This window comes from Prosopis cineraria, unplaced genomic scaffold, assembly GCF_029017545.1.
Source record: "Prosopis cineraria cultivar Desert tree isolate PC_DT_omini unplaced genomic scaffold, ASM2901754v1 PC10, whole genome shotgun sequence".
NCBI classification, from domain to species: Eukaryota; Viridiplantae; Streptophyta; class Magnoliopsida; order Fabales; family Fabaceae; genus Prosopis; species Prosopis cineraria.
In genome coordinates, this window is record NW_026555341.1 from 28302636 (window position 1) to 28374724 (window position 72089).

A 72089-nucleotide genomic window follows, 5' to 3' on the forward strand; every position below is an offset into this window, starting at 1 on the left:
TTAGAACCATAACTTGTCCTTAGATCCTTAATTATAAAGATGGCACCTCAAAAGGAAGCCCTTGTGCTCAGCCATGAACACAATCCCACCAATATTCAACTTGCAAATAAATCAATTTTTATTCAACTCTCCTCTCCTAAAATAGTTTACAATATGTGCCTTTAAAGGAAAAGAATCATCCTAATCTAAGTAAAACTCTTTAAAATTTCTAATGAAACCCAAATTGAGATAAATGAGCTCTACCGCCCCCTTAATACATAATAAAATAAAAAAATAATTGACTTAGTTTGATGTCTAAACAGTGTCCTAATTTAATTAAGATAAATTATTAAGAGAATCAAAAGATTATTTGGATAATTCTAAATATCTAAAAGTTCCTTTAAAAGACCTAATAATCCTTTAAGCCCTAGAAGACTTTTTATATAATAAAATTACATAGAAAATTAAAAAAATGAATTAATTGTTAACCCTCTTGAATAGGATATTTAATTTGTTTACATCCATGTGTGCAGCTTAGAAATTGAATGTTTCGTGTATCACCACTTGAAATACAATTGTCACATGGAATGCCATGTAGGATGCCACTTGGCATGACACCTAATATTTTCAAACCTCTTTTTTGAATGAGCCTTTTTCACTTAATCAGTGTCATAAAAAGTGACGAAATTACCCTCTAGGAATTTCATTTGATTGCAAATATTATTTTGACATGTCTAACACTACTAGCTTGAACTCTGTCTCGCTTGGTGTGAAGTTAGTAAGGTTTGCATAATATCTCTTTAATTGGTTTTGCAACAGTTTAAAATTTGGCACTGCATTAGTATATTCCAAAATTGAAGATGAATTGCTTTTGTATTAATCACAACTTTGTAATTGTTGTGTTTGTTATATTTATTGTTTAAGAGTTTGATGTGGTGGATCAAAATTATGCGGCAACGCTAACCCCTACCAGCTAGTACTGAGCAATCTCCTTATATATGTGTCATCCACTCCTATTGAAACACCAAAACCCACAAGGCTTGCTACTGCCCCTACTGCCTTTGGACCCTCCCCATCACCACAAAGAAAATATTAATCCTTGTCCCCTTGCACCTACCCAACCTGTTGCTTCTCAAGCTCAATCGACCACAAGAAAAGCCCCTCAAGAAGCCAAAATATAGAGGTTAGAAAAGAAAAGAGCCAGAACCATCAGGAGGTTGGCTGGTTAGGACATCACAAGTTGGGGATTTTTTTTCTTTTTTTAGATTATCATTAGAAGGAACAACTGGGGAACATAGAGTAGCATGCAAATATTGCCACATAAATTATGCTTGTAATCCAATTAACCATGGGACAAATTCTCTAAAGCGGTATATAACAAAATGTGCCAAGAACCTACACAAAGCAACAATAGATTAAAAAAAAAAAAGCAATCCATGTTGATGATGTATTAGTTGGCTTAGTCCCTCATGTATAATGAAAAGCAATGTCAAAGGGCCCTTGCAGAGTTCATAATTTATGATCAACAACCAGTTAGGCTTGTAGAGAAGCCTGTATTCACAAAATTGGTGCATGACATGAACCATAGTTTTCAATCCCATCAAGAACAATTGCTACAAGAAATTTTTGGCAGTTTTATCTTGGAGAAATGAAGGTATTAAAGATGTTGAAGAGTGTGCCAATTATGTCTGCATAACAATGTATTGTTGGACATCAAATTAGAACACCAATTGCATGTGTGTAATTGCCTACTTCATTGATCCTAAATTGAATTTTCAAAAAGAATTCAAAAATTTTGCGTGATTGAAAATCATGAAGGTGACACAATAGGAAAGACAATAAAGCAATGTCTAATGGATTGAGGTATTGATAAGGTACTCACAATAACCTGACTAATGCATTAGCAATGACTCAATTGTTTCATATCTAAAGAAGAGGTTTAAGGCTTGGAAGGGTCTAGTATGTGGTGGGATTACTTATAAATGAGGTGTTGTGCACATGTGCTCAACCTAGTGGTAATTGAAGGCTTAGTTAAAAGACTTAAAAGGAAAATTTTAAAGGAAAATAACAATTAAGTACCAAAACACTAAATTAATAAAAGTTAAACCTTCGACAAAATTTTTTACAAAATGAATTATAAATATCAACTTAAACAGTTACAAATAGAAATTTATGTTTCCATCTAAGAGTACATGTAATACTTAAATACTTATTTGCAATTAAAACTCTTGGATTTGTAATTATCTAGATCAATATTTTCAACTAATTTTTCAAAAAAAAAAAAGTTGTTGGAGATTCAACTATCATTAATTCAAAGTTTTGGGACCTAACTATCATTCTCCCAATTTTAAAGGCTATTAGTATGATACTAGCCTGTTGTGTAATGAGGCATTGGAGGGGGTTCTTCATGTGCTTCGAGACTGTGCCAACACTCAAATGATGTGGAAGAAGCTCATTTCACCCACATTCTGGCACCGTTTCATGAGCGTCGATCTGCATGACTGGATATTGGTGAACTTATTGAGGAAGGAGAATAACTCAGATTGATTGGGGAGAATTATTGATGACAATCTGTTGAGGTTTATGGAGGCGTCATAACCTGTATGTTTGTGAATAAAAGCGTACAAGACATTATGAGGTTATTTCACAGGCAATGGTTATGATTGAATCTACATAAGAAGCCTGAGTAAATTGTATAAACATAGCCATGTTACTGCTATGACTGTGAACAGAACAGAAGGTTGGAAGCCCTTAGGATAGGTGGATTAAATTGAATGTCGTGTTGTAATTATTGTGTAGGTATGTCAAAAGATAAGTCCTATATTGCTCACGAGAAGAGCTTTAAGGGTATAAGTACCAAAGAGTGGAAGTGGGTCGTTAAATGAGTCAAGATGAGGAGATGTTCCAGTACCTTTTGTTTTGTGAAATTATTTTTGACTAAAATTAAATATTTATTTCAGAGAAGCTTCACCGAAAATTCTTTATTTGCCATTTTAGAATTTAAATTTCCAATCGTGGCTTTATGTCATTAACCGCCCCTTACTTCTCTTAATGGGTGGAATGGATATGCTTCATTTGAAATTTGAAACGGTGGCTTTATTCTTTTAATATTCATTTTGATGGGCAACGTTATTTCTTTTAATAATAGGCAAATTAAGTTTGTTCCAACATACAGAAATGCTGCTCTTTAATGCTATTTTATTGTGCTCAAACGGTGAAATGTTGGTTCTTTAACTTTTCAAAATAGTGTTGTCCGGCTAGTGCTTATATATAGTAGTGTGCACATGAAACTAATGCGGTTCTTTTGAGTTTTTAGCAGCCCCATTCCTCTCTTGTACTTTGCTTCCTGAGTTCACTTTTCCTCTGAATTATTTCTACTATTCTGTCACCTTGTCTAATTTTACAAGACAGTTTTGCTTAATCTTGGAGAGCTTCGACAATTATGTCGGAATTGCTTTTAAAAATAGTGTTCTTAGGCATGATTCCGAATAAATTTTACATTGCTACTGCCAACATGTTGATGGCGCTCTCCTATGACTAATTTGTCCATTTGCGGTGGCTTCTCCGGAATGCTCATGTTAAATTTATGAAGGGATTTATTAGTTGGATGGATAGAGATGATAGCAAGGCCGCTGAGATATGGGCATATATGGTTGGACTTAAGGTGTATTGGGATGCTAGTTATAGGAAAATCATTCTTGAGACAGATTCTATGGAGGCCCTAGATCTCTTACGCAATGAGCCAAATGTTGAACACCATGTGACTATGACTATGAGCATATCAAGGAAGTCCATAGTCTTGGCAGAGAATGGGAGGTAATTCTGCAGCATACCTGTCTTGAAAGCAATATGGTAGCATATTTTCTAGCTAAACAAGGTTTCACCGTTATGCTAGGGATTCATCTTATCAGTCATCCACCTTCGCAGCTCAATATGATTATTGTTTTGAACTGGCCTAACAAGGCTTCTATGAGGATTACTTAGGTAGCTTTGTTGCTTCTCTTTATGAAAAAGGAAATACAAGGAGAGATGTAGAGGTAATTTCCTTTAAGGTTTCTAAAATCTAATAGAGTTAAATAACATATTTACCCCTTAACTATTTACTCAAGAATATCTGGTATCCTAAACTTACATATGATATAATTTCCTCCTTCAATATTTGAAAATGAAGCACTAGAAACCTTGTTATTAAGATAGTTAACATTTTTTTTTTTTTTTGGATGCCAGTCATTGATAGAACTCATGTCTTAAAGTTTACAAACACTAAAGTAAACCACAAAAGCACGAAGCAGCTGGCTAAAATAGTTAACTTTTACTGGTGGTTGAATGAAAAATTATAAAACAGACCTAAAAATTACCAAAAAAAAAGAACACATAAAATTTCAAATACTTACGTTATAAGAAAATTAATAGTGAATAAATCTTCTAAATTACATATAAAGAACAAAGTATAAATGTTATTTCTTACCTATGTAAAATATCAAAATACAATTTTCTTGCAAGGTACTATGTGTAATTTTATGAGTCATTTTCTGCAATTTTTTTATCTTTTTCTGCAATTTTTAAGCAAAAGTTAACTTTTTCAATATCAAATACTCAATACACTATTTTTCAAATATTGGTGGGAAATTACACTATATTTCATCTAAAATACCAAATACTCCTGAACGAATAATTGAAGAACAAAAATTACCTTCAATCCAATTTAAAAATTAGGCATGTTGCATACTTTTTTATTAAATGTTGTGTTTGGTATTGGATGATTAGTTTATGTTTCTCCCAGAAGGATGCTATTAGATATGGCTAAAGGCTACAGTTGGGAATAAAAGCCAGGCCGTATTTAGATAAGGGTTCAAACTTGAAAATTGGTGATTTTTTTGAAAAATTGAACTTCTAAGCTCGGCCTTAATAGGTCCTGAGAAAAAAAAAGACTCAAGCTTGGCCAGCCTCCAAACCTTATTTCCCAAAAGATTGATGATTTTTTAAGTATTGTGTTGTCAAAATAATTGATGTTGGTTCTTTTGTCATTTAGTTTAACATGATATTGATACGAACATCATACAAGCAACTTGACTTTATCTCGAGACAATAACTTATCTTTTTTGTGCTTTCCTCCTCCTAGATTGTGCCTTTTGCCACTTCTTTCTGGAAACCAGTTTACTCTTTGGCTTCAATTTTAACTCTGGTGAAAACTTGTAATTTGGATCTCTCATGCGTGCTTGTATATCCTTGAAGAACTGAATATTCAGTTTCTTAGGCCCTCCTTGTCTCAGCTCTGCGTACTCTGGTCCTGAAACAACATTCTCAAATGCTCCAATTAGAATGTCAATATCACTCATGACCTCCCACACATTAGTGTATCGCCCATCAGGACCCTTCTTTAATTTCTTCAAAGCATTCTCAACTGCAAGCTTCCTTGCTTTTTTCCCTGGGGACAGCTCCTCAGGTTCTTGTTCAGATTTCAGCAACTCTGAAATTGTCCGATACTTTGGCATTTCTTCGAACTCGAATAATTTATCTATGTATTTGTCACTGCTTTCGTTTGGGTAAGGTTCTGTGGGAATATCATCATCACTATCCATTTCATCACCAGTCCATAGTGTCTTCTCTTCATCACTGCCAGACCAAACACTTCTTAGCTCATCACTGTCATCAGCATCAATCAGGTCTGAATGCTCTTTAGCTTGCTGTCTTACTTTCCGAATTTCTTTTTTGAGACGACTTTCCGAGTCCTTTTCTCCATCACTTTCATCCTCACTTCCAGTCCACAGAGTGTTATCTTCTTCCATCTCTTTGGCCCAAGCTTCTCTGAACTCTTTGCCCCCTGGTATTCCACTTCCAAAGAGATCATATTTTCTGGGTCCACCACGAGCATATGATCTCAATCCTGCAAATTTAATTCGTGAGATCAAAAGGCACCAAACCAAAAACCATTACTAATAGCAAGTTTGAGGTCAATAAAACATTTCTTCTTATGGATTTGGTCATTTTATGCTAGAACCCAGAACAGTAGGGATGTTGTTAAGAGAGAGAGGATCTTAGTTAATTTGAGGCAAGAATCTTGCTTCATAAACAAGCCGTTGGGAGAATCTCCTGAAATTACAAACTAAAAATACCTTTTCATTCCATAAACTGAAAGTAAAAACATATATCAGATGACATGTAACCGTTTTAATGGTTGAAGGACAGCATGTCATTCTAATTAGCCTAATAGATTGACAGCACAGTACGAGATGACAACGCAACACTTTAAACTAAACTGAAAGCATAAAACTCTGACATGGCAGAGGGAGTTATCGAATGTGAGTAACTTTTGTGTCTACAGAAGTCGAAATCTCTTGGTTTAGGGTTTAGGAGCACCCTCTTGGTTGCTTCCTACGCCTACTATATACTAACAAAGGACTCCTATGATGTTATAATGTCGAACCTCAATTTTGCTTCCCTAAGAAATTTTTGTAGACGGACTATAGTTAACTTTTTGTGCAGAAAATCTAACCTTGAAAATTCAACAGAGACCCATTATCACAACAACTCCGTAAAGCAATAGGATTCATAAAGTGTTTCTGACCTGTAATCAAGATATGCATGACAAGTTTCAGCTACTGTCAATGAAATATGATGGAAACCAATTTTTTCAATCACCGTTAAGCAATAAATCTTCACACAAGTGTGCATGAGAAGAAACCTGGCCTTTGGATACTGGTAGCCATTGTGATTTTGCAGACCTTAGAATACATGAGAGGAAGCTAGCGCGGGAGCAAGACCTCCAAGCCATTACTTGCTCAACAAAAAAGGTTCTGGAGCTTCAAACTCTTCAAGGCTCCAGCAAAACACTAACAGTCCCTGCGAGTCAGATGAGAATATCAATAAACTTTTAGCATGGGTGCGATTAAGTTTACAAAATTGATTGATCAAACTAATTATGGATGGATATATATTAGCATATAAATATATTTTTCAATAGGTCTCACATTCTATTGGAAATATGAGAGAAAACTATTAACTTGAAGAATGGGTAATATCACAGTTCTGAAAGATACTTCATCTACAAGAAATGTATCCAAATCCCTAATGCCCCATTTGGTATCATAGAATTGAGAGTAAGGAAATGGATATGGAAATGGAATTTAAACTTTTGCATGTTTGGTTAGGCAAAATTGGATTGAATTACACTTCCATATGGAAGTCATTTCCATCAAAATTGATGGAATTGACTTCCATAGGGGAGAGCATGGAGGTCCATTTCCACCAAAGCTTGGACCATGTTACCCTTGCAACTTATCAACGAGGAGGATGGTGGGAAGGTGGCAAGCACAATGGTGAGACAACAGTGAGGACAGCAACAGCGACAGGGCAAGGGTGCGATGATGTCGACGGCATTGATGGCAAGGATGCGACAGTGGCTGAAGCTCATCTACATCTTCTTCCCCACTTCAAAGATCTGGAGAACCAAAAATGTTAAAAGATAGGAATCGAACCCAGAAACCAAGACTTGTAGAAGTTCATCTTCATCTTCCCCATTTTGCAGATCTGGAGAACCAAAACTTGTAGAAGGTAGAAATCGAAGCCTGAAACCAAAACTTGTAGAAGATCGTCTTCACCTTTCCCTACTTCAACCGCGATGATGATGAGGATGCGTGCTGTTGATGATGTCTTTTTATTTTCCAGACCTTCGATTCATCTTCGAAGGTGAAATTGTGACTTCTCTAGCTTCATCTTCTTTCCATCACAAGATCTTCTTCTTCTTTAGGTTCCTTGATTCTTGTTCTTCAAATTCTGTATTGTAACTTGATGGGTGAAGGTGAAATCATTTTTGTTGAAGGTGAAATTGTGGATTTTTGGCTATGGACGGTATCACCGGTGGCCTGAGTTCTGCAAGACGATGGGTTGATTTTTTTTTTTTTGGGAAGAGGGTATTTTTGTCTTTTAATATTTTAAATATCAATAATAAATAAAAATAATTTACCAATTCCATTGATATACTAAACATATTTTTAAATCTTATATCCATATCCATTTCAATATCCATCTCCATATCCATTTTCATTTCCATATTCATAAAAATCATTTCCAACGTACCAAACGGGGCATAAGGATTCAACAAGTTTTTCTATCTACCAGAAGTTCACAGAAATTAGCAGAGTAAAATACCATCCAAGTCATCAAACAAATAGGGTTAGGTTTTCAACATGTAATATTAGGTTTTGTTATATCTTTGCGAAGGCTAGCAACAAATCATTTAAAGGAGTAGATGAAAACTGGGATATAGAATATTTTGTGGAGCAAAAATCAGAATATATCTGAGTAAGTCATATGTCGACTACATCATTGTAATTTGTAACACATGGACTAAATGTAATTTAAAACAAATCATAATTGAGTTGAGCCTTTTGAAATATTTTCTCTAGTTCTACAAATAATCTTTTGAACCAGGTGATCTGATTTAATGAGGATTAAGATTAAATGGCTTAACATAAAGAGAAATACCACAAATGAGCAAAAGTTTATGCTTCCCCAGGATACCAATACATCAATTATTATAGAAGCAAGCAAGCTGCAAGCCATCCGTAAGAAAACTAGTTACAGTCACCAATAAACCTAACCTTCTTAATTACGCGTGCAAAAAACAAAATAGGATGCAAATAGAGCCCGAGGCTAGGTAAAGAAAAGAACCATGAAGAGTGTACTGATAATTTCAAAATTGAGACCAAGAACCACTACTGAGCTGAGTAAAGAATCATGTAGTGTGTGTTGATAATAGAGCCTGGGGCCATGGGCAAAGTAGCAATCTTAGACAAATTGAAAGTAAGCAAGTGGAGTTTTTTACTTTTGTTACTAATGACACTAAGGAATTGTTTCAAGTCTCTCTTCACATGTTGTCATCCTCCGCAAGATATAAGAAGAAGTATGTGTCGATCGAAAGACTTGAAGGCCATTTGGGGCCAAAAGAAAGTTTCAAGCATACACTATCTCAAATTCTCAATCATACCTTCAACTACTTCTTCTCCCTCCTATTACAATAACTTTCAGCTTCTGTCAACCCTTCAAACACATGGATGCCCCTCCACTATCAACGAGGTCACCATGTCTTCTCCATCGAATCTCTCCAACTCCGGCAACATTTCCTCCCATTATTATTACGAGTTATGACCTCAACAGCAGCTCCCCTCCATCGGTCAAAGGTCGAGCCATGGTATTGTGGTGGGATTATGATTTATATCAAAGGGCTTCAATAAACTACATATCTCCTCCGCTCTCCTCCATTCTTTAGTGGAAGGACTGAACTTATAACTTTTGTCAGTTATAGCAAAGCTATTAAAAGCACAGTGATATTTAATTGCACTTTTAAGCATTGCATATGTAAAATTCCATCTAACGGGGCAATATGTTCTTAAACCAATTGATGTGTCAACACTCCTAACTTGCTCAATGCACCTCTTAAAAGTAATCGTCCTCATCTCTGATTGTTTAACATATTTAATACTCTTTCTGATTTCCTGCAATGCAGAACTTGCCCCCTTCAAACCCCCTGAACTATTAAATTTAGGGGCTTTTGTAAAAACAGCCCATATTATAAGAACAGATTAAGTAAACAGCTCAACATTTAAAATATTTTGTATTATAGTCTGTTTATTATATTTGTCAATAATATACCATTGTATATCAATGATAAACTCATTATCAATTTTCAAATTTTTAATGATAAACCCTTTATATACCAATGATAAGCCGTTGTATATCAATGTAAATCGGCCACACTCCTACATTTTTAAAAATTTGGTCCATATTTAAGCACCAATTTTTTTTTCAATCAATGAGCCAATTTATCCTTAAATTTAAAATGTGGGCACAACATCTCACATAAAAAAATTCTCCATTGCATACCAACCTACATTGCCAACTCAATCTCTCTCTCAATATTTCTTGCATGTTATTATTTGCTAAAGCATTATCTAATGTAATAGAAAACACTTTTTTAGCAATGCCCCACTTTATCAAGCATTCATGCACTTTTTTTTTTTTTGCCAATTCCACCCCAGAGTGTGATGACTCTATCTTACAAAAAGAGAGTATTTTGCTATTAAGCCTCCACTTGTTATCAACAAAATGAGCAATTAAACATATGTTTCCTTGTAAAGTTATTACAACAGTCCAACAATCAGATGTTAAACATATTCTACCAAGGCTTTTTAGCATTGTTTCCTTCAAAATTCTTTTTAGATTACCATACAATTTCCTAACATCTGACACAACATTTTTTTCTTAAAAAAAGGGTGGCATCAAGATTTAAATACAACCATATTTTCCTTACCCATTTGTATTCAACATAGGAATAAAGAAGATCATGCTCAATAATAGCCATAGAAAGTATCTCTCTTAAAACTCCAAGATTAATTTTCCTAGAAACAAGCTTCCTTCATGATTTATCCTCATTACACCAACATCATGATATTTTATGGGGGTTGAAAAGTTTTAACATGACAGCAGCGAGTAGAAGTCTCATACGATTTACTACCCATCTTATACAGCATTCCACAACCACAACATTTTGCTTTTGGTACCCAATTAACAAGTACCTTAGTAAAAGACTTTCAAACAATAAATCTTTCTTTTTTTCTTGTTTTTCTCATCAATACCACCACATTCCTCTCTTCTTCCACCATTAATATTAGGAGTAGCAGCAGTAGCAACACTTGCATTTTCTAAGTCTAACTCATCATCAGTTTCAAACCCTCTAAGCCTAACTCATCATCTATAGAATATATCCTTTGAGCAGCAGACATTTTATTTAAGAAAATATAAATATAAATTAGAAATCAGAAATCACCAACTATGACTGGCTATGGTTTACTAATTGAAGAAAAACAGAAGAACCAAGGAACAGAATCAGAAGCAAAGCAATCGAGATCGAGGTACAGAGGAAAGACAGCCTACCTGAGTGACGACAGCGAGAGAAAGATGAAGGCGCCTGGCCTAGACCCAAGGCCGAGAAGACGAAGGTGAAGTGAGGCGAGAGCGAGCTGAGCAGAGACGAAGGTGAAGTCAGACGAGCGACGGCTAGGCAGCGAGCTGAGCAGAGAAGAGACGACGGTGACTTGGTGAGGGTGAGAGAGAGGCGAGAAAGAGCGAGCTTCAGCCGACCACCTGAGAGAAGAGACGCAGGCGAAGGCAAGAAAAGACGAAGGCGAAGGCGAAGCCGTGAAGGTGATTCGATTCTGCTGATCTACTCCCCTAGGCTTCGTTCGTTCGGGTTTGTTTTTTTTTTTTTAACTTTTTTTTTTAATAAAAAAGATGCATTAACCATTAATAACCAACAGAGGTTATTTCAATGCATAAAAATAACCATCTATTATCATCATCTAACGCCTCTCTACATTTAGATGGGGGTTGATCAAGAGAGTAAAAGAATTCAATAAGGTTTTCAACCAAACTGGCAAGTAAATGGGCATAATTGGTTGCTTCTCCAAACATAAAATTTAAAGAAACAAAATGATTTTCACGTAAAATGACTTTGGTGTAAGTCAAAATATCCCTATATGGGTGATTATTCTTCTCCGATCATTGAATTGATTGCCTTAATACAATCTGTGCAAAGACTAACTTTATGAAATCCCTTGTCAAAACAAAGCTCCACTCCTTGAATTAAAACTAACAATCTCTATTATAACAGGAGAAAAGATCCCACACATGAATTAAAACTAACAATCCATTCCGCATTGCTATTTCTTACCACACCACCACAAAAATGAGATGCCGTCCTTGTAGGATCCATCTACATCTAATCTCACCACATTCTCCTCCGATCTATACCACTGAGCATGACTCCTTCCTTTGTTAGATGATATCCTTATGGATAGCTGCAATAGGTCTAGATCATTTTTTACTCACCAAAGTGTGTCCAATTTTTGACTAGGATCCACATTGGTATCATCAGAGAAGATTCCTTTACATCTAGTACACCAATTATCCCAGCACATATATCCAAATAGAACATCCTAAGGCATGTTTTGAGTTATGTTATTACCAAGTAAGTTTTTAAGGTTCCAAAGAAGCCATTCCATTCCTTGTAGCCTTTTGAACTTTCTCCATTCCTCCTCCTTCACTATCTTTTTCCAACTCTCCTCTACTTCTGGTCTAAGTATATGCATAACATCCTCCTTGCAGTTGCAACCCGCAGTACAACGATCAGATTGTTGTAGATTATGTTTAGCTCTTAGCTTCGCAATATGCAATCTATCTTTAGCCACTAGTCATAAATGAATTTTGATCTTCTCAAGTCTAGTCCAACACCATATTTTACTCTAAATTTCTCCTACCAACGAAGGAGTACTTGCAAGAAGAAATTTGTAGGCAGAAGAAATATTAAAGTTTCCATTCGAGGATGGGTTCCAAACAAACATATCCTCACCTCTCTCATCTCTCGGGACATTAGTGTGGGCAATACGGCTTATAACATGGCTAGGCAATAATATCCTCATTTTCTGAAGGTCCTAAGTCCCTGTACTCAAAATAAAGTTTGCAACTATTTTATCGGCATTGAAAGTGCTATCAATTGCAATATGAGCCAGTGGAATATCACAGCACCCCTATAAATCTATCCAAAATTTAGTGCTTCTACCATTCCCCATTCTTTGTTTTTTTTTACACTCTTAGTAAAGCTATCCTAGCAATTCACAATAGCTTGCCATATCAGAGAGGCACTCGCTTTTCCCTTAACTGAGGGGACAACATCCATGCCACATTTATATTTAGCTTTCAAGACTTGCACCTACAAGGCTTTATCATTGGCTAGAAGATTCCAATAAAGTTTAAACATGAAAGCTCTATGCTACAAGTTCAAATCCTTAATGCTTAACCCTCTAATTTTTTTACTCATAATGACTTCCGTCCAAGCCAATAGATGGAGTTTCTTTCCATTTTCCTCTTTCCCTAAAGAAAGTTTCTACATTCTTTCTCCACCTCTCCAAGTAGTTTTTTTGGAAGGAGCATAATCTACATGTAGAAACTAGGCATTACTGAAATAACGGATTTGATCAAAATAGCTATCCCAGCCACATTTAACATTTTTCTTTTCCAACCAAACATGCGACTCTTGACTTTTTTCCAGGATCAGAGCGAACAAAAAATATGACGCTCTTTTATGGATCAGTGGGATTCCAAGGTATTTTCCCAAGTCCCATATCAAATTAATTTGCATCAATTTACTCAATTCTAAAGATCTATTAAAATGAACATTACTTGAGCAACACATATGAGTCTTATCCCTATTCATCTTTTGGCCAGAATAGAAACAAAACTTTTAGATGCAACCATTAATTACCTCAACCTGGTCAGAAGATGCCTCAGCAAATAGCACTAGATCATCTGCAAATAAGAGATGAGTAATATTTAGTCCCCCTCTTACAAGATTGATAGGTCTCCAATTTCTCACTTCAACCTCATCAGAGATGATATGGTTCAAGTTCTCCATGCACAAAGAAAACAAGTAAGGAGACATGGATCCCCCTGATGGAGACCCCTAATAAGAGTAAAACTGTTAGTTTGGTCACCATTCCATAAAACCTTAAAAGATGTTAAACTAATACAAGCCATAAATACCCTACGTAAGCCAACCTGGATGTCAAGTTCAGTAAGAATGTGATAGATGAAATTCCAATCAACTCTACCATATGCCTTCTCAAGATCTACTTTCATAGCCATATAACCTTTTTTTCTTCAAGTTTCTTATTGTGTAAATCACCTTTATATAACTGTGCAACAATAATATTGTCACTACTCTAGCGACCTAGGATGAAACTACTCTGATATGGGCCAATCACCTTATTCATAATTGGTTTCAGTCTGTTTGCAAGAACTTTAGAGACAATTTTGTAGCTAATATTACAAAGAGAGATTGATCTAAATTCCTTGATTGCTTTAGGGTTCTCCACTTTTGGAATTAGAGCAATTAGGGTATTATTGATCTTAGTAATGCCATCAGGATTTGCAAAAATTGATCTCACCAGGTTGCATACATATAGAGGGACCAATTACACCCAATTGATCTTGAAAGAAGAAAGGTTGTAATCCATCTGGCCTCAATGCTTTGTAAGCTCCCATCTCCAAGACATCTTCTTTGATCTCCATGTTGTAATGCCCTCACTGATATTACCATATGCTCCATTACCTACCTACCAATCAACTTCAAATCATTAAATTTGAAAACTTTGAAAACCTTGGGATCTTAAGAACATATTATCAAAATCATTTTACAAATCACTTAGGTTATAAAACCCTACACACAACAAAAGCAATAAGTAAAAGTACATCCAAGACTAAGAAAAGCATGTGCATTTCAATAAAATTAAGTCAAATTTGAGACTGTGTGCTGTGGCTCGTGCCACATGCGACACGGCATGTGGCACAATGACTACAGTTGCTTGATCTATGCTGTGTACCGTGGCAAGTGGATACATGCACCGCGACGCACACACTTGATTTTACTGTCATTTTGCAAATTTCTAATGCAAAATTCAGATGTACACCATTTCCGCATCCAATGTTCGATTGAGGTGGTTCAAGCACCCACACAAAACTTGCTTTGAAATCTAACTAATAACACTAGTTTCATTTCAATCTAATATTTCTTTCCAAAATTGGACACCAAGTGCATTTTGGCTGTTTTGTGCCAAAATTTTGTCACTTGAGCATATCAATTTGAAACCAAATGTCATTAGCCCCTGTTTGGGCCTTGATCATGTCCAAATGGACAATACATACCTGATTGACCATACAAATACACAATATAACATACATACACATATTTGGCCTATAAACCGCCCACATCATACTTTTAGGCCAAATCTCATTCCTTATTCTTTAATTTTATACAACTTCAAATCATCACACATACACTTCAAACATCCCATATTCTCACACATACACATTCATCCACTAGCTCACTCTATTATTTCACCATTTACATGTACAAAGGGCTAGGGAGCTTGAAACCAATAAAACACAACATTCCACACTATGTACATGTTTGAATCTTAAGGCAACTTATACACATTCTTATCTAACAATTTATAGATTCATTACACCAATTCTTATAAAAGGCTTAGGCGAGAGATGTCAACTCAGCTTATGTCCTTCCCCTTTGACTCACTAGTATCAGAACCTAAAAATATGAATAACTACGAGTGAGATAAAAATCTCAGTAACTAATATAGTTCATTCAATGCCTATTACCACAAATAACCATGCTAAAGTAACCAAAAACTATAGTATAGCATATATATGTATTATACTATAACTTAAACTATCGCTTTCACATATAAATCATTTTTCACACACTTTTATACTTTAGTATGAGCATCTATTGTAATAGCCCTCACCCCACCCTCTCGGGAGTCTTTTGGACTGGACCCACCCACATCACTGCAGCGGAGGCTGGCTTTCCCCAAGGTGGTACTTGGGTTATTCCTCACCCCACCAAAGAGGTCTTTTGGAGCCTTCCCAGACTCGAACCCCCAACCTCTACCACCTTAAGGAAGTTGAGGCTAAGTCTGGTACCATTGAGTCACTTGACTCAATTCCTAATCCTATCTTAGAGGATGTTTGCCTGACCAGTCTGTTTTGATATTTGATGACCATTCAAATTTTCACCTGTTTCCCATTCCATTGTATGGCAGCTCCTGGAAAACTGGATGTCTAAATTTTCCCTAGTGAATAGTGAAGCACATTGACATCATCATTTAACAACTTTCCTTATAGATTATCATGCTCTATGCAAGATAATATGCTTTCTTCTGCTTTCTGACCCCTTTACGTGAGCCTGTGTCAAGTCTTTTAATCATTGTACTGCTTGAGGACCTTCAACATATAAATGTAAGCCTTGGATTGTATTTTCTGAGATCTGATTTCAGTTTCTTGTTTATTGAACCAGTTATTGATATAGGTTTGGGGTTTTGATAGCTTGGGAAATTAGCTGGTATATTAGCTTTTAGGTGCACATTTATGTTTTAGTTATCCTACAAGTATTTTGTATATGGCCTGTAGCATGCATGGTTGGTGGCCTTTCTCTATGGTGCAGACTACCCAATCCCCATGATATAGACTACCCAAGGGTAGGCAGCCGATAGAAAGGTTTACCTGTGTAATTTCTTTACTCAAATCTCTCTCCGCTTATTTACGTGCCACACACTAGAATCTACACAAAATTGGCATCCAAAGTCAATTTTACTATTGACAAAAAGTGCCAATTATCACAATTAAACACTTAATCGCTATCACTTTATAATTTACACACAATTACGCATATCACAACTGATTACCCCTTATTACAAGCTTTAAACTTTACCTAGCCAAATTTCTCTCACTACTCTCTCTCTAGATTAGGTCAAATTGTGCCTATAGCTTCAAAGCTTTATCTTTCAAACTCAAACCAGTCATAAAGTACTAGTTTAGTTTCAAAGAACCTTTTTATTACTACAAGGTAAGAAATTAACTCCTGAAAACTTATGAATTCAATTTCTCACTAGTTAAAACTAACAGAAAACATAGTATAATTGGAGGTTAAGGTAATATGAGACTTACCCAATAAGTAACAGGTTGGAAATGTCACTCTTGCTCCTTATTTTGCTTGCCCTAGCAGATGTCCTTACTCTTCTCCATGCCAGACCTCTCTAACTTTGTTTTTCCTTCTGTCTCATGAGTTGTCCCATGTCTTTACTTATCTGAGTTCTACACCATATGTCGTGGCACATCCACTCTTTACCGCGGCGTGTGGCATAGTAAGGAAAAATCCTCACTATGCTCACACGCTCTACTCCAGGATTCCACTCTTCTACTCATATCTATTCAAATAACATCCCAATTGGTCAAAATAACACTTCACTATTCAAAACCTTAATCCCACATTAAATCACTAATTCGTTCCCTAATCAACCATTAATGCAGGATTAAAAATTCAGGATGTTACATCATTTAATTCTCTATGAATTTTCAATAACTCAACATCATTAAGCTTTGGGAACCCTTTCTTGGTTAAAAGTCTTCTATCATCATTAAAATCATGCTAAAAAAGGTCTTGGAAGTAACTCTACGCGATATTTTTTAGTGCTTCCTTATCAAAAACCCATTGATCACTATTATCTTTAAGACCATTAACTATATTCTTCTTCCTCCTTACAATAGTAGAGGTATGAAAAAACTTACTCTTTCTATCACCCCAATATAACCAATCACATCTTGACTTTTAAAACCATAGTAATTCCTCTTGGCCACACACTTTGTTATACTCCCACTAAAGTTCCTTCTCAATTTGTTGAAGATATAAGTAGTCCCTCATGGTACGTGCTTTATTAACTCCTTCTAGCCTTCTTAAAAGTTTATTTTTCTTATAGACTAAATTACCCACTCTATCATCATTCCAACTAGTTACCTCACTAGTAAACTTATTAATACTTTTTCACTAGCTACCTTCATTCAAAACCTCATGTATGATATCAATGAAATTGGGTTCTAGGTTCCACATAGCTTGGCATTTAAAGGCTCTATTTGTTTTTCTAAGATCCATCAAGGAATGAAATTTGATAAAGAGCAATTTGTGGTCAGACTCAAACTTGCAAAGATGAAACACTTTAGCCTCTGAGAAGGAAGAATTGAAGCACGAGTTAGTAAGAGCCTAGTCAATTCATTCTTTAAGAGATTTTTTTCTCAAGTAAAATGGTTTCCCACATACTCAAGCTGAATAAGATTATACAATTCCACACAATTTCTAAAAGAACATATAGAAGTTCAGTTAACAGTACCACCACTAATTTTATCTGAAGAATTTTAGTAAGCATTAAAATCCCCTAACATAAGCCAATTTTCAAAGATATTTAAGGACAAACATTATAAATCTTGCCAAAGAATTTCTTTACGTAGATGTATAGTCTCACCATAAACTACAGTGAGAAGAAAAGAATTCCCATTAGATAAACTCTCAACTCTATAATGCAAAAATTGAGTGGAAGACTTAATATAAGAAATATTTACTTCCTTATCATTCCAAAGAATCTAGACTCTACCCCTTAAACCCAGTAGATTCTAGACGGATCCATTTCGAAGAGCCTAACTTCCTCATTACTTTGTCTGCTTTTACTCTACTAATATGAGTTTCAATCAGAATCAGAATGCTAACAAGGTGTTTAAGTCTCTCAATCTAACAGGGAACGTTTTACCAGCTACTCCCCTACAATTCCAAGAAATTAAATTCATGAAAAAACTTAAGAGAATTTAGAAAGGGCACTTGGTTACAACCTAACAGCGGTGTCCCCGTCTTCATCACAATCCACGTATTCTTCTCTTGCTACCTCATCAAGAGCCTCAAGCAGTTGAAAATTGAGATTTCTTTAGATAGGAACCTTAGATGTATCTGTGCTTTGTTCACCTCCATCTGGTGGTCTCACATGGGAAATCACAGTGTCACTCTTCGAAACCAACTGAGTATCTCTTACTTTTGATTCCAGGGGCATAATAGTAGTCTTTTCCTCTTTCTCATTTGTCTTATTTGGTATTGATTAAGTGACCAGTGGGGCTTTTGTTGTTAAAGATCCCTAAACCACATTATGGGCTCTTAAACTCTAAAGGCATTTCTGTAGTGGGTAAAGAATTTTGGGCCTTATGATGACCCTTCTTTTGCCATTCACTACTTTAGGCTTGTCTCTTTTATTTCCTAACTCTCTCCTCTTCTCTACACTTTCTGCTGGGTAATGATTCACGTTAGTAAAGGTTTCAGTAATGATTACGTCATTTTAGGTCCCACTATTTGTCTTTTTTGATTCCCTTACATGTTTCTTCTCTCCGCTTTTGAGGGGAAGGGAGAAAGAAAGTTCATTTGGCTAGAAAAATTGAAGAGGAGGGATTTGCCTCCTTTTATTTTTCTCTCTGTCAAATGAATTTTGTTTGAAGGGAGTAAATTTTATCATTAAAATATTTTTATTACTTTTATTATATTATAAATATTATTGTTTCAATTAAATAAAAAAACATGACATTATTTTTATATGACATCGGCTATTTATTATTAGCAGCTACATATATTTTTTCACTAAAAAATATATTTAAAATTAATGAGATGATTTGTTAAAATTAATCTAATAACCTTTTTTTAAAAATATTATTAGAATTTATCATAAATAATTTTCTAGTTAAATTTCATAAATGGATGAGATAAAATATTTTTTGATTCAAAAATAAAAAATGAATTATGATATAAATACTTTTTCACAAAAGAAAAGGAGTAAAATAACATAAAGGTATCATGAATATGGTATCAATAAAATCATAAATAGAATGATGACAAATTCTCTAAAATCCCCTAAAGGCCTTCCTCCTTCACTCTTAGTGAAGAGAAATGATATGCTTGCATGAAGCAAAAAGAGAGTTTGTAAAGCAAATGAACTCTTCACGAGTACATTCACTAAGGGTGCCAAGAATGGAGGATTAGATGGTAAATGGTGAAAAACAAGGATCATATAAGGCAAAACTCAAAAGAGAGAATGAGCCTAATGGAGAAGACTTTTTAGTGGAGAACCATGATGAAAGGGAAGTGATAGATTATAACAGTACCAATACTGGCTTCTCTAAAGTGTGTGAACCTAGAAAAGGGATAACAATGGACCTTACAAATCCATTGTGCTGAATTTTACTCTAGACACAAATGAGAAAGAACAGATTTACAAGTCTCTCAAGATGGCCCTGATTGTTAAGCTTTTAGGAGAGCCACCATCCTAATTCTTTGTGAGGTGAAAACTAAACCAACTCTAGGCTCAACAAGGTTAGGTTAAAACTAGCTATATACGGAATGTTTATTTTCTTGTGCAATTTAAAGATGCCAACGACTACAAGGAAGCTTTAACAAGGGGTTCCTATAAGGTCACCCTAACTAATCCACAGGTTAACTCCAAAATGTAAGGTAATCATAAAAATAACGTAAGGATTACCAAGTTTGTAAAAAGCATATAAATGGGATCCGATGTTTTCAAAGCTCAAATCACTCCAAAATATTTTTATAATTGAAAAATTAGAGTCAAACAACTTTATGGAAGCATGGGATGCCTATTTGTGGTAAAGCATTCGTAAAAAGCAAATAATAGCCTTCTCTTAATTAATTTACCTTTCTAAATCACAACACAAGAATATCTTGACACTTATAAACTAAGGCTAATAATTTGGTATAACACATATTTCCTTTTGCAATAGTTTTTGCAAGATATTCCATACTACACTTTTAAATATTTCAATTACAGGAAAAATATTTTGATGCCTTATCAAAAATAATTCCAATTAAATTAAAAACTCACCACATAATCTCCTCCCATTCTAATTAAATTAAAATTTCTCATAATTTAAATCCACTATAAACATATTAACACCTACAATTTAGATGTTAATATGTGGATGGATCAAAAATCATTTTCCGAAAATGTCTATAAAGTAAACACTATGCCATCATTTTTTATTTTCACACACAATAAATTTAGCACAGTAAGTAGGTCGCTTTAAACATATCTCAATAGGGCTATATGACATATTAACACTAATATGACATATTCCTCAACCATTGAATAAAACTAATGGCAACTTCATAAGCAATAAGGTAATATTATAATAACCTCAACTATTGAATAAAACTAATGGCAACTTCATAAGCAACAAGGTAATATTATAATACTTAAACCACCAATGGATCCCATATGTTTAAAAATTGATGTCTCATCAATGCTCTCATTTGTATGATAGCCATTCTAATTAAAATTGTTTAATCCATAAAAACATTAAACAAATATTTCGTTTAGACATTCTTAAATAGCCCCTTCTAGAAAATGCTAATGTTTATATCGCTTATCTATTGCAGGAATGGATTAATATTGCAATCAAAGCACATATAATATAATAAATAGTCCTTACAAGGCCTCATAAATATCAATTGAAGGAATCATTGACATAGTACATAATGAAATTTTTCTTTCTAGAAAATCCATAGCGAAACCACTCCATGGTGCACATTTTTTAACAAAAAAAATTAAAGTGGTATAAATGTCATTAACTAGAAAATTAACCTTCAGCGGTTGAAAACTTTCAAATATACTAAATTAGCACATGGAGAGAATTTTTAAATTCTTTATTCTCGAGTTCACATTTGCAAAGCAAGGAATCATACTAAACTCACAAAAACTATATAAATATAAGAATTTTGCATATCCTTTAGTCATCAATTCTGCATCAATGTTATAGGATTTTGTATGCATACCTGTGGCAGAAAGCTAAGCCACATGAATGATGAAAGGATCCCAAGGAAACACACTCAACATGAGTGCGTCCATTATCACATAGAATGACAAGTTTCAGTTGTCAAGACTTTCTCTCCAAGTGCGTCCACTACTATTGTGGTATTCATTTTAGGACTTTCCATCTTAAATAAGATGTTTATGAGATCTTAAGTGAGTTTGGATTTCAAGGAAAATTTGACGTTATTAATGTTCATAATCACCATTGTTAGTCTCATCACTTGTTTTTGCATGTACTCACATGTCCCCCAACCCAATTTTATTCACAAACATATTGAAACCTATTAGCTCACCACACACCTCCATCGAGTCTAAATCTACCATAATTTACCATAAAGGTGCATATTTTATTGCAATCTATAATCATAATATATTTACAACTAAACTTTTCTTCTGATATAACATCAATTAATAGCTTTTCACTTAAGAGAAGTAACCCAAGATTAAAGGTTCACTTACCAGTGTTGCCAACATGAATTCAACACAAGAGGCCATGATTGCAAGTTTGTAATACTCAAGAACACAACACAAGACTTAGAAAATGAGAAGTTCACAAGTGATAGGACCATTCTATCATGTCATATGCTTCCAAAATCACCTTGAGTTTCGCACAATACATGATTCATGACTCTGGACTCTAGAGGAGACGTGACCTTGGCAAAATGCAAGTCGGCAAGAAAAGAAATCTTAAAGGGCGCACTAGTTGCTACTATCTAAAGATACCTTCTCCGACATTGAAATGGCAACAATTTGTCGCTTCACAGTGTTTGGTATTAATTGGCTAATCTAATGCTCATTCTTCTGTTGAATGGAATGGAGGAGAAAGATCAATAGGGTGACATTAGCTCTTAAGATTGTTGGCATCAGCGGGTAAAATCATAATCTGAGTCATGTTTAAGGACACTATCCTTAAGAGCTATTCTGTCACACAAGTTAATCACATGACGGCTCTCCAAAATTAAATAGACTCTTCTTGCAAAATAAACAAGGACACAAAATAACAAAAATTCTCAACATATACTTAAACAATACCATCATTGATGGAGCAATAAGATAGAGGAGGAGAGAAACATATCTTAGAGAGTCATCTATAAAACATGTGGCAAGCACAACCTTTTACAGGTAGATATCAAAAATTAGGCAATAAAAACAATTAAAAACAATTTCATATAATAAAGGGGTTTAATATATAGGTTACAACATAAATTGACATAAATAGTACTTAATATTATTAATGTATAATAATTCCTTTCAAAACACCCATTAATATTTTATAATATCTGATAGAATAATCCCATTGTCAATGAGGACCTTATTAATAAGCAATCTGTAAGTGCCTTTTGCATTTAAAGGCTTGCCTTGGCCCTAATAGGCCCTTGAAGCAACTGAGACCTAACTCAAACTTTGTGTTATAAAAAAAAAAGCAAAGAAGCAGCAATGTAGAAGCATATGGATATTTTTATGCCTCATATTTGCTCATGAGTCAAAGAGAAAGCCTTGATCTTAAAAGCATAACTTAATATTTAAGGTAAATGAACATTTGACCATGAAGTATTTATCAAAGTCTCATATTGCAGGAATGGATCTAGGAGCTCATAGATGGAGGCATGAAATTAAAAATAAAATGTAAGGGGGGCTAAAATCTATTTTATAGTTTTTTACAAGTAAGAATTTTAATTTTTCCCAAAGGATTATTGAAGTGTGAGCGCTAGTACCTCTATTTGCCTTCCTTGGATCAATCCTTGGTTTAGAGCAAGTAAACGAGTAAAACAAAACTAGGCCATTGATTGAGTAAATAAAATGTTTCATTTCATGTGCCAATGGAAAAAAATAGAAGAAAGTGAGGACATGGAAAAGAAAAGATAAGAGACTATAAATGAGAAAATGCATGGCTAAAATAAGGTTAGATCTCAGTTCTAACACTAATGATAAGGGGAGAGAGTTTTAAAATTTTGGGACTTCCTTCCATATCATTTTTTCGCTATAAAATGATGTGGATTGCAATTTTTTTAAAACAAAGGGTAAAGAAATAAATTTAGCAATGACTTATTTTTTTAAGACCACTAGATAGTTTATATTATGAGATGGTGCAAAAAAAATTCTCAACTATAAAAAATGATACATCTAGAACCCATTGTTTATTTTTCACACATGGAAGTTTATTTTCACTCTCTCTATTCTTAGATTTCATCTTCTCTCTATAACTTTAGCTTCAATCAACAAGAACTGTGCTTGTGAGCTCTAGTAGCGTTGATTTGGACAAAAGAGGAAGAGAAAGAGAGAGATAGTGGGCTAGAAGCTTTCTTGCTTTAATGGCGATCTCTTTCAATCTAATCACTTGCAATAAACTCACACATATACACAACACAAATAAATGACATCAATCACGATCACTATCTCAACACTAGCGATGATGTCTCTCACTCTCAACGAGTCAATAGTCCATGCTTTTCTAACTTAATGACTTATCGAGCTCACTCATTCAAGTGCAACAATAACAACAACAATAATGGCAACTCTTGAGGCTCCATTACCAATAATGCTAGCATGAGTCTTAATCCCCACAATGAGATTGAGCTACAAACGAACTCGCCCAAATTGTAGATTGGAACCAACTTTATCACAATTGAAGTATTGGAGCCTGTTTTGGAAAAAAACATGCTTATTATGTGACCTAAACCATTCAAGGTAGGGCTATGAAGAGCTTTCTGAATAACCTGATTGAATCCTTAGTTGTGGATTTGGGCTTCTTGTTAGAGCAACTGAGCAGCTCTTGAGCTTCTAAGAGAGGGTTCCTTGCATTCATGTCATATTGGATAGTGATGTTGCATTTCTTGGGCACAGGATTAACCTTTATGGTTTCAAGATCATTGTGAAACAAAGCCTGTAAATCAAGAGATATGGGTGAACCTTCATGTTTTTTGACCCAGCTTTCTCTTTGAGTTCTGACTTATATGTAACACCATGGAAATCAAGAGACACACATAATCATGTGGCAACTAGGGTGCAGCACACAACTATGAAACTTGTCGACTATATATCAAATAATTGGAGCAGGGAAGATGAGAGGAAAAACCTAAAATCAAAAGCTAGACCTGTCGACAGTAGAGAGGTGAAGGGAGGCTTCAGATGTGGAGTTATGGGAGGGTTTAGGTATGGTGTGAATGAGAGAGGGGGGAGAGAGAGATGAGGAAGTTCTAATGGTGGAGATGAAGGAAGATGATGAATGTGAGCCCTACCATTAAAAATAAATAGACATTGATGAAAAATAGATGGCAATCTATGGGTGCACCGATATTAATAGTTGATGATTTATTTGTACTACTTGATAATATAGGCTATTCAGTAGTTCTTAAAAAATAGTTGATAACTAAATTTACACATTTATCTTAAAACGAAATATGTGAATAATGGATGCCCTGTCACTTTCTGGTAAAGCGATATGGTTTCCCTTAAAAATAAAAAATAAAAAATACTTATCCAAGTATGCGACATGGATAATGGAAGCCACATTTCTCTCTAGCAAATCGATATGGCTTCCTATAAAAAAATAATTAATTTATTTTTAATCAATCCATGTGATTTCTTGTATAAGTGACATGTATTGGTCTATTTTTACGTCACTTTTATGGATAGCTTTCTTGATTCAACACTTAATTATGAAATTATTACTGGTATTATTTTTTACCTCGCATTTTTAAAACTGACATAGATTAGTTTAATAAAAAGTATATTTTGTAATGGTGAAAATAACTTCTCCTTCCCATGCAAAATCAAAAATATATCCAAAAGCAAAGAGTGGGGCGCACAACAGTCGAGAGTTTTCACGAAAAAGGAATGGACAAAGTGAGGATTTTAAAGAGGAAAGTAAGTGATGCATAGTGTACCCAATATTAGTAAAAGTGGTTTATATGAATTGAAAGTCACATGGCTTGTAATATCCTGAAAATTAGTCCCCTAATAATCTAACTAATTAAGGGTAATAAAGTAGAACTGGTGTGGTGTGTGGTTAGAGAAGACTAATGAATGCTTTGGGATGTGCTTTCAGCTCTAGGTTAGGGTCTGAAGCGAACTTAGGTCACCTGGACCTTAAAAAGGGAGAAAAGCAAGGAAAAGTGCCTTTGTGCCAGATGCCACAGCATATACCTCATGTGCCATGATGCATTGGGCAAGAAAACATGAAGGAAACCTCTCTGTACCACATGACGCATGGCCATTCTCTATAGAAATAAGACACGATCAGATGTGAAAAACAAAAAAGAAAGGAGAGGAAACACGAGAGGCAATATGGAGCTCTGCTAGGGTTTGCTTTTAGAGAGAGTTTAGAACATTTAGAGCTATTAACTACTAAGGATAAGTTTAATAATCCCTTTTCTCTCTCTCTTCCATTTTTAGAAGTTTTGAGAGTTATGTTTTGTTATTAGATGTAATTTTGGTCTATAAAAGCTATGGGTCCAAACCCATTGACTCAAATTAAGTTAATAGGAGTTATTTGACTAGTTAAAGCTTATGATTGAAAGTTTTACACATTAATAGTGGTTGTTGGGCATTTATGTCCAAAAATTTGATATTAAATGTGAGTTTTGGAGGTTTTTGGGTGACATAAATGACTCTAAAAAAATTTAATGAAGTTATTTGAGGTTAATGGAAGATAATGAGCTAATTAGGCAAGCTTGAATGCAAGATATAAAGACTTTGGGTGATTTAAGTGTTGAGAATAAGAGGTCAAAGTGTGTGAATAGTGATGTTGATGATTGTGAACTTGAGTAATTATAAATTAATCATTTGTGCATCTATTTGGTTTAGGACCAAGCTTTGGAAGCAAATAGTTTGAGGAGTAAACATTTGAACTCTCAAAGGTTTAGAGTAATTGGGGGAAATCTTTTGTGTATAGTTGTCTATTAATTGATTTATATTTTTGAAAATGAATTAATTGATATGAATGAGTGGATTGTATACTTTTGAATAAGTGCACAAACATAGGAACTTTGGTTAATCCATTAGGTGACAAATGCAATGTTGGGCATTGAAAATATCACAAATATGTATTAAAAAGAAATTGATAATTTGATGAGATGATTGTGTTGCTATATTAATTTGAGTGCAATGCATGGATAAAGTAAAGGATATGTGAACATGATATGAGTATATGAGAATGAGAATAAGAACTATGTGTGATATTTAGAGATATGTGATGCTCACATGCGGTAGCCTGTTATATGTTGAAAAAAAGTGTGCTTGCTTTTGTACATGTGTATGTGTTGAAATATGTGGGCATGATTCTATGCATGATTGTATTAATGGAAGTTTGCCTAGGAAAAGGAGTAGATAAAATCCACATGATATTATATGGCCTCTTTTCGATAAATAAAGGCTAGCCTTATCCCATTATTTTTGTCAAGAGACTTGAACCTAACTATCTGTACTTATTTGTCGATGAGACTAGCTTAGAGTTTACGACACCCAAGATTTTGAGAGTAGGGGAAGCTGTGGTTTAAGAGTAAGTATAGTAACTTTTGGCCAAGTTACTCCCCACAATTGATGAGCCTGGTTAGTCCATTCACATGAATATAGTCCTATTTGATTTATAGCCTATGGTTTTAGTCGGAGAAAATAAGAAGGATATAAGGAGAAATCGATCATGCATCCTTATCCAATGTGTCATATGGTTGATAAGTTTGTGATAAGTCGTGATATTTAAATGTGTCATTTTCACATGGTTGTTATTATTATAGCAATGTGCATTGTTACGTTTGATTAGGCCATTGTTATATGGTTGTCAATATTGTGGCAATGTGTCTTGTGATATGATTTGTGAAAAATGATAATAAGATGAATCATGTAACTATGATATGTGTTATGTGTGATTAAATGCATATGTGCAATCATCTCTAATACATGTTTAATGTCAATTGATATGCAATTGCATATGATATATATATCTTAATTATTGAGTGGTTGTACTCACCCCTCTCTCTTAACATTTTACAAGATTTAACTTGCATGCGAATAAGGGAAAAGCTCTAGAGGCTTAAGAATTTTACTATTCCTGCTGTAAAGCCTCCCAAACCTATTTTATTTTGTTCAATTGATAAGATATTGCCAATTAGGAAGTGCATTTTGAATATACTTAAACTATAGGAATGTTATGATTGATGGTTGTATTTTGGGCCTTGAAATATGTGTATGCAATTTGACTATTTTTAATAGGATCAAAATACTAGTACAAGTATATAGATGTTATATATGTTACTCATTTGCAAGAATATTGATTTAATGCAAATTGTTTTGATATTTAGGGGTTGAGGCTTAGAAATGAGTATTTGTTGCTGTTATGTTTATGTGGTGTCTTACAAAGGTCATCTTAAGTCCATTGAGTATGGTCTAAGTGTTAATGATAGCTTTTGGCACATGTATTGAGTTTTGGACACTCTTGTTATGTAAAAAAGTGTGAAAGGTTGAAAAAATGTGTTTGATTGTCTAACTCCCTCTTGTGAACTTATTTGGAAGCAAAATCCGTACCACTAGCTAGGTTATAAAAAGAGCTTTCTACAAACACCTAGATTACTTCAATCAAATATCAGATGAAAAAATGCTGTCATAGATGTGTAATGCGCTGCGATGCATGGCGCCTGTAATGCGGCATACAAATGATGCACCCTTTGTTTTCCGCAATGCTATCTTGTTTTCAACAAAAATACAACTACTACGATCCTTTTTTGGTATCCATGCTTCTATATTTATATTTTACTTTGATTCTAGTCTACAAAATAATATTTGAGTACTCTTTTAAGTTTGAAAACTTGGTATCCCATTTATGCAAATATTACAAACTTGGTAATTTAATTGGATTAGACCGATGATTACATTGGTTTTAGTGTTAATTGTGGATTGGTAAAGGCGACCTTATATGACTCATGATATGATAATAATTAGATTAATTGAGTCACCAAAACACACTAGCTTCAAACAGAATGCAAGCAACTTTGTAAGCATGCATGAAAAGAGAGCTTTGGTTAACAACATGGAATCGGAATTAGAGAAGGTGAAGTGAAAGTGTAATTGAAAAAAAAATATTGTTTGGTATAATGGATTTCACTTTTCCAAAAATCTAGTTCCATTTAAATTGAATGAACTGATGTCTTGACCCTAGTTCCTTGAATCCAATTCATTTAAACTTTTGATTATAAAAAAAAATTGAGGGAACTCACTTTGATACTCATAGAACCCATCTCCTCCTTTACTTCCTTCATAAAAAATGCTCCATCCATTTCAAATTAGAAGATACTTTTATGAAAGATTCATCATCCCAAAATATAAAACACCTTGATAAAAATAAAGTTTGATTAATGATAATTTTTCAATATTACCTTTCTCATATATTCCCTCTCTTCAATAATTTTTTATCAATGGAGTATTAAATAAAGGGTATATTTAAAAATTTATATTTTTGTTTTGAAAAAATAAGGTTGTAAAGTGTATCTAATGACCTTTATTAATATGTAAAATTTTGTCTAAAAGTGTTTTATAATTTGTGACTAAGGGAGAAACCAATTTTCATATGCAAACCAAACATGTTTTAAAAGCTCATTTTCAATGGGGGATTAAAATAGAGATGCAAATTACTTAGCTAGATTATCTCACTTCTTAAGAGATAACTTTTTATCTCTTTAATTATCTTCCATACCCGGACTTTAGAGATGGAAGATGGTAAAAGAGAACATTTTTGTTTTTTTTGTTTTTTTCCTTGTGTTTGGTTCAGGACTTCTTGTATTTTATTTAATTTGTGTTGTATGAATTTCAGTTCCCACTCAAAAAAGCTCATTTTCACCTCGCTTCCTCTTCTCTCCCACTTTCTTTTTCACTTTCACCTTGATAAAAGAACTTTTCCATGCACAGGAGAGAGAGCCCCCTGGACGCCTGGAGTCCTAGGGCTCTGCGGAGAGGGCAAATTCATGTCTTTGTTTTTACAACCTCGAGGGCAAGGGCATCTCCTTACTACTACTTATCGAAACTGTTGCACACAGGAATAAGGCTTTTTCGTCCAAGATTCCGAGTTTCCATGCTGGTGTTTTTTGTTTCCTTCACAAACTTTTGAATAGTTCGGGGATAAAACACACTAATGGCATAATTAAATGATGAGCCGTTGGCATGATTAATGAGTTTAATTGTTCCTGAACAAAAATTCGAAAACGAAGAGCAGGGACGCATTCAGAGGTAAGTAAATGAAAACAAAATAGCTCCCGGCGAGGATCGAACTCGCGACCTTTCGCTTACGAAGCGAACGCACTACCACTATGCTACGAAAGCTGATTTGTGGTGTTTTGCAATATTATTTGATATTGTCTGGTAATTTGTTTAAGTAGTCTTCATTGGAATCCTGAAGTCAAAACCCTTGAAGAATCTCAGTTGGGACTCGGTGCGTTAAGCACGTTCTTTGTAGTTGCAAAGCTTGGAGAAGCAAACAAGTAAAGCAAGAGATGTGTGGTATTGCTCTGATTGTCTCGGGCGTCCAGATTGACATTTCATCTTTGTCATCTGATTCGGCATGCTCACCTTGTAAAACAGAAGATGTAAGTTCAAAATGGGCAGGATTTATGCATTTCTGATAGCAAAATATTATTCTATCTTGAATTTAGAGGGTGTTTTGTTTTATGTTAGTCACAAATTTTCTGCCTTTTTACTTTGGTTCCATTTGGTTTCTTTGCTTTAGTTGGTGTTCTCTGTAGATAATCTTAAAGCAGCTCTACGTAGAAGGGGTCCTGATAGCTTAGGTATCAAGAAACTATATCTTCAATTCGACGTCTCATGTCAAAAAAGCATTTCATCCTTCATTGAAGATGATGAGGCATTGGAATTGGGGGAGGAAATTGAGAAGTTGCATGTAATGCAGTCTGGAAATAAATGTGATCGTGCCTCCTTGGATAACGGCCTACCTAGCTCCTTATACAATGCTGTTGTCCAAGGTTCCTCTGCAGAACTGCATTTCATTGGTGCAACCTTGCAACTCAGGGGAATACATCCACTTGTTCAGCCTTTGGTGAATGCGCATGGAAATATCCTTGTTTACAATGGTACTCTTTATTGTCTCTGTAGTTCCTTTTAGCTTAATTTAAATCCTTTCCCTTCTTTCTAGTTTAGAAGAAATGTGATGGCTAGAGAATCAGTTTTTTCCCGTACAATGCCCACTGTTTCGAAGCATGGGCGTATCTCATATATGACATGCAGTTTGAAGACTTGATTGAATAGGAAACAAGTATAACTGAACGTGGAAATTCAAGTATTTCGTTCTAATTTGAAGTTATTGCACATCTCATCATGTTTACATGGAGCTTAAAATTTGTAAATACCCTGAAACTACAAGCATAGGTCAAGGTCTTGAACATGTATATGCCAGTTTCTATCTTTTTTGCTTGTGTTTCTCTCTCTGTCATATATATCAGGAACTCATTTTAGTTTAGTGCTCTTACTACATGTGTTTATACTTTTTGAGGTTCCATTTTATTGTTCTGTATTTCAGGTGAAATTTTTGGAGGAATTCATATTGCAAGTGATTACAATGACAGTGAATTTCTCATGCAAACACTGGGAAAGTGCTGTTCATGTGATTCTAATTTACACTGTTGTCTTAAAAGTGGGAAAAATTCTATTCCTGATCTTCTTTCTATGATTAAAGGACCATGGGCTATCATCTACTGGCAGGTAACTCTGAGTGGTAAGTTTCTATCAATCAAAATAAATTCTGGTATCTTTTTCCTTTCCACAATATTGTTAGAAATTGTGCTTCTTTTGACATTTGTAGGATAGTTCAAGAACCCTTTGGTTTGGCCGAGATGCATTTGGTAGGCGGAGCCTCCTTGTTCACTGGCCTACAGAAGATGACCCAACCTTTATGCTTTCTTCTGTATCTCCTCTTTCACCTATTGAGAAGGCTTCTGGTATATAACCTTTCAAGTTTGAGTTACATGATGGTTTTGTAATCTATCCATGTCCTTTACTGCTTCAGATGTTGCGTCATTGATTTTAGATATAGGTTAGCTTTAGTTTTATTTTTTCCTTGATGGCGTAAGCCTCTCATAGCTATGCCAAGGTAAATTTGGCTTAGTTAATGTAGTCTCAAAATCCCCGAGTTAAATATTTTTTTTTTCTTATGTAAATTTCACTTGGGACTCTCTATTACTTTGCAAGATATTAAATTTATGCTAATTTTATTAAGTGATCTGTTGCATCTCTGTATGATGCATTCTTTTTAATTGCTAAGCATAATAATGATTGCATCAAGCACAAAATGTCATAAAATCAAATAAATGTATGTACAATTTTAATGTAAGCATATTATCACATATCATTCAATTTAAATAACTGAGTATATGAAACACGTAATAACATGTAGTTTATCTTAGCTAAATAGGCATTTTAAATTCAAATGCATGTGTATTTTAAACGACTTGTCATTTATTTATTTATTTAGAGAAACTATATTATTCATATATCTATTTATCCTAGTTAGAGGAGGATGTTACAGGATAAATCTTCTTTTCTCTCACTTTTGCCTCCAATTCTGAATTTTAGATGGATATGAGTAGAATATTTTGTCTTTCATTGTTACACAACTAAGATTACTATTAAAAGCATACTATGTGCTATATCTTCTAGCATTGCTGTATCATGTTTCTAAGAAAGGTTCGTGAAGCATATGAAGATTAGGGATGTTATTAATAGGATACATGAATGCTACCCATTTTTTGACTGTTGACCCCACCCTGTCCATGTTGAAACTTTAAGGGTCTATGTTAACACTGAAGGGCTATCTAAATAAATATGTCATTCATTTGTAATTTTAAATCTCTCAAATATTTCCTGCCTAAGCTTAATAAAGTACTAGGATAATTTTTAAAATCAAGCACTCACGATAATATGAAACTTAGCCTTTGAACTGCCAACAATTTGGTGTCAAGTTTCTAATTTTTATTACATCACAGTTTCTACTATAGTGAAAAATAATTTGTTGCGAATTGTGAATATAAATGGCTTGGAGAGCGTCCATAATAATGGAATGTTTCATTAGATAATAATGGTGTGATTTCAATGTCAAGGTTATTTACATCTACCTTAATCATCTCCTTTTTCTTCTTGTTCTTCTCCTGTTTTTATGTCACTCCAATTTTTCACTTGATATTTGAACCATAAGTTTAATATATTTTGTCTCTTTGAGTTTTGTGTTTCACTTAATGTTGTTTTTGTCCTTTAAATATTATTAGTGTTTGTTGTTGGTTGACACTATTTGAATTTTTTAAAGGGAGAATTACATACCACCCCTCCCAAGAGAATTTATCATAGATAAGGACCAACGACAAGTCCCATTCGAAAAAAAAGAACAAGTCATGTTCCTATTTTAACAACAATCCGTTTCGTACTGGTCAGTGTTGTAAAAGGCGCTCGCCTCAGTGCCTAAGGCGCCTGGGCGAGGCGCTGAACTTGGCCATCGCCTCTCAAGTGAAGAGAGGCGATGGGGTTAGTTAGGCGCGCGCCTGAGAGCGCCTTGTGCGCCTTGCATGAGCAAAAGGCGCACGCCTGAGGGTGCCTAGTTTAAGTAGGTTGAAGAATAGGGGAACAAAAGATGGGCAGATGATAATTGACTACTGGGCATTGAAGGAGAGATGAAGACGACCGACTGGGACTGGGTATTGAAGAAGTGAAGAGGACGACTGACTGGGTTTGCCTATCGAAGAAAAGACAACGACCGATTGGAATTGACGAGGATGATGCTGACAGCGTATGGAAGAAGAGAAGATAAGGACAGCACCGACTACTTCACTTGACTTCTATGGAGTAACATATTGTAGAAGACAATGAGTTTGCTCATATTTTAATACATAACCCATTAAAATATGATATAAAATATGAAAAGTTAAATGATATAAAAACAAATATGGAATATTTAATTTCAAAATAAGAGAAGACAATTACATAATAGAAAAGATTTAAATTTATTACAAGAAATAATCTTTGATTGAAATTTTAAACATGATAGTGAAATTATTGTGAGCCTTGGAAAATTTTCAAGAAAATTTTAATCCCAACTTATACTGATTAGGTTATAAAAGAGAACCCATTATAATCCCTTGGAAGTTTAGAATAGAGCAGCAACACCAAGAGACTACAACACATGGTAGCACCTCGCTTCATTTGAGCACACGCCTTTCTAGCGCCTTGCGCCTAAGGCGTTTTACAAGCTTTGCGCCTTAAGTGCGCCTTTCGCCTTTAACAACCTTGGTACTGGTCCTTATTTGTGATTGATTCCTTTGAGAGGGGGTTGGATGTGATTTTCCCTTTTTTAAATAAAGCTTGCTATTATCAGAAATATTAAGAAAAATAAACCACGAATCTTCAAATGGAATAGGCTATCTCAGTTACTGGGAAGAGCTACCATGTGGAATATACAGTGTACGTGTTGATGTATCAAGTTCTAATCAAGGGCCAATTGGTGAAGTTAGAAGGCATGAATATACAAACTCAATGCTGAAGGAACTTATGAAATGGGAGAGGACTTCTGTTGAACCCAAACCTGAAGACCTGCATACATCTCAATACAAGTCTTATAGGAAGCAACAAAATGTGCATTCAACTCCGTTGGGGGAAGCTCCATGTGAAACAGGTAATCATCTTATATAGTGCTGGAATGCGGCATTCATTCATTTGAAACTTTCATTGTCACTTTTATAATGGGAAAGAACTTTGATTAAGGCTGTAGCTTTTGATTTCAAGTCTTATTAGTCTGTGACTTGTCTTCATGTTTTCTTTTTGAGCAGACACAAGTCAATTCTCAATTTCAATGCCAGCTCATTCTCTGCTAAAGGCTTTAAAGGAATCTGTGTTTCGGCGCACTTCATTGTATACTATCTATCAGGTATGGAATCTTAGTGAATTGAATCACAGATTGATATGGATCCTTTAGGAACCTGTCTAGAGCCCCCAAGAAATGTTGAACAAGTTAGAGTAGAAACTTGAAAACACAAAAAATAAGATCATCTAAAACCCTAGAATAACTCATTTCTAGAGTCTTAACTAATAAATGGCACAAGAATTGATCAGACTCATCCAACCTAGAAGTATTCTATCAAGAACACAAAGCAACAAGTATAAAACGTGAAAATAACTGAATACCACTTGATCCTAAAATAGACAAAATTTCTAACCCTAAATGACTCTGAAGATAAAAAATATATTAGTTTATCAAAAACAACAAAAAATATATTCTAAAATATTTTAAAGATAAGGAGGATGATAAGATATCGTCTATCTAAATTATTCTAAGGATATAATAATAAGATACTATATCCTTGAGATATAAGGCTTGTTGTTATTGTTGTGTCCTTGATATCCTTATTTGGCACCCGTATATAAAAAATAATGACAATGGATAATCCAAAGGATTTAATTGAAAATCGTCCAGATCTGAAAATCCTGATTAAATAAATAAAACACATAAATAAACTAATAAAAATTCTAATTAATCATGGCACACAGTCCTTAAGCATCTTAATTCTTTGTGGGCCTCCATTAGTCATTAGACCTCCTACTTGTTCACCTTTTGTCACATAAGTGCCATGTAGGATGGATGCCATGGAATAGGATCTCAGCCTCCATCACAAATGTTGTAGTTGTACGTGGTTGATAAGATATTGTAAATGTGACTATTAGCTCCAAAATGGATCCCTGAACTCTTGACATAATTTGCTTGCCTTTAATTTTTGTTGGGCTGTTGGTGTACTTAAGCTGGATTTTATATATTGTTTCTTAGGTTTTGTGATGGATAGTTGCTTCTGGATGGATACCACATGCCACTGAAACATTTGAGCTCAGTTATGAGCTTTTCCAGCGGGTGTTAATTGGCAGTTGTAGCTGATGCTAGTTATCTCCATAAACAAGAGGGTTAATTCATGTTATTTGCTAACTGGCTAGAAAAATTGCAATAAACTGGTATTCAATGGAACAAAAACGACTTCTGTTTTAATTTTTTTTTTTTTGGTTAGGATAGCTGTATCTGTTTTCTTCTTGATATCTTCTTGATTATCTTAGATAAGAAAGGAACTTGTACTTTTGGATCTTGCTAATGTTGGTACCTTTGAATTTATGCTTGGTCTGTCCTACTTTTTTTTTTTTGGTTAATATTAATTTATAATTGTGATAGAATTCTATACCTTTGATTGTGTAGGCGACAGTCTCTGATGTTAGACAAGAAGGTTATGTTCCTGTGGCTATTCTGTTTTCTGGTGGCCTGGATTCCATGATACTTGCAGCATTATTGGATCAATGTCTAGATCCCTGCTGTGAGTTTTGCTACTTCAGCTCCCTTTTCTTCATTTGGCAGATATTCTATTGATGTTTTCTGTCAGCTAATATGACATTTTGTTCCTTGTTTGGTGTTAAAACAAATGAAGCTGGATAAAATGGTCGGCAAATTTCGTTGTTACGAAACTTGGTGTTAAAACAAATGAAGCTGGATAAAATGGTTGGCAAATTTCATTGTTACGAAACTTCAGCATAACTGATCACCAATTCCTGTTTGTATTGGCAGATGAAATTGATCTACTTAATGTGAGCTTTGATGGTGAGTCTGCTCCTGATAGAATATCTGCCAAGGCCGGTTTAACAGAACTAAAAAGAGTTGCACCTTCCAGAAGGCATGTAATTGCAATTAAGTTTTCCATTGGTCTGTTTTCTGTGCATTTTTTTTTTTGGCTCTTAAGGGAAAAAACTTTTGCTCGAATGTAAATGTTGGCTTCTGTTACCCACTTACTTCAAGGTTAGGTCTATGCATAAATTTGAGCCTTTTATGCACGTGTATATACATATAGAGGTGTTTAAAATTATTCATAAATATCAAGTTATTCTTGTTTTTTTGGATGAATGATTTTTTTTAATAAAAAATGTAGGAGTCCAGGAAATGCTGGATTTCTCATCTTATTCCATAGAATAGGGAGAAAAAGTCTTTACTTCTGAGTTCAGAAGCAGTCCAAATGACATGTTCTAGACTGCATTGATTAGTGGAAAATTCTTATGCTGTAATTGAAATGAATTCCACAAATTTAAGTAGAAATAGACGCAAATCTTACAAAATACCTTCAACATTGGATGCTGCATATTGAATGAATTTTTGACAAACCCAACTACCTGTTGAGATCATTTCACATATGTAGGTTCGAAATTTTATGGATGCAATTGCAATGTTCAGAGTGACATCGCAATGTTTAAAATTTATCATACTGAGGTTGGAACAAAGGAATGAGGAAGATATATTTAGATACCTTTCATTTGAAACAAGATCAAAGTAAAATCAAGCTGAAATTAAAATTGGCTAATTGATTTAAGTGATAATGATCTTATTGCGTAAGACAAGTAAGAAGAATTGTTACCATGTAAATAATATTGAAGATAATAATTGAAACTGCCAAGTATAGTGACTTTTTAACCTTTAAAATATATCTAATAAGCAGTTATGCGCCAGAAAAGGGGAAGATATTCTTTGTAAAAGTTTTGTCAACTATCCGGATTCATTATTATAATATTTCATATCAACTCTTTGCTATTTACATGACTCTTTGGAGGTAATCAACATATTATGAAGTCAAATTTCTGCGTGATAGACTGCCTTGGGTTTAATATGATTTTTATGTCTCCCCTAAATAGAACTCCATGCTTCATTTCATAAGTTTTTGCCACCATGAAACATATATTGGGTACATTAGTGGCAAATATTAGGAGCTTTGACCGTTAACTATCAAGGATAATAAAGGGTAAAAGAGGTTTTTGTTTGAGTTCATGCAACTTACAAAGTACATATTGCTTGCTTTGTTTTATGATGGTTTCTACTGTTATAATATGCATGACCTCTTAAATAAGTTCCATTGTTTTTTTTTTTTTTGGTGTCTCTAATGTCCAGTTACAAAAGTGCAGGTGGAGGCTTGTGGAGATTGATGCTGAATTGTCTGACTTGGCTTTTGAAACAAGTCATGTTATGTCCCTCATAGAACCTGCAAATACTTACATGGTACTAATTGTATTAATTATGGGGACCAACAATTTATCATGTGTGGATATTAACACTTGCTAATGTTAGCACAATAAAAATAAAATCCAAGATGCTTTTGCCTCTGTTGTTTCCTGAAATTCATTTGAATTGATGTTAACTTTAGATTTTCTTCAGATCCTTTCAAGGTGATATAGTTCTTCAGAAAATTATACAACTGAAAGACGAAAAGAGGGTCCTTTCTAAAATTCTCAACATGTCCTTTTATGTCAGACAGAGAACTACTATTTCTGAGTGGTCATCCATAAGTAGTTTGCACTTATCCTTACAGGACTTGAATATAGGAATTGCTTTATGGCTGGCTGCTCGTGGTGATGGATGGGTGTCTGATGGAAATAGTGATGGCAATGATAGCAATCTTGCACGCATTAAATACAAGTCTAAAGCAAGGATTTTACTTGTTGGTTCTGGTGCTGATGAGCAGTGTGCTGGCTATGGTAGACATAGAACAAGTTATAGACGAGGAAGGTATTAATATGATAATGGTAACATACTTTATTATGACAATTTCTTCACTTATTCATTTGATTCTCTTTTGTGGTATAAATCAGCGTGGATTATATGATTCTTTTGAGTTCAATGCCTTTATAATTGTAATTTCTTCCATCTATCTATTTTGTAATGTGAGTGACTTTACGTTACAAATGTTGGAGATATATGCTAGACACTAGACAATGGAAGTTTCTGCAAGAAAGAAAGTTTGAGATCAAAGTATTAAAAACTTTACATAATATATTTTTAATGCTGTATTTTTTTGGAAGATAATATATTAATTATAGCATTCGAATCTATGTTGTAACTAATGTGAGCTTTCAAGAATTATTCAGATCACAGGGTATCAGTATATACCTACAACTAATCAATGCATTGGTTATCAATTTGGGAGATTGACCTTGTATTTCATTTAGTGTTTACTGGATAGTTCCAAACTGGCAGACTCTCCAAGGAGATTGGTGTTTTCAATTCTGATCTGATGGTACAATATGCCCTTTTCAGTTGGCGGGAGCTTAATGAGGAAATGAAACTGGACATGCAGAGAATTTGGAAAAGAAATTTAGGGAGAGATGATAGATGCATTGCTGATAATGGAAAGGAGGTAAGGTGGATATAATGATTGAAATATCAATATTTGTTTTGGCTCAGGTAATATGCCAGTTACTATCTTTTTTTCCTTCTGACATTCTAGGCCAGATTTCCATTTTTGGACGAGGATGTTATCAGGATTTTGCTCAGCATTCCTTTGTGGGAGGTCACCGACCTTGATCAACCAAGTGGAATTGGTGATAAAAAGATTCTGAGAGAGGTATTGTCATTCACATGCTGGGTTTTGGTGATCTAAAGCCCTCGTTTACAATTAATATGAATGGTTTTTGAACTATGACTTTATTACTGGTTAAAAATTATATTCTTTGTTTACAATCAAAAACACTTTTTTTTACTTGAAAGTTCGTATCAAAATAATTAAAAGCCACTTAAAATAGCTTCTCAAAATGATAATAAATTTGCTGCTTTTCTTTTTTTTCCTAATCCTTATTATTTTAAAAATCTTAAACAAAATATAACAATATTTTTATAGATTTTTATAAGTATTTATAAAAGGATTTTTTTCTCACTAAAAATGCTAAAATAAGCAGACTTGGGGGGGGGGGGATCGCCTCACATCAACTAGTAATCCCTGGTTGGTAACAAGAGCACGCACACACTAACAAACAGAAAATAGCTTTCAGGACCATGAAGGATATTATCTCTTGTTTCTTACTCAAGTGATATCTATATCAGTAAAATTGTTTTCCTGGACATGCAAGACAGTAGATTTTGCTGCAGTAGTTTATGTATCAGATAATGTCCATCGTTTTTCTGCCACGTGTATTTTAACCAGATTGTGAACTTTTTTTTTTTATCTGAAATAAAACTAAAGCAATTTTGATCAAAATCTGAATCTTATGGGTAACATGTTTCGTGAAGGTTGCACAATTACTTGGTTTACATGAAGCAGCGGTGTTGCCCAAACGAGCTATCCAGGTGTGCATCTCTGAAACTTGGTACAGTTCCTGTTAAAATGAAGCAGCAGGATCTTAGAAGTTAAACCATAGAAATCGAAGAAAAGTTGTGCCCTTCTTGATCCTTGCATATTTTCAATATAATAGGAGTTTGTGGGTTTTGGAAATGATACGTTTTATTGAGATTAAATTAATCTTTTAGTTCCTGAAAGACCACATGCCTCTCAATTTAATCCCTGAAAGCTAATATATATCGATTTAGCCCTTCAAAGATAAAGGGGCTTAGTTTAGTCCCTCAAACCCAATTTTGGTGTACCCCAAATGAGCTATTTCTCTATTTATAAGATTTGGATTAAGTGAATGGCCTAAGTCTACTTACTCAATGAGTGTGTCACATTTCATGGTAACAGCTATTTAATTTAATTAAACGGCTCTCAAAGATTTTGTCATATAATGCTTAGTAAATACTGAATCTCAAATTTTAGGAGAGGACAGGCGGAAGGAGTGTTTGGATGGTGATAGTTTTTTTTGAATTTTTGAAAGGAAATGTATTTTAATAATTTTCAAGTATTGATAAAATTCAATAGCTGTAATTGAGACGTTAATTAAGTGAGTGGACTTAATCCACGACTCCACGTCCCTATTTATACTCAAATTTTCTCCTTCATTTTGATCCTTCACAGTCAAGAACATGGTATTTTTCAATTTGGTCTCAGAATTGCTTTCTCGATTTTGTCCCTTGCATGGGGATTTTTCTCAGTTAGTCGTTCACAAACAAAAGTATCATCAATAGTGCTCTTGACATGCAAGTATTTTCTTATCAATATATGTAAATTAAATAATAAACCTGAAATAAAAGTTACTGTTAATGTTCCTTTTTTTTTTTAAATACATTAGGAGAGTTTGAACACTTGATCTCTGCCCTCACCACACCCCACCTTACCACCCAAGCTGGCTTATGTGCTCTTAAAAGAAAAAACATTATAATCCCATGCAAGATTGCACTAGGTACATCCTAGTCTGATAAAGAAATGACACTATTGATTATAGTTTTGTGAAAGACCTAATTGAAAATACAATCATATAAGGGACTAAATTGATGTTGATGTTGATTTTGATTTGTTGATAAAGCATTTTAGATAATGTAGAACAAAAGGATAAATGCATATAAAATGCAATGCCGCTGTTCTCCTGTAGCCTTCGTTGTACCATTGTGTTATTATTAAGCGTTAGTTTTACTTGTAAGCTTCCTCTCAGCTTGGTGATTAATTAGTGCTTGTTTCTTTGAAACAAATCGTATTGGTGTAGTTTGGTTCCAGAATTGCGAGGGAGTCAAATCGCAGGAATTTCGGAAGTAATCGAGCCGCAAATCAGGCATCTGCTGGCAGTGTGACGATTCATAGTAAATCAAAATTGAGTTGATTCCTTATTTCTTCATCTTTTGACTCACGTACCTTAATCCAGAGCATATTGTATAATATATGCTTCAAAAAGATATATCTTTGTTTCTCTAACATTTAATTCAAATCATGATCATCGGAAAGCAAATGAATGTGCAAATTAGCTTTAGTTGATCTGCTCAATGTTTTGATGTTCAATATTTCCCGTTTTACTCATACTTCTTTATATTGCAAGAGGTTGCGGAGATCATAATGTCCTCTGATTTGCTCTGTTTGTAGTTGTATGGCTTGATCATAACTTCGTAGCTAAGTCGCAATTAATTTCCCTGAAATTTTATGTTGGTTTTAAAAGAGAGTAGGAATAACTTTTGTTGCAAATTTTGTGATTCAATTAGAGATCAGATTGTAAATTATAGATTGAATAATTAATCATATTAATTTTTAGTATTAATATATGTTAAACTATTTATATGATTTGTGCTTTCAAACATTATATTTTTTATTCTTATCATTTAACATATCAAATTTTATATTATTTAAATTTTTTATCATATTTTTTAAACACTTCTAATATATTACATTTGCATAAAATATATAATTGATCATAAAATTAATGCCCTTTTTGTAAGGCTATCGACTTCTAAAAAAAATGTTCAAATAAAAATTTTATTATAACAATTCATTTTTACTAAATTAATTTTTGTTAATTGAACTTTTAATACAGTGACTTTTGACAATAGAAAGACTACATCTATAAGGCTACTTTGTGAAGCATAGGCTCAGGCAAAACTGTATTTCTCTGTTGCTATTTATAAGGCATGTTTAACATCATATTTATAAGATATTTTTAATATGTTTTATTATAATTAAGAAAAATTTTAAATTCAATAACTCAATTTAAAAATTTAATAATTTTTTAACTTTATTCCTATTAAATATATATATATATATATATATATATTTAATAACATATTTTCTCTTTTTAAAATTTATTGAAAGTCAAATGAAAAAATTTATGATAAAAATTAAATGAGATGATTTGTAAATAGAATAAAAAAATATCTTTTTTTCCTACCTTATAAATAGAACTAGATGAAGTAGGAAAAATGATAATTAGGAATCCTGTAAGAATATTAATGACAATTACATACATTAAATTATTAAAATTTTAATAGTAGACTATGATTCTTACTTGTAATAAATTCTCTTTTATTGATTAGTTTGAAATTCATAATAAATTTTAAAAAATTTTCAACTAACATTGCAAAATTTTTAACTATCTTTTTTTAATTTTCTCAATGATAGTAAAAAATACTAATAAGTGATTTGTGATTCATAACTTATTTTTATAAATTTTTAATTGACGTTAAATATATTTACTTGATTTTTTATATGTTGATAATAAAAAATTGAGATTCTCAATTAACCTTTATAAATTTATAATTAACGTTACAAATAATTTAAATGTAATTAAATATTTTTTAATTAAATATTCACATTTTTTAATTACAAATAAAATTCATGATTTTTTAATTAAAATTTTAATGATTTAAGGTCTACAATTATATTAATATTAATATTGTTATAATTACGGCATAGCCCAGCCCAATCATTACGGTGCAACCCCGAGTCCGTCGGAAACACAGACCCTTTCATCTCTGCTATCTGGGCTCAGATGGAAAGCCACAGTAACAGTACCGAACACCGGTGGAGAGCTGAAGAAGCCATTGGTGGCAACGCGAAAGCACTTCAAGCTCTCAGAGAACTCATCATATTCCCTCTTCTCTATTCTCGCCAAGCTAAGAAGCTCGGTATCAAAGTAAAGCGTCTTCCTTTGTCTTCATCTCTCTTTTCCCTTTACCATTTTCGGTTCAAGCCGTGAAAACACACACACACACACACATCATATATATGCATAAGTGTAAGAACTCCATAATTATGATTATGTAAATTCATTTCTTTCTAAACCGCTGTTATGTTTATGGCTAATTTGTTTCTTTGCCTTCAGTGGCAGCAAGGGTTGCTGCTGTACGGCCCTCCAGGCACTGGAAAGGTAACTTCTTGAAATGATCCATTCAGTAAAAATTGGCACTGAGGATGTGGACCAGCCCTTTTTATTCCATTGTATTGCTTGTTAAATATAAACTATAATAAAGTAATTTCATCCTAGAAGTAAAGAACAATGTTGAATCTGTTGTTTAATCACATCTTGCTTTCAAATGGTGAGGTGCTAATTAATTGTTATGATATTAATCGAATTGGTTTTGGAGGCTGGAGCTTTAAGTAATTGCTTTTAATACAAATATTTTGTATATCTTGTGCGGCCAGCTTATTCCTTAGAGAGTTCTAGCTGGAGTCATGAGACACATTGTCCCTTTTGGTTTGCTTTCTGTTCAGTATGGCTTCATGGTCTACCCAGTGGAAGGTTGCTTTTAGTTGGAAAATGTTGGTTTAGGCTTTAAAATCAATACAAGTTTTTTTTTTTTTTTTGTTTTTGATATCTTTCAACAGCAATGAGTAATTAAGGTTGATAAGATAACTGGATGATTTTGTGATATATTTTGTCTCATTGCTATTGCAGACAAGTCTAGTACGAGCAGTTGTTCAGGAATGTGGAGCGCATTTGACAATCATCAGGTTCGTCCTTTCTTTATTTTTATTTTTTTATATTTTTGTTTGCGGATCTTGTGTACCGGAACTCTAGTCTAAGTAAGTGGTCTGTCATTATTTTTCTGTTTATGTATTTTGCAGTCCTCATTCTGTCCATAAAGCACATGCCGGGGAAAGTGAGAGAATTCTACGTGAGGCCTTTGCAGAGGCATCATCTCATTCAACTTGGGGAAAGCCATCAGTTATCTTTATAGATGAAATAGACGTACTCTGTCCTCGGCGAGATTCCAGGTAAGGGACAACTGTTAACTGTCCAGCTTTATATTTATTTATTTTTTCCAAGCATTTTCTTCATCTTTGTCGTAATGTGTTTTGCTATGTTGAAATGACTTGTAAATAAATTGTCACAATTTTACAATCGTAGAGAAAATGTCATATGGTGGTTGGTGGAACTCCCCAGCATAATAATTAGATTGGCTGTGATAGCATTAAAAGTTCTCTGTCAAGTTAATGGAGCAACCATAACTAGGCTAATTTCCTTGAAACGCATTCTAAAGGAAAGATGACCTTTTGGCAGGATGGTTAAGGTGCTGTTTAGCTTTAGCCGAGACAGGTTACAGTTTTTTAGTTGGTTGTTTAGTCTTTGTATGGTTGAAGGTGCTTTTTTAGTGAATAACTATAACTTGGTAGACTTTACAAACACAAGTCATGGTCTTGAAAACTTGTGAAGATGATCATGATTGATAACACCATGGCTGTCTTTAGTGGTCTTCTGGCCCATATGTTTTAGTTTATTTTGTGAAAAAATCACTTTTTTTTTTTTGAAAAATTTTTATTATTTGAGTTTTTATGATGCTTGTTTAAACTTTTGAAAATAATCAGAATCCGAAAAAGGCAAATTTCTGATTGTTTTAAGAAGCTACTTTGAGAAAGTAGCTTTTGAAAATAATCTAATGTGGTAGACGAGGTAAAGTGTTTTAAAGAGATAGGATATACGAAAATATCATAAAATTTTAAAATAATATAATAATAAATTATTTTTATAAAAAAAATCAAGAAAGATATCATAAAATTTAAAAATAATTAACTAATAATCACTTTTTTATTATTATAATCAAACATAAAATAATGTTTACTTTTTATAAAATCTCCATAAAAATATCTTTTTATAAAATCTCTAAACTACTAAAAAAATCACTTATTTTTTAATATTAAACAAATGGGCCCTTAATCATGGTGAAAGAAATCAGTTTGCAATTGTTTTTGCAGAAGAAAATGTCCCAACTCAATTTTATTTACTGTCAAAATATTTGATCTAGTGTAATATTGATCAGTTTTAGAAGAGTTTTAATTTCATATGTTCAAACATTTTCTATACAATCTTCAATAAAGCAAATACATGGCTCGAACTGATTTTAGTGAATTAAGAAATTATATGTTTATGCATGCAGCATGTGTGCTAATTTCATTTTTTACTTCATTATTACTCCATATTATTCTCTACAAGCAGAAAGGAGCAAGATGTTCGAATTGCTTCTCAGCTCTTCACATTGATGGATTCAAACAAACCATCCTCATCTATGCCGAGAGTTGTTGTGGTTGCATCAACTAACAGGTTGTCTTTTCTGTTTTAAAAGGTTAATATATATTACATTTATACAAATTGAAATGGTAGGGGCTTAATGTGTCTTGGTCCTCACCTTTAAAAATTATTCATTTATACCTGGCTATTTTAACCTATATGCTATGCTTAATATCTGACTGAATCTAAAAAGTTATTATACCATGCATTTGATCCTGTATTTGGTGGTTGAAATGAGAATGTTTTGATTATCCATCGCTTAAATATTTTTGGCATGCCTTGATGGATTACTTAAGAGTCATGATCTCTTATACAATATTATATCACACTTTGGCTCTTTGTTCTTGGAAGTGATGTTAGAACCTGGAAATTTCCCTATTAGGTGGTCTCCTGATTCTCTGAAGCCTGTGGCCTTAATAGTAGAATTCTGGTTTCTTTTACAATTGTTTTAGGCTGGTTGTTCCAGTTTTATTTGTTGTTATTTAGACAATTTATTTATGCATTAAGTTTGGTTTCTTCTCACAGAGTGAATGCAATTGACCCAGCCCTTAGAAGGTATGGACGTTTTGATACTGAAATTGAAGTTACTGCCCCAAATGAAGAGGAACTTTTTCAAATTCTTAAGGTTGTACGTTTTGAAATGTTGATGGAATTCTACTATCAATTGCTTAATGACAAAAGTCATCCTTGAATTTTTCCACCGTTTAGCTGTTTTATAGAATTCTTGATTTAAGTTCAACCAAGGCAGCTAATTTGATGTGTCTAACAACTGATTTTCAGCTTTACACAAAGAAGATTCCCTTAGATTCCAGTGCTGACTTAAAAATGATAGCTGCATCTTGCAATGGATATGTTGGGGCTGATTTGGAAGCCTTGTGCTGTGAGGCCACTACATTAGCAGCTAAAAGGTCCAGAGATGCAAATGGAAATTCTAGTCATTTAAGCATAATGATGGAGGATTGGAACAATGCAAGATCTGTTGTTGGTCCAAGCATAACAAGAGGTGTTACAGAGGAAATTCCTAAAGTGACTTGGGATGATATTGGGGGATTAACAGAATTAAAGGTTTGTAATTTATACATTTGATATCACTTTGGTGTCACCAGAAATTAATGGTATTTGTCTGTATCCTTGAACAGAAAAAGCTTCAGCAAGCTGTTGAATGGCCTATCAAGCATTCTGAAGTGTTTTCAAGATTGGGCATTTCCCCAGTACGAGGAATTCTCTTGCATGGACCTCCAGGATGTTCCAAAACAACCCTTGCCAAAGCTGCTGCACATGCTGCCCAGGCTTCTTTCTTTTCCTTGAGGTTTTAACAATTTCCAATTTTTTTATCAGAGTATATCCCTACCTCAACTCCGCCTATGTTTATAGCCGGTCCCAAGCCCGGGTAAAGGAGGAGGGTTGTGTTAGGCCATCAACAGCCAATGTAAAAATTTGTTGAATCTATCATGAACATGGACAATAGACGTTATATGATAGAGCACAATGGCGTCTTGCAATCCATGTAGCCGACCCCACCTAGTGGGATAAAGGCTTGTTGTTGTTGTTGTTGTTGTTGTTGTTGTATATCCCTACCTCATGTGAGTGTGTCTTTGCATGATTAAGATTTGGTGCTCATCTAATATGGAGTTAACCAATAGATGCAACTGGGTGACATTTATCCACATATAGAGTGTCAGAGAATTGACAACTATTTCTTTGAAGTCCTACACAACATTTTTGTTTCTGTAGTCTAGAGTTACTGGCTCTTGGAATCTCTTTCATTTCAAACTATTTGTTCATTTGCATCTTTCTACCTCTTCTGTTGACAAGAGATACTTCTGATACTTTTTTGAAATCTGTGTTGGTCCTTGAAAGATACGCCTATCATCAATTTCATTCTTAAAAAGTTTATATCTTTTATTTACAAATTAATCTTTTTTAAAATACATTTTTTAGTCCTGACCTAGCTCACTTAGGGTTTAATTGATAACTATAAACTTGTTCATGACAAAAATGACCATAAACTTTTGAATCAAAACTAAAATGATGTATCTTGAAACATTGAGCCCAAATTAATGGCTATATACTTTTGAGGACTAAATTGATAGTTGTGGTATCTTTCAAGGATCCATATGGTAGTTAACTCTACTTTTCTTACATCAATGATCTTATACTTTGATTTGTTTTACATTCTGATTGATCCATATGATTATATAGCTGTTTACAGATTCTTTTGCAATTGAGTTCCCATGCAAAATTCATTTATAAAAGATGAAAAACCTTAAAATGATAGATGATGCATTAGTGGTGCAGAAATGTATTCGATGTATGTTGGGGAGGGGGAGGTGCTGCTCCGGAACACATTTCAGAGAGCAAGACTCGCAGCACCTAGCATAATATTTTTTTGATGAGGCTGATGTGGTAGCTGCCAAACGGTCAGTGAGTTGCTAATCTGTTTAAACTTTTTTCAGCATATACAAACCATGGTAAACATGTTTATGATGTACGATGGGGATTTTATATTTGCATGATAATTCTTGACATAACTATCAAAAAGTGAAATATTTCCATAGAGACTGAGAAAGTGTAAGCTTCTTAGCCCCACATTAAGTGATACGGTTTGTTCTTTGGAGCATATAGTTGAGTTAATTCTCCCACCTTAGTAGCTAGCTCCCCTCTCCCTTTCCCATTGGGAAGAGAGGGGTTGTTCCCCATCTCTCTTGGAGTACTTTAGTGGGCTCCATAGAGGACTACCTATAGGTTTCTGATTGGTCAAAAAGTTGAATGAAGTGCACCCAACAGGATGTCAGCCTTTCAAGGTACTTATGGTAGTATAGGTTATTTAGTCTCGTTTTGAGCAACATAAGATGTTTAATAGAGTACTTATGCAAGTTGTTCCTTGTACCTTGTAGCTGATTTTTTGGAAGACGTTAATAAGCACTTTTATGCATAATATATAGTTAATGATTACTTTACAATATTTTTGAACCAATGTCATTTTAAAATATTTTCTTATCTTATATGCTTATCTCCCAGTTGGAGCAAAATTTGCCCTTCTTGATTGTAGTTAATATCCTTGTGATGTGTGAGTGACCCTACCCTGCCCAACTGTTTAATTTTTCAGAACAACTTGATCCTACATTTACTATTTCAAATACATGTAAGATTCAGAAAGGTAAAAAAATATGAAATTTGATGGCTTGATTTAATATATGCATGTGCAGGTATTTTAATGCACCCATTAGTTTATGTTTATTCTGCATTTTTTTTTTCTTGTCCATAAACTTATCAAGATATTTTTTTTTTGGGTGACTTTTTTGAAGAACTTGTCTTTTTAAGTAGTTTCTGTATAAATCCATTGGAACTATAAAATCCATGCTTAGTTTAATTAATGATTGCATGACATATCCATATAGAATCAGACACAACACATGACAAATAGGCGGACATGCACTTGACGATGTTCTCAAAAAAACCTGTAGATTTTTCTTCTAAGAATGTTGTGTCATTGTTCTGGTGAAAAAGTCTGGGAAATAAATAAGGTATTTCCTGTGCACAAGAAATGCTGATCATTTTTCTCTTACCAGGGGTGATTCTTCTAGCAATAGCGGCGCAGTAGGCGAGAGGCTTTTATCCACTCTTCTGACTGAGATGGATGGTTTAGAAGAAGCTACAGTAAGTTTTCTGTGTTTGTTTGTGTGTGTACTGTTTCTTAGGAAAACATTTTATCCTTCTAGGCCCTTCAGTTGTCTCTTACAAATTCTTGTATCTGACTATAAGCGGTATTGAAAGAATAAAGTACACACGACACAAAGTAATAATTTTCTTTCAGTCAAGTTCAAACTGGATTCAACATAATGGAGATGATCTTCTGTTTCTTCCTTACAAATGACTATATCCATAATCACTTTTCAGGGAATTCTTGTCTTGGCAGCTACAAATCGTCCTTACGCGATAGACGCTGCACTAATGCGCCCCGGACTTTTTGATCTTGTGAGAGCTAATATATGCCACTAGACATTTTCTTTCCTTTTTCTTTCCCAAAAAAAAAAAAAAACTCAAATAATGGACTTGTGATTCACATTGTTGTGTAAGTTTGCATGTAACTATGTTTATCAACAAAACTGAGATTTATGAGAATGTTGAGAAACTGATCAAAGTGAGACTCCTAAAATAATTGGAGTTGATTGTTTTTATCTCTCAACATCATCTTTCATTTTAGTTAATATTTGTTTTTAAGTAGAAAAAATTAATCATTTGGTCTCTGTAGTTTTGATCCAATTATAATTCAGTCCTTAAACTTTGACTTGTTGCAATTCATTCGTTATAGTTTTAACTCGGTTGTAACTCAGTTTCTAAACTTTTCTTTTTGCAACTTAGTTCCTATAATTTCAACCATTTAAATATCGGTCCTTACATTTTAAAAAATAAAATTTCAAAGATTACAAAAATTTTAAACTTTTAATATTTATAATATTTATAAAGATTAAAAGGGTTTGGTATTTTATAAATTTTAACATAATTTTAATCTTTAAAATTTTATTTGTTAAGATAAAGAGACCTATATTTAAATGGTTGAAAATATAGGGACTGAGTTGCAAGAGTTAAAGTTTAAGGATTGAGTTATAATAAGTCAAAGTTTAAGAATTGAGTTACAATCAAATCAAAACTATAAGGATTAAAAGATTAATTTTTCTAAGGATTGAGTTATAATAAGTCAAAGTTCAGAAATTGAGTTACAATCAAATCAAAACTATAAGGATTAAAAAATTAATTTTTCTTTTTAAGTATTATATACAAATGAAAAGAGGGGATTCAAATGTTCTATCTCACTCTGTCTATTTTGTTGAATGATAGGTGCTATATGTGCCCCCACCTGATTTGGAAGCTCGATATGAGATTCTGTGTGTACATACACGTGGCATGAAACTAGGGAATGATGTCAATCTCAGAGGACTAGCAGAATATACCGAGCTCTTCACAGGCGCCGAACTCGAGGGATTATGCAAGAGAAGCTGGAATCGTTGCTCTGACAGAAGACATATCTGCTACTGTTGTGTGTGATCGCCATTTCCAGGTTGTGAGGAATTCTGTAAATCCAGCATTAACAAAAGAAGAAATTGACTCGTACTCATCTTTCATGAAGACCTCATCTTCAACATTTTCTAGGAACTTCGAATCAAGTTCAAAACTTGATAGAAAGAAAAGTAGTAATATTTTAAGTTCCATGGTTAAACTTGGTATTGTAAGCTGTATGCTACTTGCTGCTACTAAATACTTTTTCATGCATGAAAAACAATCTGTATATGAAGTAGCTGTCACATGAAGAATGTTTACCATTTGTTTGTAGCCTCAGAACTTGCTTGGTATTACAATCAAAATTTGTTGAAGTACATGTGTTGTAGGTTTTTCTTATATTGGGCTCCATGCTTTCTGCAGATTTGTTCTGATGCAAGTTCCTAAGCAGTTCTTCAATTTGATTTTATTAATTGAGGTTTGGTATTAGGGAATTGGGAATTAAGTTTCAATTATAAATTTGAATAAAAGCCTCTTGCCCATTGGTTTTTCCCAAAGTAATTTTGGCCTAATGCTATGTTAACCCATGTTTACATTCCTTTAAATAGGCTTGGAGCCCTAGCTTAGAAGGTAAGAACATTATTCTAAGATATTATAAGTTAAGGTAATTTAATTTGAATTTGTAATCCAAATCCATGTTAAATTCTATCTAATTAAAAAAAACCATAATTAACATATTTAAGCTTTTAGACCCATTATTAGACACTTAATAAAAGATAAATTAATTACTTTGGCCTAAGGCCTTATTAAAAAGATGAAAATACAAAATATAACATATAAATAGACTCTAAACAAATTAAAATAATACAATTGGAATTTAATTTGAAGCCTTCATGCCGTCATCTTGATGCACATGTTGCGCAAATTTCATGGATGATCTTCATTTTTCAAGTTTCCAAGATTTCATGACCCATAACATGCATTTAGCCTTGAATGTGAATGATTAAGACCCCACTTGTACTCTCATCTAGAGCTGATAATATAAATTAACCCACGACCCACAGGCTTGGTGGGACGAGTTGATATAACCCGCATTTTATGCGGATTATATTTCTACTAACCCGTCAACCCACAGCGAGCTAACCTACCACAAAAAAATATTTTTTGTATACATTTTTTAATTTTAAAAATTACAAATTCATCATAATGTTAGAAACTTTATCTATTATTAATTATTAGCATCACACAATTAAATATAAAAATATAATTAACATGTAAAAGTCTGGAAAGTAAAATTAAATTTGACATTAATTTGAGTAAAGTTGAGCAAGCTAACTTTTGGGGGGGGGCTAACTGAGAAATTCTTAATTCATTGAAGAAAAATGTAGTAACAAAGACAATACAAAGAAAAATAAAAGTTATGATTTGTCCACAGCTTAATAGCCTAGTAACTCATAATTCAAAAACTATTAAAGAGGATTTGAAAGTTGATATATAGATTATTTTAAATATCTCTAAAAATAATTCATACACCACTTGAGACAGCACTACTTCAAATGGTATCACAATGACAAAGAGTTTGAACACCACGTAACTTTAAAAAAAATCAATGGTTATATTGCTCGTGCCTACTTAAAATTATTTTACTCAAATTAAATTGTGAAAAGTTTTTGGTTGAGTGCACGCTACATTAATGCACTTGATTGGTCATGGATTTATAGCTATATCAACTAATTAAATGTGACAACTAATAACAGTAGTAAGTAATAAGCATGTAATTTGAATTATAATAATAATTTGAATAATGGCAAGGGTTGGAAAATTGAGAAAATGATTCTGTGATTTTATCTTTTTTTTTTAAAAAAAAAAGAAAAGCGAGTTGGCTCATTGTAGGTTCAAGCTGTGCGGGACGGGCCAAAACCATTTTACATAGAAATGAACCTATTTTTTAACCCAATCTGTATTTTTTTATGGGTTGGTGGGTTGAGTTCTACCAACTCTACTCGTAGAATGAATATTAATGTTGTACGTCTTTAATGTTTTTTATCCTCTTGTATCCCTCACTCTTTATTAGGCTCCTAGTCATTGAACTTTTGATACTACGAAGAGGATCTTGCGTTTGCTTGGCCTTGTTTTAAGATGATATGGACACAAACTTGGTTACTGTAGAATAGATGCTTCCAAGGATACCACTTATATTCATGTTGGATTTGGGACCTCTCCATTTCTTTATCATCACTTTCCTTCACTGTTCCTAATCATAATCATTCATCAAATTTATGACAAATAGATTCATCTAATGCACTGATATCAATAGTTATAATTGGAAAGTGGAGGGAAAAAATGATAAAGAAATGAAAAGGTTTCTCTCCCATTCATGTCAGTCTATTAGAGAAGAAAAATCAAATTAAGAAGTCCCACATCTAGAATATGAAAAATATATTAAGCAATGGTTTAAAAACCAGACTAAACTGGGTGATCAAACCTTCGATTAGAGCCCTTAACAGCTCCATTTAGACCAAAAAACCATTTTCAAGTCTGAGTCAGATTGGACCGGACTTGAGCTGTTATTAAGCCAGGAATCGAAGCAATTTGTAAAAAATCAGATAGTCTTAAACATAACATTAAAAAACCTTAAAAATAAAAAAATTCAAAAAATTTAAAAATTAGATCTTATTGAAAGCCAACTTTATTTTTGGATAATTTACATATATAAAATATGATGTGAGATCTTTTTTTTTTATAAAGATATTGACAGTTATAAGTGTAAATATAGATACTTTTAAGTATAATCATATCAATTTAATTGGGATTCACCTATATTTGATAAGTTATAAAATCATAATTCATAATATTATTAATTTACAGTCATGTTATATAATTTTATTAACATATTATAGTTTTTTTTTCTTCTATTTATTTTATATATACATTTAATATTATTTTTATTTAACTATTACATCACTAGTTCAACTTCTAATCTAACTAGTTAGATATTTCTAATTTAACATATGGTCTGGCTTTTAAAATATTGATATTAAGAATATAAGTGTGTCTAACCAAGTGACTTAAATTATTTTGATAAAGTAGACTATCTTCAACCATGATTAATATAAAGAATTTAACATGGCATTATAAGTCAATCGATTGAAAAAAAATAATGAAAGAATGAAAGATAAAAAAATTTAAAAAAGAAAGAGAAAAAAGAAGAAAAAGAAATTGAATTAACGTGAGAAAAATAAAAAAAATGAAAAATTCATAAATTTTAGTGATCATTGTTTCAGCGTTATGAGACTCTTTACTGTTACACCTCGTGGGAGCTCAAAGCCACTTGAATGGCTTTCTAATCCAAAATTCAAATGTCCACGTGCACTAACCCATTTGATTGCCTTGATGAAAACAGAGGAGTCTATTGCATGAAATTCAATTGGTATTTAAATTCTATTATACTCTAATTACCATAAAATAACCGTAATTATATATGTGTGTGTGTGTGTGTGTGTGTGTGTCAGGAACATGAAGATATTTTTCAACCGGCAAATTACTTTATTAAATGCTATTCTATTTTCTTTTGTTAACTCAACTTGAAGCTCCAAAGTTAAAAGAATCATTCGTGTTCAATAGGATTCATGGTAGATTCATTTGATTAGAATGGTGATAACAAATTTTATTTTTATCGTGCATATATCGAAACATTAATATATAGGTTAAAATAGAGAACATTTTTCTGAACCTCGAGTCTATTGCACATAAGTTTACAATAAATCTACTTAACCTTTTTTTAAAAAAAATCATAAACCCATTGCCATTAATTCTTTTTAATTGATTTACTAATATACTACCACATCATATTGATGAGGATTATGTAGGGTCCAAAACATAGTATGAAAATTCGAGTCAACATGCTTGATTGAATTAGTAAATTATTAAACCAGTATTGATTGATTTAATAAAATATTTTATTTATGGCTAGTTTGATTATGATTTGATTACAGTTTTAATCATTAATTCTTAAATTAATGCCTTAACTGTTCAATGAAAAAATTTAATAATTCCTTTACCCAATGGTCAAATGTGATTATATATTTTTCTTTTCTTGTTTTAATTTTAGCCATAGAATGACAATGATTTAACCGGGCGTATTTGGATAAGAAGTTGTAAAACTGAAGTCAGAATAAATTAAGATTTGCAAAATGAAATTAGGGTAAAAGTTAGTGATTGTAATGTTATTTATGTTTTATGAGATTTAAATACAATTAAAGCTAAAAGCTCATATTTTTAACTTCCATGTGAATAGGTTTGTGGACTAAAAGCTCTTTTGACTATTTTTTTATCCAAATATTCTTTCAAGCTTTTCAATGAGCTTTTAAGACCCCAACTAGGATTTGAACCATCCAAACCTCAATTTGAATGCTATCCAAACACAGTAAGTAATCAAAGCCCAAGTATTCAAGTTTGCAATCTCTGCTTCTGATGCCACAATTTTAGACGCAATAAACAGTAATTCAAAACCAAGTCTCCTTTTGGTTTGACAAATGGAACCCCATGTCTCTTGTCATGTATGGCTGCAACATGGATGCAATGCTTCCTGCTAGAGCCAGTGACTTCAGTTATTTTACATGGAACATTGCAAAGATGCACACTACAAGATACCTTCTTATGGACTTTATTAGGCATATTTCCATAGTTCAGCCTCCTGGCTCTAGAAGAGAAAATGACACCATCTGCTGGTGACCCTCTAATGACAGATTGAAATTTCCCTATTAAATTTGCCTACAGTGTTATTGAGCACAAAGATAAAAATGATAATTTAGAAAGCTAGAACAAAATTTGAAAATGACCTTATGAACTTGGGATTGTCTGAATGTTGATGGAAATGGCTTTTGCAAGAAAACTTTATTATCCTTTTGATTGTAATTATTTTGACTCTTCTATTCATATTCTTAGAGATTGCACTAAAGCCAAGCAAGTTTGGGATAAACTAGTTAAACTTTATGTTCAAAACTTATTCTTTACCCTTCAATTGCATGAAACAATGACTTAGAAAGCTCTATGACAAGAGAAGTCAACTAACAAAGGCTATTTGCTCCAACTTGCTGGAACATATGAAAATCCAAGTGCAGGACCCTTTACTTAGAAGACATCATCCCTCAAGGAGATATCACCTTCATTAGCACCCAGAGAGCATTGTTGATGATCTCAAGCTCAAGGCTAAGACGAACATATTAGCTTCTAGAAAAAGAGATATGTATTGATCCAATTAGTACACTCCCAAACTGGGTTGGTTTACCCTAGGGCTCACCAACGGCATCACTCTTGGAGAAAGTCTTGTGCTTGACCCAAGCCTAGGGCTCAAAGCTTCGTTGTACACTTTTCTCTGTTTCTTGGCCTCCAGGGATTGTCGAAGCTGCTGCAACTCGTTGATGTACTCTACCACTCCTATTATTGATGGTTGATCACCCTTCTTAGCAACCCATGCACACACACACACACACACACACACACACACACATATATATATGGAAGGATCGTAAGTTATTTACTTCACTATTGATCGTTATTTTTAGAAGAAAGCGAAGCATCAATTGTATTAATCCAGGTGCCAAAGCTAAGTTAGCAAGTTGTTGGCGAGAGTTGAAATGAGACTCACTCGTTTGACATAGCATGAGGGACCTCTTGTTTTAAAAATAATAATTATATTAGGACTAAAATTGTAATAACATAAATAGATTGATCATCATTAAAAAAAAACTTATATTAAACATGCTGATATGGTCTTTAATGCAAAATATGTGCTTTATATCTTATCTCAAAATACTACATATCTAATAAGTTTTTGAGTCTAAACATTTTTATTTAGTTCATAGGATGCAAAATATCAAAAGTAGGAAGATATAAAATTGTAAAATTTACATACATTACTACCCTACTTGTACTTTGTCCTAAAGTGAGGGGGTGCTTTTGGCCACCCTAACCTAAAAATGACTCTGCCTCTGACTATTACTCATTAGAAGCTCTAACTCTCATTCTTAATGAACATGAAAGTAATCATCCTGTCTTTGACCATATAAGAAATGTCTAAATTTCATCATGAGAGATTGAACTTGATTATAATGCAGAAGTAGAATCATGCTAGTTAATTGGGAATAGAATCTTGAAACACCAAAATAAAACAAGAAACAAAGAAAAAGAAGCAAGAAAGAAGAAGAAATAAAGGGAAAGAAAATGAAAACACATGAAAAGGTAGGGATCAAAGAGAATATCTTTAGCAATCTTAACCTTCGAAGATATTATAAGAGTTGATTAGGCTCTTGATCACGTTATTATTCAACACGAGATGCCATCATAAGCACTAATAAACTCTAGAAATAAGAATCACTTTTATTATTCAAATTCAACTTGCCATACAATGAAGAAGGGCACCCCTATATATAGGCTTACTCAAGATTAAAAAAAAATAATTCAAAAATCCTAGTTTGGGTGAAAGCCACATAATTTAGGGATTGTATCTCTTAAAATCATGGGATTATATTATTAGATAAAATCCTAATCTAGAAATAGGAAACAAAACTTAAATAAAATATTAAACTAATATCTAAATTATTAATCTAATCAATTTGGAGCAATCAAGGGATCTTCAAATCTAGGATAATCTCACCTCTTATGTTTCTAATGTTGACTTCAAGGATGCTAAGGAATCACACCACGATCTTTCAAGATATGACTAAATGTGGTGCCTTAAAAAATGTTCCTTCCTCTAGATGCAAGAACCTTCTAATTTTTAACATGACATATTTTCATTGTATCTACACGGTTAGGACCATGGTCTTGTTATTAAAAAAGAAGAGAAAATATAATTGTTGATCTCTATACTACATATTTTGATATTACTCTCTATACATTTTTTGTTATTTCAAGTATTTTTTGAATTTTATTTATTTGCAACATTAGTCCATATCATGGAGTTAAATTTGTTAAGGTGTGTATAACTTTATTAATTTTGTTGCTGAGTTGATAAAATTATAATGAATTGGATATTGTATGAGCAATACGACCAGTAATTTTTTTAGAATTTTTGCCATAGCTGTCATGTCTTCTTTCTTACAAAGTTTCATCCATTGTGCATTTGTTGAAGTAATTTCTTAGTTTTCTCCTCCGAGAGAGTGAGAGTATGAGGTCTCTTTGTCTTTGACGTGAGAGTGAACGAGTGAGTTCTCTTCGTCTTTTAGTGTAAGAGTGCGTGTGTTGTGGTGTTTGGAGGTATGGAGAGGTATAGAGGAATATCTCTGGTTTGGAAGTCTAATGATGCGATTGGAGGAGCTAAGGTGATTTTAGAGGGAAAATTGGTTACAGATAAAGATTTGAATAAAGCAAGAACGAACTCGATGATCAAATGAGCCTGGAATTTGCCGGAAGGCCTTGATGTAATTGAGATTGATAAGAAAGCTTTTATATTCAAATTTGATTCATATGAAGAAAGTCGGCGAATTCTTCAACGAAGGCCTTGGGCCATTGAGAATTGTCTTCTCAATGTTCAAGAAAGGAGGCAGTATGGTATTTTTGAGGAGATTGATTTCTTGAGATCTCTGATTTGGATTCAATTGCATAATATTCCTCCAGAAGCGATGAATGTTAGCAATGCAATATCACTTGGTGGAAAGATAGGTGAAGTTGTTATGATCAAAGAGCGGGAGGTTAATGGTAGAAAGTTGCGATCATTTTTAAGGGTTAGATTTAATCGGATTTGCCAAAAGAACTCTTACCTGGTTTTGGGATAAGGAGGCCTAACGGTAGTAAGGTGAGAATTGCTGTTAGGTATGAGAAACTTCATGATTTTTGTTATCGATGTGGTAAAATTGGCCATGATCCTGGAATGTGTAAGGAGGCAAGGCGAATGTGTAGTGAAAATTCCTCTGTTCCAAGATTTGGTCCATGGTAATCTACACAAGTGGTGCAAACTTAGGATGAGGCATTGCTGATCATTAAAGAAGGTTGGCCTGAGACCAGATCGAAGAAGAAAAAGGTTGATGATGAATGTTGGGAGGATGTTGGGATGATGGTAGGGGCTCTTGGCAGTCAAAACAAAGAGGTTAGGATAGGAAAGGATTTCGAGATTGTGATGTCTAATGTGAAAAAGGAAGTCTCCAAGGGCCTGAGGTTAATGAGCAAATTCTTAATGGGATCTTTTGCTTTGAAAAAGGTGAATGTTCAAAAAGTTCATAGGTTGTTATTAAGGATGAGGAGTGGGCTGGCAGTGCGCAGTGTTTGTCTTCGGGCCCAATTTCTCTTCATGCATTGAGAATTGATGAGAGGGCTGCATAGAAGAATGTACTAGGTCGGGTTGCTGTTGAGGCTTGTCATGTTGATAATGAGAAAGGAAAGAAGCTAGTTATTTTTAAGGAGATAGATATTAAGGAGATTGCTGAGAAACTAGGTGATATTGAGGAGATGAATGTAGATGATGCAAAGAAAAGGAGAATTATTGCGGAAGAAAAGGAGAAGTTGATGGAGATCTCGCTTTTTGCTAAAGGCTTAAAGAGTGATTTGAAGTCATCGAAGACGGGCAATCGGGTGCGAAGTTCTTCTATCAAGAACGAGCTGCGGAGTGCAAAGAAAAAATCTTACAATAAGCAGCTGAGTTAGGATGAAGTTGCAAAGGTGAATAGGTTGTTTGCCACTAAATTTCTCAAAGACAGATTAGTTAATGTTGTGGTGGCTGAGGGCATTAATGGCTAGCCTACAACAGCCATCAAGGCACCATAAGGTTTATATCGTGGAACTGTGAATGTTTAGGAGTGGCCTTGACAATTAAGAAACTTAAGGATTCTATTAGAAAGTTTAAGCTCTCGATTATTTTCTTAATGGAAACTAAGATGAGCATTAAGAAAATGAAGAAAATTAAAAGAAAATGTGGAATGGATGAGGAATTTTATGTGCAACCTCAGGGTTTGTCTGGTGGTCTTGCTTTGTGGTGGAAAGATAATGGATGTATTGTTTAGTTGAAGAAATATTATTCTTGTTCGTGTATTATCTGCATTTGAAGATTGCCCCGTGTTTCTATCTTTCATTTATGGTCCCCTGGATGAGAAGGAGAGGTTGGTGGTGTGGAATAGAATCAGATCTTTAGTTAGGGGAATCAATAATACTTAGCTATGTGTTCGGGATGTCAATGATCTTATTTCACAAGAGGAGAAGGAGGGGGCAGACCTAGAGCAACTAGGAAGATTTTGAATTTTCAGAAGTTTTTATCTAGGTTGCATAGATATGGATACGAGTATCTGATATAATACGGCATGATACGGGGATACGGAAAATTTTTAAAATTTTAGGATATGGGTACGGGGATATTTATAAAATATATTTCAACATTTTATGATATAAGTACAGGTATTTTGATTTTTAAACAAGAATTTCTAAAATAATATGAGGATATTTATAGTAATTAACCAAAATATTAAATGTTTTTTCAAGTTTTTAATTGATATAGTAAAAAATTATTAAAAAAAATCATATCACAAATGTTAGAATATGGGATACATATACAGATGTATCCTATCGGATACAGGTACATTTATTTTTTTTAAGTATCCCTGCTACATAGGTTTTTATCTGATTGTGAATTGATTGATTTGAAGTTTAAAGGTTCAAAATTTACTTGGAGTAATAAAAGGACGGGGTTTGCATATGTTAAAGAGAGGATTGATTGGGCTTGCGGTAATGTTGCTTTCAAAGAAAAATTTAACGAGGCACATATGCTTCATTCAAAACCAATTGGCTTTGATCATCACATGATTGTTGATTATTGTTTTATTGAGCATAAAATTCCCAAAAAAAATAAAATTTGAAGCTATGTAGGCTTTGCATGCTGATTTTTTGTTGGTGGGTTAAGGAGGGTTGGCATTTGAAGGGGAATATTTGTATGGAGAAGGTAGAAGAGATTGTTTGTCAGCTTGATAACTGTAGGAAATGATTGGTTGAGTGGAGTAAACGTGAATTTCCTAATAATCACAAGCTTATTGCTGATTTAAGGTCTCACTTGGAGGAGTTACAAGAGCGTATGCTGACTGAATTGAAAGCTGATAAGATTGAGGAGATTTTAAGGCGAATAAAGGAGATTTGGGATAGGGAAGAAATTTATTGGTGGCAAAGATCTCGTGCTCAATAGCTAAAATTCGGTAATCGCAATACCAGATTTTTTTTCATAATATTACAGTGCAAAGAAGGGCTCAAAGTGCTCTGCTCAGGTTATAATCGAATGAAGGGGTTTAGTTAGAAGAGATGGTTGATATTAATGTTGAGTATGCTAAATTTTACTCTAGCCCATTTACCTATAGTTCGTTGGTGGGTACATATGAGGTCCTGAATTATATTCACCCTGTTGTTACTTCAGTTGATAATGATTTTCTTATTATAGCTGTTGGAGAAGATGAAGATAGCTGTGTTCGATCTCGGTGCTATGAAGGCACCAAGGCCTAGTGGGTTTTCTGCCATGTTCTATCATTCTTCATGGTCTGAGATAAAGAATAAAGTTTGTGAAATGATGAGACAATTTTTTTTTGGGGATCAATTGATTTGAATGATATTAATAGCACCAATATAGTATTGATACCTAAGGTTGATAAGCTTGAGGGGGTTTCTCATTTTAGGCCTATTAGGCTTTCTAATGTGATTAATAAGGTGATTGCTAAGATAATGACAAATAGGCTGAGAGGGTTGATGGATAAATATGTCTCTCAATAATAGCATGCTTTTATGGCTGCAAGGTAGATTAATGATAATATTTTGTTAGCTCATGAAGTGTATCACTATCTGAAAAGTAAGAAGCCTGGTCCTAGAGTGGATTTGGCCCTGAAAATTGACCTCGGTAAAGCATACGATCAAGTTGAATGGTCCTTTCTTTTGAAGGTTATGGAGAAAATGAGTTTTTGTAAGGATTGGGTGAGTTGGGTTGAAAAGTGTATTTCCTCCATCTAGTTTAATCTACAAGTTTCTAGTAGAGATGTGGCTTTGATTAGTCCTAGTAAGGAGGTAAAACAAGGGGATCCCCTTTCTCCGTACTTGTTCATATTTGCAGTTAATGTGTTATCTTTGATTATTCACTTTCATGTGGAGCATAGTGATTTGAAAGGAGTGAGATTGAGCAAGAAATGTCTCATTTTATCCCATTGCTTCTTTGCTGATGATGCTTTGTTTTTTTTTTTTTTAATTAAAGCTGAAAAGAATAATTGTCTTGTTTTACGAAGAATTCTGAATGTGTTTTGTGCAGCATCAAGACAAGAAATGAACCTTAATAAATCAAGTGTTTTCTTTTCAACTAATGCATCAGATGATGTGAAGAAAGAGAATACTGATGTTTTGGGAATGAATGATATTGACCAACCTAAAAAGTATCTCAGGCTTTTAGTTTTGTGGGGATAGCTAAGGCTTCTGCTCTTGAATTTGTGTGTAATAAGGTGGGGAAGAGATTACAGGGGTGGAAAAGCAAGTTGCTTTCTTTTGCCGGCAAAGAGGTTTGAATTAAGTTTGTGGCCAACTTGATTCTTGTATATCGAATGGCATGTTTTTCTTTTCTTATGAAAACTTCACAGAATGAGCATGATGGTCATAAAATAAACTGGAAAAGTTGGGAGGGGATGGTTCGGTCTAACTAGGAAGGAGGGTTGGGCTTTCAAAATCTCCAGTGCTTTAATCAAGCTTTGTTGGCCAAAACGGTATGGAGGATGATTCAAAGACCTGATGAGATTTGGTGTCAGGTTCTTAAAGGAAAATATTGTCTTCATTGTTCTGTTTTGGAGGCGATAAAGGGAAGCAACTCATTTGGGGTTGGTCTAGTATTCTTGAAGGAAGGGATTTGCTTGTTAAAGGTGCTATTTGGAGAATTGGAGATGGATTGAGTGCGAAGGTATGGTGTGATAGATGATAACATGTTTGGATTCTAGAAAGTTACATTATGATTCTTCGATAGAAGCTGAGAAAAAACTGTGTGTGGCTGATTTGATTAAAAATGGGCATTGGGATTTGTCGGTGATTGAAAATCAAATTTCTGTAAAAGAAGTTGAAGCTATGAGGGGAATTTATCATCCCCAAAATCAATGTCCTGATAAATGGATTTAGTAGTCTTTGAGAAATGGAGTTTATTCTTTCAAATCAGGTTATCTTTTTGCTTTAAATTAGATCCACCCTAAGCCATCCGATAGACCGACTAGATCTTATCAGATTTCTCAATGAGTTTGGAAGGGAATGTGGGGCTTGCAGGTACCTCCAAAGATTAAAAACTTTGTGCGAAGGGTGTTTAATGGTGCTCTTGCCACAAGGGAAGCACTTTTTAAGATTGGGTGTGAGGCTGAATCGATTGAGCATTTGCTGTTATTATGCTCTTGGGTGCAGCATTGCTGGTTTAGAAGTTCTTTGGGTTTTCTGATATGTTAAAAACATATAAGTCGTATTGAGAAATGGATGGAAGATATGTTGTTTGGAAGGGAGGGACTTGCAGATTTTGATAAATGTCTCATGGTTTTTCTTTACTGAGAAATCTGGAAAGGGGGGTATGAGTGCGTCTTAAATGGTCAAAAGGTGAATGCAAAATTTGTAGTTGATCGTGCATCTCATGCTGCTGATGAGTTTTGGAACGTTGCATTGAAAGCTAATGTCTTAGTGCACTCGGTGCGCCACGACTTGACAGATCTATAAGTTGGTCTCCTCCTCCTCATGGTATGATAAAGATGAATGTGGATGGAGCGTTTCCTTTGCGCAGTAATATAGGGGGTATTGGAGTAGTATGTAGAAATTGTGATGATTGGCATTTTTGTTGGGGGTTTATCGGAGAGAGTTGTGGCTGATTCTACTTTTTCTATTGAGTGTCAGGCTTTATTTGAAGCTTTGAAGATATGTGATAATTTTTCAAATGCTAAGATCTGTATTCAGACAGACTGTGAGGTCTTGTTCAATTCCATTTACTGCAAGTCTATGGAGGGATGTGATTGAAAATTTGAAACTATGCTTCATGATATTTTTTATTTACTTGAATCAAAGCTTAATATTTGATTCTCTTTGGTTCAACGCCAAGGGAATACTGCTGCTGACCTATTAGCAGCTAAAGGTGTGAGGGAGATGTATCCCAATAGATGGCTTGAAAAAGCTCCATCTCCTCTAGTCCTAAGGCTGTTGGCTGATTTAAGGAATTCGGTATAATCGAGATGTAATGAGTGAGTTGTAGAAACAAGAAGGTATTGGTTGAAAGCTCGGACTTGATTTTGCCTTATTTTCTTTGTATTCTTTTATTGCTTTCTGTAGGTTGTATTATTAGGTTTTACTTGTTTTAATAGGTTGTACTTCTAGGTGTTTTACTTGCTTTAATAGGTTGTACTTCTAGGTTTTTTTGTGTGTAATAATTTTTTTTGTGATTAATAAAATAGAATTTTTTTGTGCCAACAAAAATTTATTTTGCATTTAAAGATTTTGACTTAATGTTCTGCTTTTTTTGGTCTTCTACTCATTTTTAATTTCAAAAAAATTTATATAACTAACCTTATATATTTAATTAAGATGTTTGTTTTTAATTAAATCAAAACATGTGTAATTTTATAGAAAATTTATTTCATAAAAAATTTTTGTTATTAATTTTATTAACGCATTAGAATTCATTTGTTTTGATTTAATTAGATAAATATAAGTATATTAAATATATAAAATTAAGTACTAAAGTCTTGTTCTCTCAATTTTTTATACAACTTTATACAATTTATCATAATTTTAGCAAGTCAACCCAAAAAGTATTAAAGTTTATTCATGCTTTAGCCACTGTTAAATTATTATAGTCATATTTAAAAAATATAAAAACTATCGTTGTAGATAAAACTTAAAAAAATTAAAATAATAAAAAAAAGTATATAGAATAATACTAAAGCACAGTAAAATTATAAAGATTTTTTTTTTTTTTGCCAATTAAAGTATGGGGACTAACAAGTTCCATTACCCCAATAGTAAAATATTTTTGTTTGTTGCGTTATATTTAGCCTATATATTAATTTTTATTGATCGCATCAATATATATTTTATGTCTTGGGTGTTGCACTTTCTCTTTCAAAAGCTCCAGATCAACTTGTAAGCCAGCCTACTATGAACTGTGAATATATTAACAGCTGTATGTGAATCTGACATTTATAGCATATTAAAAAAAATTCTTTTTTTGGTTGAATATTTTTCAGCTGTGGCCTAGAATCCCCTCCCCCAATATTATTAAATTAACCAAGTGGTGTGGTTGTGTGTGCCGGGGGTGGATGGCCTTTCAAGTAAAGCCCATAATTTAGGTCAAATTTAAACTGACCAACTTGAATCTACTTAAAAAATTTAGGATTAAATTTAGAAAAAGTTAATTCTTTAATATTCAGGTAGCCCGAATAAGTTAGAGAAAATTCGAGCCAAGTGGTAAGTGTATATTTTATAATTAAATAGGTATAGATTTTGATTTAGATTTGATTATATTTATTAAGATTTCATATCTATTTAATTAATATTTATATATTTTTATCTCATCACTTAATTATAAGATAAAAAAATTTGATATAAAATCTACTCATATTTTTTTTTATATTTTGCAGGAAAATAATACAACAACAACAAGCCTTTATCCCACTAGGTGGGGTCGGCTACATGGATTGCAAGATGTCATTGTGCTCTATCGTTTATCAAGCTTTTAGGAATATTATTAATTAACATATCGCATTCAATAACTTCTAAAAGTGTTCTCTTAGGCCTTCCTCTACCTCTCTTAATCGGACTCAAAGTTATATGTTCTACTCTTCTCACTGGTGCCTCCCTTGGTCTTCTTTATACATGCCCAAACCATCTCAATCGATTTTCTACCATTTTTTCTCAATAGGTGCCACCCTCACTTTTTCACGTACGTGCTCATTTCGAATTTTATCTTTACGTGTATGTCCGCACATCTATCGTAACATTCTCATCTCTGCTACTCCAACTTTATGCTCTTGCTGTCCCATTAGAGCCCAGCATTCATTACTATATAACATTGCCGGTCTGATAGCAGTGCGATAAAACTTTCCTTTAAGTTTATTAAACACCTTATGGTCGCAAATAACTCCTTTAGCTTTTCTCCAATTAAACCACCCAACTTGAATTCTATGTGAAATATCTTCACTGATTTCGCCATCATTTTGAATAATGGCTTCCAAATATCTAAACTTTTCCACTTGAGGTATAATTTGATTTCCCAATTTCACTTCCAAATTGTTGTCGAATAGTCCTTTACCAAATTTACAATATAAATATTCCGTCTTACTTCTACTCAGACGAAAACCTTTCGACTCCAATGTCCTCCTCCATAACTCAAGTTTGCAATTAACCTCTTCTCTTGTATCTGCTATAAGAATTATATCATCCACGAAGAGCATACATTTCAGAATTTCCCCTTGAATATGTTCCGTCAAAACATTTAAGATCAAGTTGAACAAATAAGGACTTAGAGATGATCCCTGATGTAGTCCAATCTTTATAGGAAAATCCTTTGTTTGACCACTAGGCGTTCTTATACTAGTTTTTACCCCCTCATACATATCTTGTATGGCTTTAATATAAGCAATCCGTACTCCCTTTTTTTTCTAACGCTTTCCAAAGCACTTCTCTTGGTATACGGTCATAAGCTTTTTTCAAATCAATAAAAATCATGTGTAGATCTTTATCTTTACAACGATACTTTTCCATTAATTCCCTTAATAGATAAATCGCCTCTGTGGTTGATCTACCTGGCATAAAACTAAACTGATTCTCAGAAATACTTGTCTCCAATCTCAACCTATGCTCAATTACTTTCTCTCACAATTTCATTGTGTGGTTCATGAGCTTAATCCCTCTATAGTTAGTACAATTCTGAATATCTCTTTTATTTTTATAAATAGGAATTAATATACTTCTCCTCCACTCATCAGGCATTTTCTTGGACCGTAAAATCACATTAAATAACTTAGATAACCATCTCACCCCTTCTTCACCTAAACATTTCCACGTTTTGATAGATATACAATCAAGTCCGTTGGCTCTACCATTTGCCATTTTCTTAAGAGCTTCCTTTACCTCCTTATCACGTATTATTCGATAGAATGACAAATTTTATTCTCCTTCACCAGTTATTAAATCTTCCAAGTTACTAGATAAACCCTCTCCATCATTGAAAAGCTTAGAAAAGTAAGTCTCCCATCTATTTTTAATTTTATCATCTGTAACTAAAATTCTTCCCTCTTCATCCTTAATACACCTTACCTGTTCTAGATCTCTTGATTTTCTTTCCCTACTCTTGGCAATCTTATAAATATTTCGCTCTCTTTCCTTCGTCTCAAGGCTCTTATAAAATTCTTCAAAAGCTTTAGAACGAGCTTCACCCACAGCTCTCTTAGTTTTCTTCTTAACCATACGGTACCTCTCCCAATTTTCCTCATTGTTACACAAATGTATGGCTTTAAAACAGTTCTTCTTATACTTGATTTTGTCCTGTACACTATTATTCCACCACCAAGACTCCTTATCTCTCAGACCAAAACCTTTTGATTCTCCCAAAATTACTTTTGCAACCTCCCGTATCTTTTTAGCCATATCCTCCCACATGATGTTAGCACTTCCCTAAGATTCTCAAATTCCTTTATCCAAAAGATTTTGCTTGAAAATATCTTGCTTCTCACCTTTTAATTGCCACCACCTAATCCTTGGTGCTACTACTTATCGACGTTTTTGGATTTTACTCATAATACACACATCAAGGACTAGGACCCTATGTTGTGTCGTTACAGCATCTCCGAGGATCACCTTGTAATTTTTACAAAGTCTTCTATCTGTGTTCCTAACCAAAAGAAAATCAATCTGTGACCTTAAGGCTCCACTTTTGTAAGTGATGAGATGCTCATCTCTCTTCTTGAAACAAGTGTTGGCAATTTTAAAATCATACGCCAATAAGAAATCAAAAAGAGTTTGTCCTTCATTGTTTAGCTCTCCAAAACCAAAACCACCATGCACCCTCACATACTGACCAGCTTCCCTCCCAACATGCCCATTAAAGTCTCCTCCAATAAAAATCTTTTCACTTTGTGGTATGTGTCGAATCAACCCCTCAGATCCTCCCAAAATAATTCCTTAAGACTGGCTTCTGTTCCGACTTGCGGCACATAAGCGCTAACAATATTAACAGTTTCACGTCCAATTATCATTTTTAAGAAAATAATTCTATCTCTAATTCTGCTAACTTCTACAACGTTCTTCTTCCACTCTTTATCTATAATGATGCCTACTCCATTGAGTGCACTTACTTTTCCTGTATACCAAAGTTTGAAACCTTGAATATCCTTAGCTTCTCCTCCACGCCATTTTGTTTCTTGCAGGCAAAGGATATTGATTTTCCTTTGAATCATAACCCTGACAACCTCTACAGATTTACAATTCAATGTCCCAACATTCCAAGTACCAAATCTAATTTTGCTCTCATGGACTAACTTCTTTAGCCGCGTGCGTCCAGAATGACGTGGTAGCCCTTGCTCATTTAACACTACATCCGGGCACCGATGCAGCGGCTCTAACTCACTTATCACTGTACTCAAGCCATGCAGCGCGTTACTTACGGGCAACGACCTATCATTAACATTATAACGTCTATTGTCTATGTTCATGATAGATTCAACAAAGTTTTACATTGACTGTTGATGGCCTAACACAACCCTCCTCCTTTACCCGGCTTGGGACCGGCTATAAACATAGGCGAAGTTAATATATTAAATAAATCAAGAAAATAATACAGAGAGAAAGGGAGGGAGGGAGAAGGAATCTACAAAATCTCACATGAACGAAGCACAATATCAGGTATATCTGTGTGGAGGGAGAGGCAATCGCGCATTTTGAAAGAGGATTTTAGGGGAAAAAGTCAAAGAAATATATATATATATATATATATATTAAAGTCTCACATTGATTAGAAAAAAAAAAAAGAGCCTCTACTTTAATTATAAATACTCTCTTCATTAAGAGAGGAGGAATCCAATCACTTATCTGAATATCTCAAAAAAACTTTTTGAGATATTTGGAACTCATAGAAGCATTCTGAAGACTGAAAGTGAGACCATTGAAAAGTTCTACAATTCATAATTATTTTTTTTATTTCTTAATTTTCTCTGTGATCATTTTTTATAATTGAGGATTTTAGAATAGTGTTATTTAATTTTATTATGTGTTTCTAAATTACCCAATTGAAGTAGAGATGTAACCTGACTGGGGAGCTAATTTTGTACTTTCTTTATTTTGACTTTTTACATTTTATTTATGAATATTTTTTTCTTTTTAATTATATTTATTTCTTTTATTCTTTATATTGATTTAATGACTAACCACTATGTGATTAAATTTATGGGTAATCTTGATGGACTGGGAGGTAAAGAAAAGATTTAGATCTAAAGAAATAATATAAATAACTAGGGTAGGGATAGTTTTAAATTTGTGGTGACTTAAACTATAACTTCACGATTTAATTAGTTACTTGGATATCGTGGAAACGAATTCAACACTAATTAAAAGGGGACTAATAATTCAGGAGAATATTAAGACGCTTTAGGAATAGTTATCACTATAATTGATCAGAATCAACTCAAAGGGTAGAAACTAATAACCTATAAATTAGTCCTAAACACGAACACTTCAAGTGATTGTGTTTTCATCATCATTATTTTATTGATTTAATTTTATTATTTAAATTTTTATCAAATTATCTATTTTTATTTATTTTTGTTCTTGAACTATTAATTATCTAAATTAGTAAAAGCACAACTTTCTTATGAGTTTCACACTTAAAAATACTCAAGTAATTATTACTGTGATTTCATATACTTGTAAGAGCGATCACCAAGCCTAGATACTTGATAAAAAAAGAAAATTTTTAAAAAAATAGATAAAATATATAAGAAATATTAATTAATTCTTTAAGTTTTATAGTTATTTTATAGTAAAATACTATATATTTGAATGCATTACTATAGTTATTCTTTTAAAAAAATTAAAAATACTTATATTTTCATATTTTTATTATTTTTAATAATAAAACATCAAAAATAAGATTAAAATATATTTTAATATTAATTTTTATATTTAAAATAATTTCAATTCAATATGTCATTTTCATATTTAAAAAACTATATTTTTATATTTTTTAAAAATATTATAATTAATTTTAAATTAAAAATAATTTTAAATACATTAAATTCAGGGATATATGAATTTCTGGCTCTACTACTAAATAAACATAATAAATAAATATATTTTGAATATTAATTTTAGTTAACATCTATGCCAAATTTAGTTTAAAATTAAAATAAAATAGAGTAAAAAAATTTCTTATATGTAGGGTTAAATAATATAAAAAATTAAAAAAATAACTTTAAAAATATAGTTTTTATTCATAATTAAATAATTTTGTTTTATATAATATAATAATGGATATTTTTTCATCTTCTTAAAAAATAAAAAATACAATTTACCTAAAAATTATTAAAAACTTTGAACAATTAGGATAATAATTTTAAGTTAGTAGTCTAACTGTCAGTGAATTGAGATCAATTTGATCATAATTAAAAAAAATAATTTAATTAAAATATATAAAATAGTTAATATATGATCATGAAAGAACAATATTTAAATGGCTATTCAGTTGAGACATTATTTGCAAGTAAAAAAAACATCATGAATAAATTACACATAATCAAATAAAATAGTAGTAATAAAGTTATTTAAGTACAAAGTTGATAATTTTTTATTTTTTATTTTTTTAAATTTAAAATCATATTTTTACTTAACAAAATTATTTAAAAATTAAAATTGGTTCAAAAAATCAAGAAAAAATATTTTTAAAAAGTTTTAGGTATTCAAGCTGGTTTGAATGAGCCCAAGTGTTAGAGTGAGGCTTAAACTATATTAGCTTTTTTAAAAAGGTTATGATACTTTAAGCCCAATTCAAATAAGCCCGGCTTATTCAAATTATTGACTCTTATCTTAAGTTCTTAACCTTTCTTTATAATGTCTTGTGGATTGGTTTTGGTGCTTAGCACCAATTAACACTGCATTTTGTAGTGTTAAATTTTTTCTTTTCTTTTTTTTAAATCACAAAATTATTATTATAATAATGAATAAATATTAATAAATTATTATTGTAATATTTAATAAATAAATAATTTAATTTGTTAAATTTTGACCTGAACAATTCATGTATAAATTTTGGTCTAAACAGTTGAGAATTGCAGTAAAAAAACATTAGAATTGTAACTAAATATATTTTATAAAATATTTTTTATTTTATTGATTTTGCACAGTTGTCCGGGCTATGAGAGAAATAATATCATTCAAGGCATGATCAAGTATTAAATATAGTACTTCTTTGTGTTTGGACTAAATATGAAATGTAGCACAATAGATCACAAGGTTATTTGGACTGATAATTGAAACGTCAGGCCCAATATAAACAAAAGAGATCGGCCCCCGAAACCCCAATACAGCCGAAATCCCGTCAGCTTCAAATATCAGACCGTTAGCATGAAGACACAATCCTAATTAATGCCGAAATCTATGCCCAAGTAGTTCGGTGAAATGGGTTATTGATCAAAATGGAGAGATCGTGCCATAAGTTTCACAGAATTTCTGAATCTTCGGTAAAACGTGCTAAGTCTCAAAGAAAAGGCTTTTGTTATCAGACACTACAAAATAGGAAGAAGAAAAAAAAACAGAGAGGACAATTAATACTCGATCAAGACTTGCCTAATTTACATTTACTAGCCCTTTTCCGTTCTTAGTTTGTAATCTATAATTTTCAAACATTCATAAATTAAAATTACACACTTGTTCTACCAAAGCCTACTATCTTTTTACATCCGAGCGAACTGTGGTAAGAGAACTTAGGACCCTTACGTTATCTATTTGAGACTCAGCGTCTCTGGCACGCCTGGTTTTGTTATTCAACTACGAACATTTGTAACGGAATTTAAACATTGTTTTGTTACATAGTAAAAAACTAGCTCATTCTGTTAGACTTAACCCCTATTTTTTAACTTCTCAAGTAATTTTTTTGGTAATTTTTTTAATATAATTTTTAAACTATTTAGACCATATTTTATCTAAACTGTTCACAGGCTTTAATTTTAAACAAGTTAAATTTATTTATTTATTGAATATGAAAATAATAATTTTATAATATTTTTTTATTATTATAATAATAATTTTGTGATTTAAAAAAGAAAGAACAAAATTTAACACTGCAAGACGCTGTGTTAATTGTTGCTGAGCAGCACGGTCCGAAATCGGATCCACTGTGTCTATTACCACACACTACATCATTTGACCGGAACAGGACATAAACAGGAGAACTTGGAGTAGAAGCTAGCTAATAAGGCCACTCCTTGTAAAGTGTGACCATGCTATCTCATTTTCAAACAGGTGCCGGCACATGGAATGTTTCCCACTTCCCATAATTTCTTTGCCAACAAAATGATATCGCATTGTGCCCTCTTCTATCCCTTATATAATATATAATATTATTCTATATCTTTTAATTACCTATATCTGTAACAAAAAAATGTTGAGTCCAAGTCTTGTCGAGTGACTAGTTGTTCTACATAGTGTCCCCTCCTTTCCTTGAAAGAATTTTTGATTTTAAATATGATGTTGACATGTTTTGAGCTAGTAATTCAGGCTAAGCTCGAATCTATTCAAAAAATTAATGTGGGGAGAGGTTATATGAACTTTTTTAAGAGAGTATAATGCTTTAAGTTTGATCCGAATAAGTTCGATCTGAATTGATTTTGACCTGAATAAACTTAACCATTGAATTTTCAACTCTATATATATATATATATATATATAGTGATAATTTGGCCAAACCTAATGAGTTAGACAGAACCGACCAAAAAAAGTTAAGGCCAAACTTGATTATATGAACTTTTTTAAAATGGTAGAATACTTCAAACTTGATTTAAATAAGTCCAACCTAAACTAAGCTGACTCAAATAAGCCCACCTGCCTGAATTACTAGCTTTAGACATGTTTGAGTGCATGCATGTAAGTCTCCAT

The 72089-nt window shown here is 33.2% G+C and overlaps 2 protein-coding genes, 1 non-coding gene and 1 pseudogene across 9 annotated transcripts; 2 read left to right on the forward strand and 2 right to left on the reverse strand.

Annotated features, from left to right (window-relative positions):
• Positions 1 to 4935: 4935 nt before the first annotated feature.
• LOC129323013 (uncharacterized) lies at positions 4936 to 11217 on the reverse strand. Of its 6 annotated transcripts, XM_054969518.1 has the most exons (5): positions 10915 to 11217; positions 8969 to 9258; positions 6665 to 6822; positions 6476 to 6542; positions 4936 to 5866 (listed from the first exon to the last, which is right to left on the reverse strand). In XM_054969518.1, the coding sequence occupies exons 3-5, from the start codon at positions 6752 to 6754 to the stop codon at positions 5073 to 5075; spliced, it is 951 nt and encodes a 316-aa protein (XP_054825493.1). In that variant the 5' UTR covers positions 6755 to 6822; positions 8969 to 9258; positions 10915 to 11217; the 3' UTR covers positions 4936 to 5072. The 6 variants fall into 6 exon arrangements, with proteins under 6 accessions (XP_054825493.1, XP_054825492.1, XP_054825495.1 ...); XM_054969517.1 differs by lacking the exon at positions 8969 to 9258; XM_054969520.1 differs by lacking the exons at positions 8969 to 9258; positions 10915 to 11217 and having other exon boundaries at positions 6476 to 6547; positions 6665 to 6803.
• Positions 11218 to 29224: 18007 nt separating this feature from the next.
• On the forward strand, positions 29225 to 40968 carry LOC129284500 (uncharacterized). 2 transcript variants are annotated; one of them, XM_054920004.1, is made up of 14 exons: positions 29230 to 29872; positions 30013 to 30373; positions 30820 to 31001; positions 31102 to 31237; positions 33703 to 33957; positions 34112 to 34209; positions 35518 to 35632; positions 35881 to 35986; positions 37260 to 37353; positions 37664 to 37860; positions 38389 to 38488; positions 38579 to 38695; positions 39358 to 39414; positions 40701 to 40968. In XM_054920004.1, the coding sequence occupies exons 1-14, from the start codon at positions 29780 to 29782 to the stop codon at positions 40812 to 40814; spliced, it is 2025 nt and encodes a 674-aa protein (XP_054775979.1). In that variant the 5' UTR covers positions 29230 to 29779; the 3' UTR covers positions 40815 to 40968. The 2 variants fall into 2 exon arrangements, 1 of the variants encoding a protein (XP_054775979.1); XR_008586879.1 differs by lacking the exons at positions 39358 to 39414; positions 40701 to 40968 and having other exon boundaries at positions 29225 to 29872; positions 37677 to 37860.
• TRNAT-CGU (transfer RNA threonine (anticodon CGU)) lies at positions 29538 to 29609 on the reverse strand. Its single transcript has one exon. It is a non-coding gene; the product is annotated as a tRNA-Thr (tRNA).
• A 1454-nt stretch (positions 40969 to 42422) lies between the features above and the next one.
• On the forward strand, positions 42423 to 50362 carry LOC129284548 (cell division control protein 48 homolog B-like; annotated as a pseudogene).
• Positions 50363 to 72089: the final 21727 nt, after the last annotated feature.

What these genes read in the sequence shown, in the direction of transcription:
- LOC129323013 (XM_054969517.1), bottom strand. Translation starts at nt 6,754, where the DNA reads ATGGCTTGGAGGTCTTGCTCCCGCGCTAGCTTCCTCTCATGTATTCTA. An exon ending in TACCAGTATCCAAAGGCCAG is followed by an intron (nt 6,543 to 6,664) that starts GTTTCTTCTCAT and finishes ATTACAGGTCAG; the next exon opens with AAACACTTTATGAATCCTAT. An exon ending in GTCTCTGTTGAATTTTCAAG is followed by an intron (nt 5,867 to 6,475) that starts GTTAGATTTTCT and finishes TTAAATTTGCAG; the next exon opens with GATTGAGATCATATGCTCGT.
- LOC129284500 (XM_054920004.1), top strand. Translation starts at nt 29,780, where the DNA reads ATGTGTGGTATTGCTCTGATTGTCTCGGGCGTCCAGATTGACATTTCA. An exon ending in TCAATGTCTAGATCCCTGCT is followed by an intron (nt 35,633 to 35,880) that starts GTGAGTTTTGCT and finishes TTGTATTGGCAG; the next exon opens with ATGAAATTGATCTACTTAAT. An exon ending in ACAAGTTATAGACGAGGAAG is followed by an intron (nt 37,861 to 38,388) that starts GTATTAATATGA and finishes TGCCCTTTTCAG; the next exon opens with TTGGCGGGAGCTTAATGAGG.